At 35.2% G+C, this 71,919-nt stretch overlaps 6 protein-coding genes and 1 long non-coding RNA gene across 8 annotated transcripts; 2 read left to right on the plus strand and 5 right to left on the minus strand.

Moving 5' to 3' along the window:
- Positions 1-2,422: 2,422 nt before the first annotated feature.
- LOC133851233 (protein AGENET DOMAIN (AGD)-CONTAINING P1) lies at positions 2,423-5,296 on the plus strand. Its single transcript, XM_062287562.1, has 3 exons — positions 2,423-2,954; positions 3,688-4,149; positions 5,043-5,296. The coding sequence occupies exons 1-3, from the start codon at positions 2,499-2,501 to the stop codon at positions 5,055-5,057; spliced, it is 933 nt and encodes a 310-aa protein (XP_062143546.1). The 5' UTR covers positions 2,423-2,498; the 3' UTR covers positions 5,058-5,296.
- A 1,950-nt stretch (positions 5,297-7,246) lies between these two features.
- On the minus strand, positions 7,247-7,935 carry LOC133851234 (uncharacterized). The gene has a single exon (XM_062287563.1). The coding sequence runs from the start codon at positions 7,860-7,862 to the stop codon at positions 7,377-7,379; it is 486 nt and encodes a 161-aa protein (XP_062143547.1). The 5' UTR covers positions 7,863-7,935; the 3' UTR covers positions 7,247-7,376.
- Positions 7,936-12,332: 4,397 nt separating this feature from the next.
- Positions 12,333-25,056, minus strand: LOC133851232 (intermediate cleaving peptidase 55, mitochondrial). 2 transcript variants are annotated; one of them, XM_062287561.1, is made up of 14 exons: positions 24,830-25,053; positions 23,708-23,782; positions 23,270-23,533; positions 22,349-22,441; positions 21,747-21,953; positions 20,836-20,939; positions 20,574-20,640; positions 19,020-19,127; positions 15,899-15,991; positions 15,309-15,399; positions 15,020-15,090; positions 14,365-14,420; positions 13,312-13,372; positions 12,333-12,838 (listed from the first exon to the last, which is right to left on the minus strand). In XM_062287561.1, exons 1-14 carry the CDS (start codon positions 24,875-24,877, stop codon positions 12,725-12,727), a joined length of 1,452 nt encoding a protein of 483 aa, XP_062143545.1. In that variant the 5' UTR covers positions 24,878-25,053; the 3' UTR covers positions 12,333-12,724. The 2 variants fall into 2 exon arrangements, 1 of the variants encoding a protein (XP_062143545.1); XR_009895772.1 differs by having other exon boundaries at positions 12,760-12,838; positions 15,025-15,090; positions 24,830-25,056.
- Positions 25,057-33,974: 8,918 nt separating this feature from the next.
- LOC133850995 (rhodanese-like domain-containing protein 6) lies at positions 33,975-43,199 on the minus strand. Its single transcript, XM_062287283.1, has 9 exons — positions 42,946-43,199; positions 42,679-42,840; positions 42,380-42,485; positions 41,963-42,161; positions 38,670-38,751; positions 37,767-37,849; positions 36,546-36,678; positions 35,288-35,453; positions 33,975-34,904 (listed from the first exon to the last, which is right to left on the minus strand). Exons 1-9 carry the CDS (start codon positions 43,117-43,119, stop codon positions 34,153-34,155), a joined length of 1,857 nt encoding a protein of 618 aa, XP_062143267.1. The 5' UTR covers positions 43,120-43,199; the 3' UTR covers positions 33,975-34,152.
- Positions 43,200-46,348: 3,149 nt separating this feature from the next.
- On the minus strand, positions 46,349-54,303 carry LOC133851348 (importin subunit alpha-4). Its single transcript, XM_062287722.1, has 10 exons — positions 53,930-54,303; positions 53,013-53,109; positions 52,833-52,924; positions 52,605-52,736; positions 52,117-52,302; positions 51,802-51,965; positions 51,486-51,564; positions 50,848-50,976; positions 47,491-47,618; positions 46,349-46,998 (listed from the first exon to the last, which is right to left on the minus strand). The coding sequence occupies exons 1-10, from the start codon at positions 54,161-54,163 to the stop codon at positions 46,617-46,619; spliced, it is 1,623 nt and encodes a 540-aa protein (XP_062143706.1). The 5' UTR covers positions 54,164-54,303; the 3' UTR covers positions 46,349-46,616.
- A 12,458-nt stretch (positions 54,304-66,761) lies between these two features.
- Positions 66,762-68,204, plus strand: LOC133852673 (protein ALP1-like). The gene is made up of 3 exons (XM_062289438.1): positions 66,762-67,253; positions 67,371-67,599; positions 67,696-68,204. The coding sequence occupies exons 1-3, from the start codon at positions 66,762-66,764 to the stop codon at positions 68,202-68,204; spliced, it is 1,230 nt and encodes a 409-aa protein (XP_062145422.1).
- Positions 68,205-69,692: 1,488 nt separating this feature from the next.
- Positions 69,693-71,731, minus strand: LOC133852272 (uncharacterized). Its single transcript, XR_009895911.1, has 3 exons — positions 71,410-71,731; positions 70,697-70,732; positions 69,693-69,889 (listed from the first exon to the last, which is right to left on the minus strand). It is a non-coding gene; the product is annotated as an uncharacterized LOC133852272 (long non-coding RNA).
- Positions 71,732-71,919: the final 188 nt, after the last annotated feature.

The following is a 71,919-nucleotide window of genomic DNA, read 5'->3' on the forward strand; positions in this document are numbered from 1 at the left end:
TATATATTCACTCTCCCACATAGACCTAAGGAGAGAGCTCTGCAGATGTTGAAGCCCCATGTGTATCCTCGGGTCCAGACTGCATCCTTGAGCCTTGGCACACGCTTGAGTTGAGCTTGAACCCGAAAGGGAAGATGAGATTTTAAACATTTAGGAGTAATTCCCTACGAAAACCGTCCGAACGGTAGGTTACAGAAAAATAGGAAAGACGTTCGGTCATTGTTCGAATGATCCATGTCATCAAAAAGTCGAAAAAATCTGAAGACCGTTCGAACGGTGATAGTCTGAATGAGAATTAGATAAAGCCAACTTAGCATAAACACGTGGAGGGCTTATTTAAGGGCCTATGATGAGTTCTAGACGCCTCATTTGCGAGCTTCAAGCGCCCAAAATTCGTGAGAGAGAAAGAAAGGAGAAAATGAGGAATTTTAGAAGTTCCTAATAAAGGTAAACAAGTAGGCGGTTAATAATCGCCTATAATCACATAATCGCTTTGGTGGATAGTTGGAAAAAATTGCTAACTGCGCATAATAAGTTAGATGGGCCTGTAAAAGGTAGAGGATGGCATGACGAGTATCTTTGAAGCTCCGAGCCCGGGTGGAGTCTGGCCAAGGCAATCTAGGATTTGTGACTAATCCAACTCTACCACAAACACTTAGGCACTAATTAGGGGGTCCTAAATCTTAATGGAATCTCTCAAGATGTGCCCTAGCATGAAAGGAGGTGGTTGCCGAGGTAGGAGGTCCTTGCAACCACCTTCACAGGGTGAGGGTTTCCCGCGAGCAACCTCTATGGAGGGTGGGGTTGGGTCATCGAAGAACCTCCACCACTACCCACCAATGAGTTTTTCCCATTGCTACCCTCTTTTATTTTTATTAGGAAATCTGTTGATATCACTACTGGATAAACATGTGTGTGGATATACACGCTGCATAATTTGATTGGACCAACTAGTTCTTTGGTATGACAAATGGTTTACGGACATGACGAATGCTTTTTTTTTTTTTTTTTGTATTCTTCTATCTTCTAATTTTGAAAATAGGCTATTAAATATGTAAAACTTACTGGACACAATGGTCAGAAAAAAGTAATTTTTAGGGCAGTAATCGATCCGAGTATTAAATTTTCAAGCTTGGTTCATTTAATTTTTTTTTTAACTCGAGCCAAGCTCAAGCTTATCACCAAATTAAATAATCTGTTGAAGCTCTGTTTTCATGTATTTTTTTAATGAACTCGAGCTTGTTCACGAGCTATTCAATAATTTAGCCATTCCATATATAAAGTAAATGTCGTGATTGTTTAATTTTTTTAAAAAAAAAAATTAATACAAATTTTTAGTTACTTAATAATGATTAAGATTTATTGTTTGAGTAATTGGAGAAATTAGCTAAAATCTTAAATAATTTAATCTCAATTTTAGATGTTTATCTTCTAGTATATATATATACATTCATATATACACACAAATACACTTATATTTATATACAGATTCACAATTACAATAATTCAACTTATATCCATTACATTACGAAGAGTATTTTTTTAAAATAATAATAAAAAAAAAATTAACATGTTCTCATTACAAAGTAAAGAATAATATTAGAAAAATAGTAAAAATGAAGTCATACGAGCCGAGCCTAAATTTATACGAACCTAAATTTTTTGTTCAAGCTCTGTTCGTTTAATAAACAAACCGATCCCGAACCGAACTAATCCTAGTCGAACCTGAGTATCTTCACAAGTAGTATTACTCGTTTACAACCTTAGTAATTTTACATAATCATAAAGTATAAGAAGTTTGTAAGAACTTTTGAAAATTCAAAGATTGATTTGATAAACATGAAAAATAGATGAACCAATTTTAGATTTAATGCTTATATATATGCCTAATTTTATTTTATTTTTTGGAAAGAGCCTAAAAGCATCTTCTCAAGTTTATTAAAACAAGAAAGATAATGGCCTTAGTGGAACCCTATAAATCAAAGGAGAAATGATCCCTACACTTATTTTTCACAATAGTCCCACAACAAGCTGACATGGCTGGTAATATTTTATTATTTTTTTACAAAACAAAAAAATAATAAAATATGGGATTTGATTCTTGTACAACACCAATACAACAACTGTACAACAATCCCTCACATGAGGGTGGGCTCTAGTATGTGGGACTCACCTTCATGTGAGGGATTGTTGTACAATTGTTGTATTGGTGTTGTAAATCTAACATTTTTCATAAAATATTACCAGCCATGTCAGCTTGTTGTGGAGCTGTTGTGAAAAATGAGTGTAGGGATCATTTCTCAAATGAAAGAGTTTATGATTGGAATAGGAGTACCTCATTAATTAGCCGTTAATCCTTGTTTTTTTGAACATGATTGTATAGTTTTACGTATGATTACAAAAGGGGAGAGTGTTCAACTTCCATTCCATAAACACAAAAAAAAAAAAAAAAAAAACGGTGGCTTTAGCAACCTTTAAACTTCCCTTAAACCAAACCAATGCCTCCCAAACCCACCACCATCGGCATCAGCACCACCCGGTGGCCCTTCCCACCGGGCACCCGAGTAGAAATCAGCCCAAAAGACGTCGGATTCGTGGGCTCCAGGTTCACCGGCACGGTCCTCAAAGCCTACCGAAACAAATACCTCGTCCAATACGAGACCCTGGTGGCGGACCTCGACCCCTCCGAGCCCGTGCGCGAGAGCCTCAACGTGTCGCAGCTCCGGCCGGTCCCACCCCGGGAGACGCAGCGGGAGTTCCGGGTGGGGGATGACGTGGACGCGTACCACAACGAGGGGTGGTGGGAGGGCGTGGTGACAGAGGAGTTGGCGGGTGGGAGGTTGGGGGTTTTCTTCCGGGCGTCCAGGGAGCACATTGGGTTTCAGAAGGAGGACCTCAGGCTGCACAGGGACTGGGTTCATGGGAAATGGGTTCCGCCATTTGAGCAAGACGAGGTGGGAATTTGATGGGTTTTACTCGGTTTTGTTTGGTTTGGCTGAAAATGGTTCAGGAAAGATATAGTTGTATTTTTTTTTTTCTTTTCTTTTTAGTGTTGGTTTATTTACTTCTTATAAGAAAAAAGACATGGCTACATTTCTCAGTGTTTTGGGTTTTTTTTTTTTTTTTTTTTTTTTTTTTTTTTTTTTTTTAATAATAATAATAATAATAAATGGTTTGAAAAATGTGTTTTAGGCTACCTAAAGGTGAAAATTGTTTTTGTGAAATATTTTATATTTGAGTTGTTTGCTAACATTTTTGTTTTGAAATGAGAAAACAAAATACAAGAAACATAATTTTAACGAACGGAACTGATAGGCGTATGGCTTTTGTGGCTAGTGGAGAGTGGAGACCATGTTTGTGTAGCCAAAGGTTGAAACTTGAATGCAAAGCCTAAAGCTTTTAAATTTATGATTGTAAAAATAAAATCATTCTTCATTATCATATTCTACTTTCATCTTCTATGCAATTTATTTATTCATTCTTCACCCTCATAATCTACTTCATTGCTATATCTGCTTAATACCCAAAAAGCCTAGCTACTGTTACAGCTCTCTAATCACTTAAATGGTCCAGGTTCTCACACAATTCACGGGGTAAGACAATCTTGGTAGCTTATCTTTTTGCTGGGTGTTGTGTTTTGTTGTCCATCAATCATCAGTGCTCACCTTCTTTGGATTTGAATTGCAGAAAGTGTCTACTATGACAGAGGTAAAACCTATCGAAGCAAAAACAACCCAGGAGATATTTAGCAAGGGGGCACTGGTTGAGGTTGGCAGTGATGAAGAAGGTTTTCATGGTGCTTGGTTTGCCGGTACCGTTGTTGAAGAAGCAGTGGGAAAGGACATGTTTCTTGTCCAGTACCAGAGCCTGAGGACAGATGATGATTCAGGCTTTCTAAGAGAAGAGATTGATACCCTCCACATTAGGCCGTATCCCCCAGAAACTCTTGTTGTTGATCGTTTCAATCTTTTTGAAGAAGTTGATGCTTGGTATAATGATGCTTGGTGGGTCGGTGTGATTTCTAAGGTTCTTGTTGGCACAAAATACCGAGTCTACTTTAGGGACAGCAATGAGGAAATAGAGTTTCAACACTGTAACCTAAGGCCACACCAGGACTGGATTGATGGCAAATGGGTTATGGCTTCCCGGGTATGACTTCTCTATGCTTGAAACAACTTTTGTTTATCTGGTTTCTTTTACTCAGGTATTAAATGGGATTGTGTCTGAAATTGCAAATTTGGCCTGAATTACTATTTATCTCAAAAGCTTAGACCGATAGGAATTGATGAATTTAATCATTTAATCTATATTTTAACGCTCATTTTCACATGTAGGTTCAAACTTTTCTTTAATAAGCGAAGCTAAACACGTGAAATATTTAATTGAAATGGAAGGTGAATGACAAAAATATGTTCGAACTCAGAACTTTTGCTTTGATACAATATTAACTGAAACTGATAGAAATTAATAAATTTAATCATAATCTATATTTTGACACTGACATGCATACTAAAAGGTAAGGACACGACCATTTGGTCAGGTTCAGGCAGGGTGCTAAAAATTGAAATGAGGACAAACTTTAGGTTTAGGGAAAGTTTGGCCTTTTCCCAAGATTTTAAGGAAAAAATTATTGTTAGTTGAAACTTGAACTTCATTAATATTTGATGAATTCTGCCAAAATCCACCTATTTGGAACGTTTGGAATAATAGAATTGAAGTGGAGAAAATGACCCCATGTGAATTTGCAAAAAGCCTTGGCCAGCTTTTTGCTATTCAGTGACAAAAACATATGAAAAAGGAGTTAGGTGGTGACTACACCAACACGGCAACACCATGTGGGTGTGGGTGGAAGTTTCATAAATGGGGCACAGTTTGAAACCTACACGCTTTCATCTTTCTTCTAATTTTCAGTTTCTTACCTTGCAGTATGTATCAATCAACCCAAACAGCCATATAATTTGTAATTTGTAAAATATATATTATGTGGTATTGTGGTATTGGAGTTGTTTACTGATTGTTGGCTAAATTTGAATTCATGTCAGGCTCTGGAGTTGTGATTGCTGGAGAAACTTGGAAAGGCATCCTTTGTGTACCTGGATTACTTGCACTTCTTGCTTAACACACTGCTAATTTTAGTGCCTATTTGAAGCATTCCTCAACTTATTAAACCAAAGCAAAAAGATCATGATGTAATTAATTAGATCTGCTTTTTAAGTTTACTGTTGGATTATCTTGGCATTTGACCAGATTTACTGTTCAAAATTGATTTCTGCATATGAAAAGGGCTTCTCTGTTACTGTCTGTTGAGTAGTTTCACTCTCTCAAATGGGCCACCTAGCTGTATGCTTCATGGATTTACTGTTCAAAATTGATTTCTGCATGTGAAAAGGGCTTCTCTGTTACTGTCTGTTGAGTAATTTCACTCTCTCATGGATTACTTGCCGCTTAAGAAGAAAAAAAATTGGTGTCTGTTTTTATAGAATTAGTACCACGCACAAGCCATACATTATATGAGATAAGTCTGTCAAGGTTGAAAAATAAGTTCCTTTTTTTTTTTTCTTTTTTTTTTAATAGTAATAAAATGTGATCGATGTGATTTAAAGTAGAAAGAAGTTTGTTAAAAAAGTTTTGTTTTGCAGTAATTTTTATTTTATTTAGATAGTAATAAAAAATGATTCATGTGATATAAAAAGTGAAAAGGTCCCTACTCTACTTTATAGCATAAATCAACCAATGTTAGAATCAACAATGTTAATTGTTAGAGCATTTTTAACAATAATACCTAAAGTAGCTATTGAAAAAGTACAATTCTTTACTTTAATTTCTTTTTTTTTATACTCTCTCCAACAAATTCTCTATTTTAATCTTTATTTTCTTTAAATATTATTTTGTGTGAAAGAAAAAAAGAGGGAGAGAGTGTGAAAGACGGAAATGAATATATTAAAAAAAAAACTGTTTGTAGTGCGAATAGTGAATAGGCACTTCTACCTATTTGCTACTCACATTAGAAGGGAAAATTCTATTCTACCTATCCTGCTGGAGACAAATTTACCTATTATGAGCAAGTGTGTTTGGTTCGAATAATATTCTACTTTTTTAAAAATAAATTATATTCTATTCAACTTATTTAAATTTTTTTTTACAAAATTAAATCTCGTATTTAATGAATTAAAATAACATTAGGATCGAACACATAAACAAACATATTTGAAGATGCTTTAACCATGAGTTTCACCCATTAAAGTTGCAAAGGCCCCTACTCTACTTTCTAACATAAATTTACGAGCCACCTACCGAGCCTAGTAGCTTGAATTTATTATTTCAAGTCAAATGAAATTGATTTGTGTTGGCATGTCATTTAAATTTTTCAAATGTAATCAAATAAAATCTTAATCGTAAAATAAATTTTTTATATTTAATTTAAAATAGAAAGGATCCTAATATGCTAATTACCCCATATGAGTAGCATTGACAGAGGGGAAAAGTTTCGGAGGAACTTCACGTAACTCCGTGAACTTTTATCACTTTGGCAATCTCTCCCCTCTTATAAAGTTAAAAAACTTAAATTTAGTGCGTCTAACTTTTAATTTATTTCAATCTCACATATTTGTTAAGATTTTCTGTTAAATTCTAACGGATGACGTAAAAATTACCAAAATACTCATATTTTATAGTGAAATTTTAAAAAAAGAAACTAAAAATTAAATAAACTAAATTGAGAGTGTAATAAGGAGGTTAATTGAAGTTTTTTCAAACAGTTTTTCTTTCAAGCTATTCAAGTGGGACAGTTTCCAAAAGAACTTCTAATTCAGATTATAAAATTAACTTTTCTTTAGATTATATTTCAAAAAAAAAAAAAAAAAAAAAAAATCTTCAATCCAATTGAATAGGAAAAGTGTCCTTTAAATAATATCTACGTACCATTTAAATATCTGATTCAGGACAAGAAGCGAAACTTCATTAGAGTTCTCAAAAGTACTTTTTGACCTAAAAGACGAACTCTGAAATCTGAATCGGCTCTTTACTTCTTTCCTATCTGCAGCTTATAATCTTTTGCAGCGATTTGCTCAACAAAAACCAAGGACATAATTTGAACCCATTTTACCAAGACTGATCCCACGTTTCAATCTAATTAAAATTATGCAATTTCATGCCTGCTTAATTAGTGCTTGCCATCCAAATCATGGTAAACCCTAACCCTACAAGCTATGATCTTTATCAATGCTATGACCAAACCATGAAACCCTTATATGAAATATTGATAAACATCATTTTATTATGAGGAAAAACTAGTAAAAGGCTACAAATTAAGCATCACAAACATTACCCAGATACAGATAAAGGCCCTTTGATTTGAGCTCGAAAGGTCCTAAAAATCAGACCTCTTTCACCTCCACAGCTTCCTTCACTTCCTTGTTTTCCTTCACTTCCTTAACAGCCTCCTCAACTTCAAATGCTGACACAGGGAATGACCTGAACAGCCCTGTAGGAGTTCTGAAAGTGATCTTCCCTGTAGGGGGATCATCCACAGAGATTTCATTCAGTGTGACCCAGATCAAGAGCTCCTTGGTCTTCACCCCGGTGAGCTTCTTGATCTTGTTGGGCTCAACATATGCTGTGACTTCAGTGGCGTAGGATACAAGCTTCCCAATCTTCTGAAACTTGTGGGTTGTCTCCTTTTTCTGCTTCAGCCACACAAATCCAGTCTCCCTCACATACCCACATTCCACTATGTCTTTCAAGGGCAATAGGCCATTAGGCAACAGTATTTCCTTGAGCAACTCTTTTGACTTCTCTTGACAAATCTGATCTCCCTGGTAGAACTCTGCCTTGGCCTTAATCTCCTCCGTCACCATAGCCATCTTCCTCAACCTTTTCTCGATTGTTCCTTTGTATATATGTAAAATGGATTATGAGAACAACCTGGATCGTTTCGGTAAAAGGATTGGGCTTATATAGTACTGAAGCTATAGTTTTACCCTTGCTTTTTCCTATATTTGCAATAATGCCATCAAGGCTTATGTTTATGAATTGAATCCTTCTACACATGAGACTCTCATCCTCCTTTCATCCCCTTTGATAATAAAAATCAATTTTTTTTATTATCAAAGAGGGTAATAAAAATCACCATCGTCATCTCATCCAGAGAATTGATAGAAAACCGCCCCCTCTCTCCCTTTTAATATAAAAAAATATCAATTTTTATTAAAATAAAATAAAAAACAACAAAAAAGTGTACTTTTGTTTTCAAAATTAATATTTTTTATATTAAAAAGGAGGAGAGGGGACGATTAAACGTCAACCGTCCCCTCTCTATCGATTCTCTCTCATCCAATGGTCTTTGAGTTTGTTTAGCTTTTAGGTTTAAAAGTAATACATATCGGCTGATATATCGTATTTTAGGTTTATAAATTGTTATCAATTCAAAGAAATTGATTCAAAGCGGTAAAGATTAAAGATAATGGTTTTGATAGCATTTTCGTCAAGTCTAAGGTTTGAATTCTTTTGAATGCAAATAATTTTTTGGAGGCCAGTCCTACGATGAAGAGGTTGTTTTGCACGGGTCCCCAAGTAACTCTGTATTTGAATGAATTTCTCAAATAGCTTTTGTTTTATGAAGTGATGAATATATAAGAAATTAATTAAATACATTATATAAGTTGATATAAAATAAGTGTAAAAAAGGGCCGGGTATTAAAGAAAAGGAAGATTGAGTGACTAGTGACTACCCTGCTCGTGTAATTAAATTGCATTAATGATATGGTTGGACATTGAATCAAAAAATAAATAATAATAATATAGTTGAACATTTATGGCGGAATTAAAGGGAAAGCAGTAAGTTAGGCAGTGACGAATTAAAGTATTCCACGTACGATGCAGCTGGGACAGCCAACCTATTAATTCCGGCTGACATCTGTAGATACTGGTGATCATCCACCAACGAACACCAACCACACTTAAATGACAAATGACGGGGATGTTTGTAAAGGAACAATACATTATTGTACTGTTTATGTACTTTTTTTTTTCTTTTTTTTCTTTTTTACTTTTTACTAATAATCAACATCAAAACATTCTCACTTTTTTCACTTTTTTATATCACATAAATAATTTTTTATTACTATTCAAATAAAAAAATTCACTACAATACAAAATTTTTTTACTTTTTTATACAAATTCTTTTTATTTTATATCACATCATCACTTTTTACTAATTTCAAAAACTAACAACCCATTACTCTGTTTTGCTCTGTAATGTCACTTGCCAAACTAACAACCCACTATTTTTTTTTTTTTGCTAAGAAAGACGAGTACCTCAAATTAGTGATGTATATTATTTTATTTTATTTTATTTAAAAAAAATTACGAACATTAACTTCGGAGAAAATTTTTTTTATCATATCTGATATTTTATCATTTTTGCAATCATACTCTTAAACTTTAAAAAGTGTCAATTAGTGTATCAATTTTTCAATTTTTTCTTTTTTTTAATTTCATTATTCCGTTAGGATTTTCATTAAATCCGGTTAAAATTCTTAAAATACTCATGTTTTTTTTTTAAAATAAATAAAATAATTTTTTTAAAAAAATACCCATGTTAACGAAAAATTCTAACGGATGGATAAAATTGAAAAAAATTGAAATATTAATACACTAAATTGATACTTTTTAGAATTTATGCATATGATTACAAAAATAATAAAAGATGAATTTTTTCCTTTTAGATGCATCAAATTTTACATAGTAATAAGAGAAGTTGGATGTGATGAATAATGTTTTGAACTTGCTAAGGGCAGCTGGGGGTGGTTCTGGTTAATGAACAGACATGATGCAATGCGTAATGCATGAGACTTATTTTTAGGGATGGAAATTATCATTTTTTATGGGAAAGCCAAAGAGTGAATGAGAGGGAAGTCTAGCTTTTAAGACTGAAAAATATAAAATATTTAGCTATATATATATATATATATATATATATATATATATATATATATATATATATATATATATATATATATATATATATATATATATGAATATTTTTTTAGAGAAGTATGTATAAACCCCTCAAACTATCAACTCGTTGTCAATGATTCTCCAAGGCTCAAATTACTAATTGTGTCAATGTCCCCTCTTAAACTACAAAAAAATAACAATGTCCCTCCTAATAACAAAAATATCCTTCATAAAATTATTAAATTCGAAAAAAAAACTAAAAAAGTTATTAAAAAAATCCAAAATAACAACAAAAAAACTTGTTTTTCTTCTTTTTTTCGTTTGTTTATTTTATTCACTTTTTTCGTATTTAATTTTTTTTTCTTATTAAAAAAAAAAAATTATGGTCATTTTTATCTTTTTGTTAGTCTTAGTTTCTTAGGAGGACATTGACACAATTTGTAATTTAAGAAGAAACATTGATAATTGAGTAGTAATTTGAAAGAAATATGTTTATTTTTCCTTTCGACCTTGAGAAGTAACGTTTGAAGTCACATTTTTAGACAAGGAAATGAACTTGAGAAGATCCCATTAGTTTTATTAGAAAGGTAAAATTGTCCTTTCATATTTTTGTAGACAATTTTACCCTTCTAATAACACTAATTGAATTCTCTCCCGTTCATTTGAACTGAAGATGATACATCTTTCACATTTTTATTTCGAGAATGTCTCGTACCTGTCATTAGAGTGTACAAACGAATCGATTATTAATCGAAAATAACCGCTAACCGGAGACTTTTAGAATAAGCGGGTCATGAATGCAAAATTACTGCCTTTAGACCATCCCAAAAGTCAAAGTCATCATTCCATTTCCAACTACCACAACTACTTTTTCTAATTAATGTTTCGACAGTGCATGGGCACCTACCAGATTTTTTTTTTCCTTTTTTTTTTTTAAAAAAAAAAAAGTTTAAAAAAAAAAGAGGGAGAATTTTCACTGCAAACTCTTCTCTTCTCGGTCTCTAGACTCTTTACGATTGCTTGACTTAATTAAACAAGTGATCATTGCTCCATCTCTATTTTGGGAAATTAAAAGTATTGTTTATATATATATATATATATTCCATCATAGTTTTTTTTTTTTTTGTTTTTTAAAAGAAAATTTCATGCATTCATTAATCACAATGAGGCATGCTAATTGTTAATGCAGGAAAAAGCAATTCAATTATTTATTTTTAGTTACAACCATGTTCTTTTTACTCATGGTGTTGAATATTAGTGTAACACCCCAGTTTCATATTGAGAAGATGATCAGTAACCCACATAAAGTGAGTGATTTATAAAGATAGTCATGAGTGATAAGTCTCACATTGCTTAATTATTAGGTAAGACCGAACTTTATAAAGAATTTTAAAAAAATTTCAAATTGACTAGCCTTTTTGAGATGATAGCGCAGATGTGGCTAGCGCTCTCACATAGAGTGAGTAGCTTATAAAAATACTCATGGATGCTAAGTCTCGCATTGCCTTGTTATTAGGTGAAACTGAACTTTATAAGGAATTCTAAGAAAATTCCAAATCAACTAGTCATTTTGGGGTGATAGTACAGATATGACTAGCACTTTTCCTTGGGCCGTTACAATTAGATTCAACAATATATGAAAACCGGTTCTCCGGTTAATAACCGATTTTTAATAATCAGATAACCATTACTCTATGTCATTTCAGAGTGATAACCCTTAAGGGTTAACTTTTAAGGCAAGCGTTTTGGTTCTTTTCAAAGGACCATGCTTTTAAATTGTGATAAAAGGACATATTCAACTTGGAATTTATCATTGGGTAATACTATTTAATAAAATATTATCTGTTATACAACTTGACAATGTGTCTGTGAAAATAAACCTTTAGACCAGAGCTTGTAAAACAAAAACAAAAACAAAAAAATCAATAGCCGATTTTCAATGTCACGTCATCGTAGCAATACTCTTTAACATTTTGTGTTTGGAACAACTTATTCCCCTTGTTAGATAGATCCCATTTCACATGAGGATCGCTAGGAGACTAGGAGTTCAAATGTCTCTTTCATTTAGGTTAAAGTACTGAAGTAAAATTCAAATTTTCTAATTTCTTTTGAGATCATTATCCCCATCACAGTCCCTAATCAGCTAATGAATACCCTATTTAAATACACAACTTGCCCATGTCCATGACATAACCCTAACCTACCAACTGCCTCCTTTACTAGACCATGACATACATTGAAATATTGAATGGAAGCAAACCTAGACCAAGACATACATTGAATGGAAGTAAACCTAGGTGTACTTTCGTTTTCACACAATTTATCAAGTTGAATATCGGTTCCTTCACCTAGCTTTAACAGTTCCAAGTAAAAGCTAATAATAATAATAATATAAACTACCTTTTACTGCAAAATTTCTTACTGATTATCCATACCTACAATGGATAAATGTAAAAAAATGTACAGACCCCCAAGATGAAGAAAACAAAGGACTGGCATTCTAGTATTCTACCACTCGCTTTTTTTTACCCTCTATGAGAGCAATATAACAAAATGACAATGACTAAAATAGTTCAAAACTTTGTTGCACAAGAATAAGGTTGCATGTTAAACTCAACTGATGCACAACTTGTGCAGGAAATTGTTCCACGAAGATAATCAGCCACTCCTCGCTTCCGAGATGAATCCAATTTGTTTGGAGAAAGCCTTAAAATTGATTTCCTCTGCTAATAAATCAGTCTTGGCTCTTCAATTTACAACGGGATTATCAACTGGATGCAGCTCTGATCTTGTTATGGCTCTCCATACCGATTCCATGGCTGAAGTTATTTAGCAAGGATTCAATGTGTTTAACTTCTTTTGGCATTGACCCAGTGAGGACCTGACTTAAAAAATAGTGTGCATTTTAATATCAATCCAAGCTTTATCAAATGAAGTTGATCATCAATCAGTAATCAATCAGCTCTTCTTTTATTTAGATGAAGATACAAATAGGTGGCACATTTCTGGACTAATGAAAGAGAAAAATCCAAGCCAAAAAGCACCAATGCCTAAAATTCTAGGAAAATGATAAACCAAAATAATATGAAGAAAAAAAAATATATTAATCCAATACCATTATCGAGATATTACATAAAATTTTACAACAAAGTTGTTTTTGGGGAGAACCAAAAGGCCGTTCAGCTTATCAAGAGTGTAGTCAGAATATAACGGTCAAAAGCCACAACTATTATGCATAAAGGACATTTTTTTTCTTTTTTCTAAATTGTATTGCTCACAAGGGCTGAAATACCAAATCTTCTCAAGCAGTCAGTAAACAATAACAATTAAATTAAGTTTAAATCTAATTTATACCTCATAACCAGTTTCTGTAATAAGGACCTCATCCTCAATCCTTATCCCAATGCCTTGATACCTGCATAATACATTCTCAGTCCTCAGCATTGGATAGTACCTAAATTTTATTAGAACATCTAATCCCAAGAAGCTAGAAGGTTTAATGTTATTACATCAAGTTAAGAGGTATCTAGCAAAGCAACACATTTAAAATGCAGGGAAGAATTTGGAACTTAACTATAACATGTCATAAAAAAGAAATAGAGCTAACCGCAATGATAATAAAAGCAACTAATCGAATAAATGACATACACAAATCAAGAATAGTAATAAATAATGTACAGAGCAAGTTCAGGGGAAAATTATCTTAAGTCAAAGATTCCAAATTATGAGAGAACAGGAAATTAGTCAACAAAACCAACTTGCAATGTTCATAAATAACTTGCAAATTACTCAACAGTACATGATAAATTAGCTTATATACACGATAGAGTAGACACAATTACTAATGTGTTAGAGAGTAACAATTAGGCTGAGATTTTATCTTTGATGACGAGGAATCCCTCTAAGGCAGGGTTACTTCGTGTAACTACTCCTGTTGAGTAAATCTTGGATCTGTACAAAGCGCTCCCTCCACACGGATCGGGTAAAAGAAGGCTGGCTCCAAGGGATTGTTTGCATTCAAGGGGATTCAAACTTTAGACCTGATGGAAATACCACCAAGACCAAAGCCTTTACCACTTGAGCCAACCCCTTGGGAGAAGGCTGAGAAATTAAATCTGGTTACTCTTGTATAAGGCCTTCCCCACTCAATTCACTATAGGGGCATGCCCCGCACATCACTGGAGGAGAAAAGTGCAAAAGAAAGATAAGATGCTCTAGCAGTCAGTTTCTTTCATAATGAAAATTCTGCAGTGAGTTAAGGCTGGTGGGTAAAAACCACTTTAATTTTGCACTGCTTGAGAAAGCAAGAGGATAATTATAAAATGTGCTAAGGGCCAAGCTCATAACAAGTCTCAATACAACCACAAAGTTAGATATAACATTTATGTCAGGAAGTTCAACAAGTACCTCTCTGGACCATCGAAAAAAGATGGGATGTAGATTCCTGGTTCAATTGTTATCACCTATCCATTTGTTAAAAAAGAGGTCAGAATTATAGTAAACAAATCAAAGTAGTTATGCTAAAAGAAATGCAAGTGGACACATACACCAGGCAAAGTGGCAGTTGGCTGCTTATCATACTCACAAGGGGTAAAACATTCACTTGGGTACAATAATACATCTGATTGGCTGGCTTTTGTATTCCATTCACGCGTTGTGAGATATAATTTAAAGCATATTGAATACCATATATTTCTCATTGTTTTTCGAAGACAAATACACCTCAGGAGATGGAGGGTTGCTGAACCCTATAAATTGATATTTGTTAAATCTAGTATTTTAAACAGGCTGGACTGCAGAAATGAAGATAAAATTTGCATAAGCGAGTAAAACCCAGAAAAGTAGCTTGAAAATACACGATAATTCTCTCTAGATACCAATAATAACACAATCTTCTTGATCCCCTAGAAAAAATAAACAAATAAAAACTAAGCGGCCGCCCCCACCCAAAAAGGATGTGCTAACATTATCTTATCATCATTGGCAGCAACAATATACAGGATAGTACAGTATCTGAAGGTATCAAAAGTCAAATTGTTGTTCAATCAGGAAGGCAACTTACAACACCTGGCTCCAAAGACCGGTAATAGCTGATCTTAGAACAATCATGTACATCCATTCCCAGATAGTGACCTGGACAAAAAAAAATTGATTAATTACATTAGCAATTTAGTACTTGTTACCTTCTTAATTAATCAATTTTAAATTTGAGAAACTAAAACATTTGGAATACTATGGACTGGGCATCAAAGGTAATCAATCAATAGGCTATACCTTTTCTTGTCTAATATTTGCCAAAAAAAATTAAATAACAAATGACAGGAATATATGTCAAGGAAGTGTATAGAAACCTATAGAAGTTGGGTTCAGCTGATGGTAGGAACTGCTTCCCTCACTTTTCAAAATTCCAATCTCCTTGAGTCCTTTTCGTAGCATTTCAACCTATGCAAGTACAGTTTTACAAGGATTATATCATTAAAGTTAAACATATTTTAAGCTTAAAGCAGCTTGTAGGTAGAACACAAGACAATAAAGCCCATCCAAGCAACCAAATGGCAATTATATACTTCCACAAGGAGAAGGCCCAACAGGTAATCTCTATCTGTGAAATATAGTGATGACTGTAACCAATATGATACTTTTCTTGACAATTTAAAATTAGTTTATAGTTCAGATGGTTGTGAATTTAAAATTACTACACAATATAGGTGCCTTTGTAGCAAATAATATCATGAAGTTAGTAAAATAGACAAAGATACAGACATAAAACACAATGAAACAAATACAAAGAGATTCAATCTCTCTCATAGATGAAAGGCTATTCTTTGCCTTTTATTCTTTTTATAAGCTCTTATAGATGAAATTTTATTCTTTTCTAAATACAGCTGATGCAAAGGAAAACCAGAGAATAAAGAAACAGTTTAGATTTACAGGATCATACTGAATAATTGTGTATTTGCTGTATGGTAGCACCAGGTTTGCAAAGCTTCAGGCATTCCTTGTTTGTTTGTAGTATAAGATTATAAAGCTCTTCCTGAAATAAACACATCGCCAGGTATAAGAGGTTGTAAGAAGAGAATATTATGGTAACAAAAGTTGATATGTTACAGAAAAACTCCAAGAAAATAAGCCGACAGCAATGATTACTTCGCTATGAAGCAGAGCAGGCACTGTCATCATAGAATTCACTTAGCTATGAAGCAAGAAATGTTAAAAACATAAACTATTTCTAGGCATGAAGAGCATGATAACAAAATGATCAACCTGGGGATGAGTTTATATCTTTTCTTAATCTCCCTTTCCTGGGGATGAATTATGCATAACCAAATAAAGTCAGTCATGGATATCTCTTGTGGCTTTCAAACATTCTTGCTATTCTCCTAGTTTTTCTAAAAGCAGGTTCCATATAAACTGCATAACTTGTTCAAACCTCAAACATTTTGATTCTAAAACATTGTTACTCATAAAAAACCTTCATGCCACTATGAAACCTACAGTTAGAAATACACCCGAAAATAGCAAAGAAATAGAGAAGGACATATTACTCCTAGATTCGAAGGAAAGATTGCATAGGACACAGAAAGAGGACTTAAATCATTTCAAAGTCTCGGGACACTTTTATCAGAGGTCGTCAAATTTTAGATTTTGTTCTCATTGCCAATGCATGTATAGATAGTCGGCTCAAATCTGGCGAGCTGGGAGTGTTATGTAAAATTAGACTTAGAGAAGACTTATGACCACGTGAGCTGGGATTTCTTGTTATATATGTTAAGGAGATGTGGTTTTGAGGGAAAATGGTGGAGTTGGATTGCATACTGCATATCCACTATTTGGTTCTCTATTCTGATTAATGGTACTCCCAATGGCTTTTTCGATAGCTCTTATAGTCTGAGACAAGGTGAATCTTTGTCCCCCCTTCCTTTTTGTTATTGTTATGAAAGCTCTGAGTTGAATGATGTCAATCGCGGTAAATGGGGGTTTTATTTCTGGTTTTTCGATGGGGGCTAGGCATGATGACTCTCATCTCCTTTTTGCCGATGATACCCTTATCTTCTATGGGGTTACACCGGATAATCTATTTGAGATATGTCCTTTGTTTTGAAGTTGTTTAAGGGTTAAAGATTAATTGCCAAATCCGAATTGGTCCCTCTTGGCAATGTACCGAATGTGAACGGTCTAGCTCGTATTCTAGGTTGTAGGATTTTATCTTTGCCCTTGAAATACTTGGGCCTCCCTCTAGGTGCTCCTTTCAAGGCTAAGTTTATCTAGGATACAATTATTGAGAAAAATGGAAAGAAAATTAGCGGGGTGGAAAAGGAACTATTTCTCTAAGGGTGATTGGTTAACATTGATCAAGACTACACTTTCCAACCTTTCTACATATTTCCCACCCTGGTAGGTGTTGCTAATTGGCTAGAAAAATTGTAGAGGGATTTCTTTTGAGGTGGTTTGAACAACGAGTCTAAGTTCCATCTTGTTCAATTGAAGGATTGTACTACCCTTCATCTTGGAGGTTTGGGAATTAGGAATTTGCTCACTTTCAATCAGGCCCTTTTGAGAAAGTGGATATGGAGGTAGGTTGTGGAGAGAGAGGATTTCTGGCGACATGTAGTAGATAAAAGTTTGGCAAGTGGTTGGATTGGTGTCACAAGCGTCACATTATAGTAATGGATTGGTGTTATATGTGTAAAAAGCATTAGGAAAACTCCCTATCATCTCCTCCTTCATTGTGATATTGCGAGAGTCATGGAATTTGGCCTTGCCTTCCATAGTTAACACAGGAAAAGCAGAAAAAGCTTCTCACAAGCAATCCCAAATAAAACAGGAAAAGTTTCCTTAAGAACTATATCCCCACACCACATATCATGCCAAAATTTGGTCCTAGCCCCATCCCCCACCTTAAATCTAGAAAGGCCTAAAAATTTCTCCCACCCTTTCCTGATGTTCTTCCACAACCCACCCCAAAGGCACCTGCAGGCTCTAAGGAGCACCAACCTCCCCATAAACTACGAAACTTGGAATCCACCGCAATTCTCCACCAAGCTTACCTCTCGATCCCATAACGCCACAACCATTTGCCTAACAAAGCCCGGTTGAACACCACCAAATTTCTGATACCCAGCCCGCCTTCTAAAATTGGGTTACAAACCTTAGACCAACTCACCAAGTGATATTTGAACTCATCACCAATCCCTCCCCTTAAAAAGTCTCGTTGTAGCTTCTCAATGCGAGCACCTACACTTACCGGGAGAGGAAAAAGAGACAAAAAAAATACATGGGGAAGTTGACAAGAGCACTATTGATAAGAGTGTCTCTACCACCCTTGGAAAGGTATAACCTTTTCCAGCTGGCCAACCGACGTTCAATCCTTTGTATTTACTATTATAAAAAGAGTGCTGGATCTAACGGAAAGATCAACTTTTGAGAATGATTTATTGAATGAGTGACATTTTCGGTTCTTTGGTTTTTTCTAAGCTATTTGATGGCATATTTATTTTATAGAATTGAAGTCGTAGTACTTTTCTTCTTCTTCTTCTTTTTTTTCTATCGCTTTTGCTACATCATGGCCCCTTGGATTACATAGTAATAGTCAAATAGATACACAAGATAAACAAGTACCATTGAGGCATGAGGAAAAAGCATTTTATACCCAAGAATATAAATGCATATAACTACACATTTTCATGCAATGTGGTTTGTAGTATGGAGATTAACCTTGACACTCCATACTTCTCAAAATATTGAAAATGGAAAACTATTCACTGTACTAAATTGATTAACAAAATACCCGACCAATAGGAAGGACACAAGAGGGGGGGAGCATAAGCAATAAAAATTGTTTCCGAGAATGGTGCTTATAAGAAAACATGAAAACCTTGATTTCAAGAACTGTTTAGTAATAATCATTGTCTAGGAAAACACATGAAACAAACTTTACAACTACATTACTTAATAGTTTTGAATTTTAAGGACAAGATGGGGCATGTCATATATCAGATAGTGAAAGGACCTTCAACATAGCATACTAGACAGAATAGAAACAAAATTCCATTGGCACATACTTGAGCAGAAGAGAAGCTACCACAGGGTGGCCAGGTGCGAGTAAGATCACTAACATAACTGTGCAACTCGCACCCAACATCCATCAAAACAAGCTCTCCATCATTAATCTGCAAAATGAATTATAAACTATTACAATCATGAATTATACATGTACAATAAAAAGTAGGGAAAAAAACACAATTTTACCTCCCTGTGATATACCCTAACCACATTTTACCTTTTTCAATTTTAAAAGTGACACTAAACCTCCCTCTACTTTGGAGTAAATTGAAACCGTCAGCCTTTCCATCCCACTCAAACAGAAATGTGAACATAACTTGCAAGTGAGTTAATTAACCAATAAAATAAAAGCATTCACTATTTGTGTCCGCTGTCACATAATATTTTTCCTCTTCCTCATCCCTTATTTTACTGGCAAAGCCCAAAAAAAATAAAGAAAGAAAGAAGAAGAAGAAAATATGATTTAATCTCAAAACTTTCAATGCATGGAATAAGAATTTCCAGATCTGATTCTGCTATTATTAATCTCATCTATTTTCCTTCCCTATAGCTCCACTGCACTATGGTCACTCACGTGCATAGTCAAATAACCCACCACCAACAAAAATTGTGCATAGTCAAATAACCCACCACCAACAAAAATTGCCATCCACCATAGTTAACACCAACCAAACCCATGGCCCAAAATTCAAATTTACAACCACGCATCAATCATCACCACATAACCATCAATAAACATCACCGCCTAATCATCTTAAAACCCCTGGTAAACCCATTATCATCAATCTTTCATCCCATCACCATCCCAAAATCCAAGCCACTGCCCAAAGCTAATGAACATAAAGCAACCCCCAATCAAACCCTCCATACCTACCACACTGCTTACAATGCTGTTGTGTTATCAACCTCCATTCACAAACCAACTTCACCAAAACCCCATTTAAGGGTCGTGGAAGATTCCTACAAGCAAAGTGAAAATTTGAAAAGGAATCATCTTTAATAAATATTCATTTAGTGCAGAAGTTGTACTGAAGAAAACTCAATAACAATAGCAAGAAAAATGTTCTAACATATCTATTGTTTTGTATTTTATGATTTTGTAAATTGATGAAGTAGAAGGAGGATTTGAATGTGCCGAGGTGATCGGTGTAAAGAACAAAAGAAGCAATTACTGTTACTAATAGCATCCTTAATGCCAAATTCTTCACCATCATCTTTTCCCTCAACCAATAAAGCCCAAGTTGTTTATTAGGTCTAGAGAGAGAGAGAGAGAGAGAGAGTAGGGGTCGTGTAAAAAAATTGATGAGATTTTTATGATTGACTCTCAAGTCGTGTGCAAATCACTTGTATATTTTCCGTTTGTTGAATGGAAAAGCTAACCATCTCAATTTAGTCCAAAACATCTAGAGATTGGGCGTTGCTTCTCAGAAGTGAGTAAAGTAAAATGTAGTAAGGGAATACCAAAGGGAGATAAATTGTAAATTATCTGAATTTTCTTTTTTATTCTTTTTAGTGACGATAAAAACTAGTATTGCTTTCATTTATGGCCTTACTTTCTGATCATTTCGAGAATAATGTATAACACTAGCATTAGGTCCACCACCAACCACAGGGTTGAATCTGGTAAGAGATTTCAAAAATTAGTAAAACATTGGCAAGGAGCTTGCATAGAATAATATTGAAAACCCAGAATATAATCCAGTCTCGTTTGATACCTCAGCAAACAATTTTAATTATAAAAGTGGCACATATAAACTGGTTAAAAACTAAATCATTCTTTTAGATCCAATCCTCCAGAAAGGGGGACAAACTTACGCCATTCTCTGAGCACCTCTCATTCTGCATTCATATTCAACCTTAGCGGATAGTACGCCCTCAGAAGGATATGCCTTTGAATGAAACATTGTCTGCAGAAGGGCCTACCCAAGACAAAAATACTTATTACACGTTCAGGGAATAATCCAATTAACATTACCAAATTATTATGTTTTACATAGACATAGCATCAGTGCGAAGCTCAGTTACTACCATAAATGAAGCAATATATTTCACTGTGAAAGCAAGGCTAGCATAATAGAAGGACCCCCCCCCCCCCCCCCCCCCCCCTTTTTTTCTCTTGTGTAAATTTTGTGTAAATGAAAGGGGAAATGAGCAATACCAAAGGAAATATAATGGATCTCCATTCCTCTCAGAATTAAGGTTTCTAGACTCCAAATGTTTTATTTGATATACTTATCAAAAAAAAAAGTTTTATTTGATATCCAAATAACTAGGCCTTGAACCAACTGACTGTGTTGGGAATGTCATTCTTTTTGGCTGTCCAACCTTATCCAAGGCCATAAACCAGGCCAACTAATTGTAGAAGCAAACAGGCTTGTAAACTTTTTCTTAGAAATAATTGCAAACCAAATAATTTGGTAAATCTTTTCAGGGTGAAAACCAACTTGTTGAGTGATCTCACTCCGTTTATGTCATGAGAAAATAAATTCACTTCCAACAAGTAATAATTACTATGGTATGACAATGTGTTCCTGTAGATGCCATGTTGCCATCTGTCATGCAATCTCATAGAATCTTTACTACATATCTCACAAATTACTGTCATGCAATATTACTGTCATGCAATATAAACATTATAACAGGTCCCTTCAATCAAAGAAGAAATGTGCCTAGCAACTGCTTATTTGCAAAGTCCAAAATTGGCAGTAGCGTAGACTTGGAAGTACCTGGCAAGCAACTGATGCAGATTCTCTCATCAACGTAAGCTCTGCTGGTGATTTTTTCCAACGTAACTCATGGGTAAAACTAGACAGATCTTCCACTTTGCCATTGTTAGCTGCCTTCTGAAAGGGCTCCAAATGCATATATGTTGACATGGCTGTCTGCTTATTGTGGAACAATTTGGAGGATCTCCTTATTATTTCTGGAAGAATCTGCAGTCAATAAAACATAAGTGTTGCCATTGTGTGAATAACAAAAGCTTAGTAAATAGGTCATGTCAACTTCAGATTGAACACTTGGGTAGCACCCATGGTTCAGATAATTAAAAAATCAATTGGTGATACAGTAATTTTCTTGCAACACCAGTTGTCAGAGTTTGTTATGAATGAATGTTGATCAAATGTCACACTTGTTTATATAAATTAGGTTAATTGTTTCAGATACATTATATAGTGATTCCAAGATGCATTACCATGGATCCATTGATAAAAAAGGTAATTGGCATGCCAAAAAGTTACACAATTAATGCTTACAGCCAGAAAATATGGAATGTCTATGTCCATGACGCAATTCTATGATTTCAACACCACCTAAGTATTCAATTTACCTCAGGTAATTTTCTCATTGGATATGCTTTATCAGCCTTGAACGTCTTCAACGCTGCATCAACTCCTGCAATTCGCCCTTGCCAAATAACATCCTACATAAATAGAAGAGAAAACAAGTTAAGTCGCTATTTGAATTATTTCTTGGACAGATTTTTCCTCCAAACTAGGTTGGAGGAAGTTCCTTCAATTCGGTCTATAAAAATGACGTCCCTTGAGCATGTGAAAAGCACATGCTTTTTTAATTGCATGGACAAAGTTGTAATGAATTTTATTAAAAAAAAAAACATATGCATCTCACATGCAATTAAAAATATGGACACATGTCATTTTTTTTGGATTAGGTTGAAGTAACTTCCTCCAAACTGGGTTGGAGGAAATCTTTGTCCGTACTTCTTTATCCATGTAAGATATACAATAGCCACAATTCAAAGGATAAGTACACATGCAGATTAATGTAACTAGCTTGCCCAATGACAGCTTTCTCAGCCTTGCAGCATGTATAGTAGTAGTGACATCATGAGTCATATATGCAAATTTGGGTATACAAAAAATAAATAAATGAAGCACTAAATAGATGTTTGGATATTAATCTAATTTCATGCCCCAGATTGCATTTCTAGAGAACCAAAAAATCATAGGAAACTGATGCCATTTCTGCAGTAAATATGTAAGAGAAATGATCCCTACACTCATTTCTCACAACAGCCCCACAACAAGCTGACGTGGCTGGTAGTATTTTATTATTTTTTTACAAAAAGAAAACAAAACAAAACAAAAAAAGTAATAAAATATTACCAGCCACATCAGCTTGTTGTGGGACTGTTGTGAGAAATGAGTGTAGGGATCATTTCTCAATATGTAAAATGTAACAGAACTCGGTAATGTGTGGAGAAAATTTCATTAAACAAGATTGGACATACATAAGAATCTGCTTCTGGCATGAACATGCATAAACCACACTCATGACCTAAAACCGCCACACTTCCAGGTTGTTGGCAGCCAGTAATATATAAATAATCAGCATCTTGCCGAAATGTGTAAGGCACAACATCTGTCATCATCTTTACAGGGGCAGCTGCAATGATGGCCACACTCTTTTCTGGGAGAAGATCCAACAATTTTTTTCTCCTTGATATGTATTCCTCATTAGTTATTCCAGGAGTGATCTCCCCTTCTCTGAGAAACTGAAAAGGCAAACAAAATTAAGTCCATATCTATTAAGGAAAATTAGAAACAGCACTATATACAAGGCAAAATCACCATCCTGCACAAGAAGGTGGCCACAGTAACATGAATGTTCAATTTGCTAGTCGCTTTGTGCACACAAATGAACACACATAGATGTTAAGGAGGAGAACCTGCGGATGAGATGCAGGAGTTGGCTGTCCAATATCAACAACCTTCTTTGTACAATATGTACGATAACTTGTAACCTGCAAAGTCAACTCATAGAACATCAAAGTTAGACTATACCTATGGAGATTAATGAATTAGTTATTTAATTTTTCACAACAGAAAAAACTTAGACCTATCACGTGAATTTCTACACCACCAGCCCAATAAAATTGAACGCACATTTCTACACCAGTGAGGAGGCATTATGAAAATTTGAAGAGGGGAAAATCCTTGATGTCTTCATGTCAAAAAAGAAACTAAAAAATAAAAAATAATAGAATACTAGAATCCACAAGCATCAGAAACTAGATGAAAAGTGAACCACAAACCACAATTGACAAAAGGGAAAAAAATAACAAAAAGGTAGCGAGAAAAGAGTAGTTTTTACTATCACTATAATATTTATGAATATCTCACACCAATTAGAGAGTATATGATTGGCAATCTTATTCTCATATACAAGAATAGATAATACACTATGTAAACTGTTGAGCAAAGCCACAAACTACAGTTCCGCAAAAGCCAAATATTTAAGTCTGAACATGTTTTTTTTTTCCCAATCCAAAGAAAATTTTGTAAATCCCATTTAACATACTCATAAACTATCGTCAAAAGCTACAGGATAGTTGACGACCAACAATTTTAAGCTCTATTTCACGATACTCGAGTAAATGGCCTATTTGAGTAGTACCCACGTGATATTCCGATCCAAAAATTAGAAAAACCAAAAGCAAAAATAAAACCCAGAATTGTAAAATTGGGACCAAAAAAGAAGGAGGAAATTCTTGTTAGTTGTTACCAAAACCCCAATAGAATTGATATAAAATTCCCCTCGAGAAATCTTCATGGACAACCATCAAATTTTAGACAGAAAGTTAAATGTGATTTCACAAAAAAGCAACCAACTTTAACAATATTAGAAGCTTCAGTTCAATACAAATGGGATATTTATAGATTCGGTGGACGATCTGAGCGATGCCCACTTCATAATTCAACCCAAAAATTATAAACCCTGTAATTTTCTTTTGGGAAAAAAAGATACATACTTGTACTCGAACGAACATTAGTGTTTTCAAAGTACATACTTGTTTGAATGAGATCCTCTGCAGCAGTTTTCTTACGAGAATCTGCATTTTGTTGCTTGTTGCTCTTCTTGTTTTGGTCTTCCCTCACTTAGATAGATACTCTCTGAACAAACTACCAAACTTGGTATCACTGAGATTTTCAGTTTAGGGTTTAAGGGTTCGAAAAGTTTCTGACTTCACAGGTTGGGTGGTGGGCAACGCGCGCACAGACATGCATAACTAGGGGTGTAAACGAGTTGAGCTACTCGTGAACTTACTCGAGATCGGCTCGAATAAACTCGGCTCGTGCTCGAATCGATTATTAAATGAGCTACTCGTGAACACGAAAATCAAACTCGATTATTAAACGATGCAAACTCGTATAAACTCGGCTCGACTCGACTAAAGCTCGTGAACCCGCTCGTATAAGGATCGACTCGTTTATTAAGGCTCGACTCGTGTATATATATATACATATATTAATGAATAATATACTATGTGTATTATGTAAGAATAAATTAAGTAACAAATAACAATAGTTATTAGTCAATATATATTAATTGGTCATATGTATATAAAATAGTAAAAGTAAATAATATCAATAATTAATTGTTAGTCATATGATATAATGACAATCTAGATACTTAATCAAATTATTCATGTAATATAATAGGATTATAATTTATAGGATTATATAATCATATAATAACATAACATTGTACCATACTACCATATGACATATAAATATAAAATATGCAATCACTTTATAATATTTTATGAGTATTATCATTAAATATTTAATAATCATTACATACGGATTGTTAGATCATGTTAATATGTTAAATATATTATCATATGATAATACTTAAATCATATGAGCATATAATATTAGTATTATTAGTAGGTAGTTATGAATTATGAAAAATTTGATAATTATGATTTATGACTCATAAATTTATAATAATCATACTTAATTACTTATTATAGATTCATAGATAATCTCATAAATCAAGTGATGTGATATGATTCATAATTCATAATCATAAATATATATACATATTAGTAACATATATAACTATACCTATATATAGTTTAGTGTCATATATGATATAGTATACAAATTCATACTAATATAATGGTTTAGTATTTAGATACATTTAATAAGTATGATTTATGATTTTAAGTATTTAATAATTATTAGTAATATTTAGATGTAATGACTATGTATATAGATTACGTACGTAAGTTACAGTAAGTATGGATTCACATTATTCATATGATATAATGACATTTATGAAACTTAATCATATTATTCATATATAATAATAATGTGATTCATACAATCCCAAGTTAAGTTATTAGGATTGAAATAACTTATATATTAATTATAACCACAATTCATAAGTTATAAATTATCATTATAATGTAGATCATATGATTTAAATTTGTGCTATATAACCGTTAGATATGATCTAATTAGTATTATCAAGAGGCTGAAGCTATTGTGCCATATGTCATACTTAATTTGCCAGTCATATTATCCATGTAATATAATAGCTTTATATAATCATATAATAATATAACATTGTGTCATATGCCATATAATCACTATATCAGTTAAATATGATTATATGTTATAAGTATTATCATTAGATACTTAAGAAACGTTAGATCACGTGATTCAAAATATAAGATGATATGATCATATGATAATACTTAGATCGTATAATTATATGAAATATGTACTATCAGTACATAGTTATGAATTATGATAGTTATGATTCGTAATGATCATATTTATCATAGATAATCTTGTAAGTCATATAATTTGATTCATATATATAAATATATAACTTAAGCTATATGTATACAAATTCATACAAATAAAATAATTGGGATCTAGCTAATTAGTTACAAAGATTAAGTATGTTTAAAATTATAAGTATTTAATCACTATTAATTATACTTAAATACAATGGTTAGCTATATAAATTACATATGTAAGTAAGAATTCACATTAATCATATGATATAATGACAATTTCAAAACTTAATAACATTAGTCATATACAATAACAAGGATTATGATTATGATTATGATTAATTGAAATCACCAATGTGTTAATTATAATCATGAATTAAGTATTATCATTATAATTTATATCATATGATTTTTATGATTATATATATTATAATTATAATTTAGACCCCATTATCATATAATCTAACATTGTGTTATATAATTATTAAATAATGTGATCTAAGTATTATCATTAGATTAAAAAAAGAAAGAAAGTATCATTAGATACATAGGACCATATGATGTTATATAAATCGTTTGAGAACTACATTTTTAAAAATTGTAATTTGAAAACGCAGAAAATATACTTTTTCAAATCGCATGCAAGATTGTGCTTTTTTGAAAACACATAATTTTAAAAGCTAAACTACGATTTTGTCAAACGCTTAACTGTGTTTTTAAAAATCACTTTTTTCAAATCGCACATTTTAAAATCGTTATTTTAAATCGCACTTTTTAAAATCACAAACCCAAACAAACCCTAAGTATATAAAATAAGTATCTAAGTATCTAAATAAAATGATTAGGATTGAAATCACCAATATGTTAATTATAACCACAAATTAAATATTATCAGTAGAATTTAAATCATATGATTATATGTATTATCATTGAAATTTAGATCACATGATCATATGATCTAACATTATGCTATATAATCATTAGATCATATGATATCAGTATTATTAGACTAAAAAAAAATATTATTATTAGATACATATGACCATATAATAATTATCATTGTTAATATTATTATTATTATTATTATTATTATTATTATTTATAAACATTGCCTTATTTTTTTATTAGAAAAAAAAAGAATTAAATTACTTTTTTATTTCTTATCTTTTGTATAATAACCTTACCTACAGAATATCTTAAATTGTTCTACAATTTCAGCAATATAAATAATAGTGAATAGAGCTTAATCATTAAGTTTAATACGACACTGAATTGTCATATATAATTAGTTTTTATTTTTTCTAATACATGGCAAACAGGGCCACAGGGGCATTAATTGCGGCAGTACACCACACGCACATGGACCAAGGCTGCTGAGTGTTGACGCCTGACAACCAATGCTTACCAGTTACCGAGATTTAATCCATGCCATTGGATTATTTTTTTCTTCAATCCCAGCCATTTGTTTTTGAAATACGGGTTACAGCTATATGCACTGATACCACGCCTGACAGCCCATGCTTTTTTTCTTTTCTTTTTTCTGAGCAGTGACAACCCATGCTTACCAGTTACCAAGCTTTAATCGATAGCGTCTGATCAATTTTTTTCTTCAATCGCAGCCGTTTGCTATTGGAATATGGGTTACAGCTATAAGGCACTAATATCACTAAATATTATATGATGTTTCAAATTATGATGAGCACACTCTTTTAAATAGTATCTAACGACTTAAACAGAATCATCAAATTAGTGATTATTATAAACGGCCAGGATCGCAAGTGGAGCTGATTTCAGCTACACACGTGTAGAGGAGAAAAAAAAATTTAAATCCCTTATCATGATACTCATCCCTTCCGTGCCAATTATTTAACCCCTCAAATCTCAGCCATCAAACCACAACCACAACTCTGAGCATTCACTTCCCCTCATTTACGCAACCACCCATAGTAGTCATACGCCCCAAACAGTCACAACCTATCAATATCTTCTCCAACTCTCCAATCCACTCCAAAACCACAATTTCCCAATCTTCATATCTCTTATGTTCTTCCCTCTCCCCTTATTTCGTTTCTATTTCAAATATTCCATTCAGACAAACACCATGAACTTCTCCTTCCTCATAACTCCTTGGCCCTTGCGTAGCTACTAAGATCTTCATTGCCAAAGGCCGTTATGGATTTCATTACAGAAGTGGGTGCTGGTGACGAAGTTGGGGTGTCTCGTGAAAGCCATAAAGATTAAGTCATTGAAGCAGATCTACCTCCACTCATTGCCCATCAAGGAGTGCCACATCGTGCACTAGATCGTGATATCATTAGGCAAATTTAAGTTATGTTATTTAGAAAAGTTAATTAATAAAATTTGTTCATTTTTTCAGTTGATTTTTTTTTTTCAAAGCTTAAAATGCTCTAACTTGAGCCGAGCTCGAGCCGAGTACTCGAACTCGAGATCGATCAGTAAGATCGAGCTCGATCTCGAGTTCGCACAGAGATCTCCCCTTGGCGAGCCGAGCTCGAACACAAAAATGAGGCTCGTGTTAAGCTCGAGCTCGAGCTCGAGATCGAGAAAAAATCAGACGAGCCGATCTCGAACAACTAATACTCGCTCAAGATCGGCTCGTTTACACCCCTAGTAACTGGTAAGCATGGGTTGTCACTGCTCAGAAAAAAGAAAAGAAAAAAAGCATGGGCTGTCAGGCGTGGTATCAGTGCATATAGCTGTAACCCGTATTTCAAAAACAAATGGCTGGGATTGAAGAAAAAAATAATCCAATGGCATGGATTAAATCTCGGTAACTGGTAAGCATTGGTTGTCAGGCGTCAACACTCAGCAGCCTTGGTCCATGTGCGTGTGGTGTACTGCCGCAATTAATGCCCCTGTGGCCCTGTTTGCCATGTATTAGAAAAAATAAAAACTAATTATATATGACAATTCAGTGTCGTATTAAACTTAATGATTAAGCTCTATTCACTATTATTTATATTGCTGAAATTGTAGAACAATTTAAGATATTCTGTAGGTAAGGTTATTATACAAAAGATAAGAAATAAAAAAGTAATTTAATTCTTTTTTTTTCTAATAAAAAAATAAGGCAATGTTTATAAATAATAATAATAATAATAATAATAATAATAATAATATTAACAATGATAATTATTATATGGTCATATGTATCTAATAATAATATTTTTTTTTAGTCTAATAATACTGATATCATATGATCTAATGATTATATAGCATAATGTTAGATCATATGATCATGTGATCTAAATTTCAATGATAATACATATAATCATATGATTTAAATTCTACTGATAATATTTAATTTGTGGTTATAATTAACATATTGGTGATTTCAATCCTAATCATTTTATTTAGATACTTAGATACTTATTTTATATACTTAGGGTTTGTTTGGGTTTGTGATTTTAAAAAGTGCGATTTAAAATAACGATTTTAAAATGTGCGATTTGAAAAAAGTGATTTTTAAAAACACAGTTAAGCGTTTGACAAAATCGTAGTTTAGCTTTTAAAATTATGTGTTTTCAAAAAAGCACAATCTTGCATGCGATTTGAAAAAGTATATTTTCTGCGTTTTCAAATTACAATTTTTAAAAATGTAGTTCTCAAACGATTTATATAACATCATATGGTCCTATGTATCTAATGATACTTTCTTTCTTTTTTTAATCTAATGATAATACTTAGATCACATTATTTAATAATTATATAACACAATGTTAGATTATATGATAATGGGGTCTAAATTATAATTATAATATATATAATCATAAAAATCATATGATATAAATTATAATGATAATACTTAATTCATGATTATAATTAACACATTGGTGATTTCAATTAATCATAATCATAATCATAATCCTTGTTATTGTATATGACTAATGTTATTAAGTTTTGAAATTGTCATTATATCATATGATTAATGTGAATTCTTACTTACATATGTAATTTATATAGCTAACCATTGTATTTAAGTATAATTAATAGTGATTAAATACTTATAATTTTAAACATACTTAATCTTTGTAACTAATTAGCTAGATCCCAATTATTTTATTTGTATGAATTTGTATACATATAGCTTAAGTTATATATTTATATATATGAATCAAATTATATGACTTACAAGATTATCTATGATAAATATGATCATTACGAATCATAACTATCATAATTCATAACTATGTACTGATAGTACATATTTCATATAATTATACGATCTAAGTATTATCATATGATCATATCATCTTATATTTTGAATCACGTGATCTAACGTTTCTTAAGTATCTAATGATAATACTTATAACATATAATCATATTTAACTGATATAGTGATTATATGGCATATGACACAATGTTATATTATTATATGATTATATAAAGCTATTATATTACATGGATAATATGACTGGCAAATTAAGTATGACATATGGCACAATAGCTTCAGCCTCTTGATAATACTAATTAGATCATATCTAACGGTTATATAGCACAAATTTAAATCATATGATCTACATTATAATGATAATTTATAACTTATGAATTGTGGTTATAATTAATATATAAGTTATTTCAATCCTAATAACTTAACTTGGGATTGTATGAATCACATTATTATTATATATGAATAATATGATTAAGTTTCATAAATGTCATTATATCATATGAATAATGTGAATCCATACTTACTGTAACTTACGTACGTAATCTATATACATAGTCATTACATCTAAATATTACTAATAATTATTAAATACTTAAAATCATAAATCATACTTATTAAATGTATCTAAATACTAAACCATTATATTAGTATGAATTTGTATACTATATCATATATGACACTAAACTATATATAGGTATAGTTATATATGTTACTAATATGTATATATATTTATGATTATGAATTATGAATCATATCACATCACTTGATTTATGAGATTATCTATGAATCTATAATAAGTAATTAAGTATGATTATTATAAATTTATGAGTCATAAATCATAATTATCAAATTTTTCATAATTCATAACTACCTACTAATAATACTAATATTATATGCTCATATGATTTAAGTATTATCATATGATAATATATTTAACATATTAACATGATCTAACAATCCGTATGTAATGATTATTAAATATTTAATGATAATACTCATAAAATATTATAAAGTGATTGCATATTTTATATTTATATGTCATATGGTAGTATGGTACAATGTTATGTTATTATATGATTATATAATCCTATAAATTATAATCCTATTATATTACATGAATAATTTGATTAAGTATCTAGATTGTCATTATATCATATGACTAACAATTAATTATTGATATTATTTACTTTTACTATTTTATATACATATGACCAATTAATATATATTGACTAATAACTATTGTTATTTGTTACTTAATTTATTCTTACATAATACACATAGTATATTATTCATTAATATATGTATATATATATACACGAGTCGAGCCTTAATAAACGAGTCGATCCTTATACGAGCGGGTTCACGAGCTTTAGTCGAGTCGAGCCGAGTTTATACGAGTTTGCATCGTTTAATAATCGAGTTTGATTTTCGTGTTCACGAGTAGCTCATTTAATAATCGATTCGAGCACGAGCCGAGTTTATTCGAGCCGATCTCGAGTAAGCTCACGAGTAGCTCAGCTCGTTTACACCCCTACCAGTTACCAAGCTTTAATCGATAGCGTCTGATCAATTTTTTTCTTCAATCGCAGCCGTTTGCTGTTGGAATATGGGTTACAGCTATAAGGCACTAATATCACTAAATATTATATGATGTTTCAAATTATGATGAGCACACTCTTTTAAATAGTATCTAACGACTTAAACAGAATCATCAAATTAGTGATTATTATAAACGGCCAGGATCGCAAGTGGAGCTGATTTCAGCTACACACGTGTAGAGGAGAAAAAAAAAATTAAATCCCTTATCATGATACTCATCCCTTCCGTGCCAATTTTTTAACCCCTCAAATCTCAGCCATCAAACCACAACCACAACTCTGAGCATTCACTTCCCCTCATTTACGCAACCACCCATAGTAGTCATACGCCCCAAACAGTCACAACCTATCAATATCTTCTCCAACTCTCCAATCCACTCCAAAACCACAATTTCCCAATCTTCATATCTCTTATGTTCTTCCCTCTCCCCTTATTTCGTTTCTATTTCAAATATTCCATTCAGACAAACACCATGAACTTCTCCTTCCTCATAACTCCTTGGCCCTTGCGTAGATACTAAGATCTTCATTGCCGAAGGCCGTTATGGATTTCATTACAGAAGTGGGTGCTGGTGACGAAGTTGGGGTGTCTCGTGAAAGCCATAAAGATTAAGTCATTGAAGCAGATCTACCTCCACTCATTGCCCATCAAGGAGTGCCACATCGTGCACTAGATCGTGATATCATTAGGCAAATTTAAGTTATGTTATTTAGAAAAGTTAATTAATAAAATTTGTTCATTTTTTCAGTTGATTTTTTTTTTTCAAAGCTTAAAATGCTCTAACTTGAGCCGAGCTCGAGCTGAGTACTCGAACTCGAGATCGATCAGTAAGATCGAGCTCGATCTCGAGTTCGCACAGAGATCTCCCCTTGGCGAGCCGAGCTCGAACACAAAAATGAGGCTCGTGTTAAGCTCGAGCTCGAGCTCGAGATCGAGAAAAAATCAGACGAGCCGATCTCGAACAACTAATACTCGCTCAAGATCGGCTCGTTTACACCCCTATGCATAACATAATTGCATATGCAAAACGGCTACAAACGACATGTTGTACACCTCTACGGGCTACTTTAACGACATGCATTAAGCTAGCTCATACTAGATGCATATGAAACGACAATGCTCATCCAGAATCATCCAGAATATTGATGGCTCCTAGCAAAGGGAAATCTTTACTACGAGGGAAAAGTGGGAGTTGCTGACACCTATCAATAATCAACATAGAGTAATGTTAAAAGTCTCTTTAGTTGTGTTTTTCTAATAATAATTTGTCTTTTAAAATTATCATTGAGTTTATGATTGATCACTATTAAATTATGATCAAATGTTAGATTTAAAAGTCAATCTCATTTTTAGATAGACACGATAAAGACTTACAAAATTACTCATCCAATGTAGGATTGAAGAGTTACAAAAAATTCTAAGAGCCGACATAACTCCTATTACGTGCAATCACATGTCAGCAAGTCATGAAAAAGTCGTAGGTCTTGCATTACCCTTAGTGGAGAATTATAAACAGGGTTGTCAATTTTATTTCATCATTTTCCTTCCTGATTAGGTTTCAGTATAGTGGGCATTTGGTTGCAATTGTGGAACTGTAGGAATATACAAGACTCGTAGCGGCTAACGCTAGCTTGCTCATTAGTGTAATCTCAATTTAAATTAACAGCATTTCAAGATGTAATCTCAATTTAAATTATGGCACCTTCATGTATGATGAAAGTTCAAATGCTAACGAACCATTTCCAGACAAGTCTATATCTTACACTGAGGTACCAATAGGGTTCTAATTCCGTCATAGAAAACGTTGAAGAAAATTTTTAATCTCATCAATATAGGGAGACCGCGTAGGAATTATATGACCGCAGTCATGTTCAATTATCCCACAGCAACCATCATCAAATAAAGAAGCAAGGTCCCTGCTAGCTTGGTTTGCAATTTGCCTGTCCTCACCGTGGTTGCTGCCGAAAATGTGAAGCGACGGGCAGTTGATCGGTTGACGCTCAAACTCCACTAATTTAAGAGCAAACCCAGAGCACAAAATCACAAATCTAAAATCCATTTCACCTTTTAGCCTCCCTCGTTGTGCAGAAACTAAAGCAGCCATTGCGGCTCCTTGAGAAAATCCCAGGATCCCATCAAATGGCCCTTCCTGAGAGAACACGGTCTTCAAATATGCCAGTGATACATCAAAGCCGTCGGTTTGCTGCTGGTACTGGAGAGGATCAAACGGACCATCCGCGATTTTCCAATCCACTTCACTCTTTCCACTGAAATCAGATGCTACTAACCATGCAAACTTTTTCCTACAATTCACAGTCGGTGGAGGATGGATTTGGTGTAATGAAGGTGATGTGCAATCTCCATGTGACCCTGTGGAGCAGGGTTGGTAAATGTATGGTAGTTCATGTGGTGCATCAACAAAAACTAGATCAACAATGTTTTTGAGTTTTTTGGCCAATGATGCAGTTCTTCCTTTAAAACTGGAGGCATTCTGCCGAAACCCATGCAGGCATAAGATTCTTAGTTTTCTTGGAGACCTGTTGTCTGTAAAATCACATTTATTAGGATGTTAGGAACAATAAAATGGGGGCAAAACATGGAACTCTCAACTTTCAACTCTTGGCAAGTCAGGAAAGTTGGTACTCAATGAAATATTTGTCAATTAACCGTTAACAAAAAGGAAAACATTTATCAAAAAAAAAAATCCATTATACCGTTGTAATAAAACAGCAATACTAGTGTATCTGATTCATCCAAATAAGGAAGTGTTTCTGAAAGTAAAAGATTTGGCCATATGTATATGTGGTCCGTCAATGTGTGTATGATAGTGGTTAACTACCAGCAACAAAATCTGTAATATAGATCAAGTTACTCTAGCCAGAAGGGAAAGAAAGATAATTTCAAGTGATGCAGATTACAGACCTTACCATGACTCCAAGGCAGTTCAGATGTGAGTTTGGTATCTGACGAAACAGTTTTAAGCTCAACTTCTGATGAGATTGCCTGAGTTTTGCCATTTTCGTTTGATGCCACTGACCCAACAGCCTTGCCATGTTTCAGGCAAAGCTCGCAAACATATAGAGCACCCTCAATCTGCAGACCATGATAACAAGATTTAGAAGCGAAAGTACAAGATATGAAAACTATAATTTCAAAAAAAAAAAGAAAGTATTTGAAAGATTTTTCAAACAGACAATTGGAGAGAACGGATAAAGTTTTGGTCAAAAAAAAAGGGAAGAAACACTACAGGACTTGTGCTTTTGACATTTTATCAAATCACTCTCTTGGGTTTAAAACACATCAAATCACTACTTAAAGTATGCACCGTTATCAAATCACCACCTCTGTTAGATTTTTTAACGGTAATGATGTAGGCTGATAGCCACATCATATTCAATAAAATTTTGACATGTAAACAAATGTTTGAATCAGCACCTCCGCATTAAGAGAGAGAGAGAGAGAGAGAGAGAGGTGGTTGGCCTCAGAACACCCCCCAACCAATGACCTTTAGGGAGTTTGGCGACCTTTTTGGCCCTTGGGGGTGCTTTGAATGGCCCTTAACCTGGCCTTTGGGGTAACCATACCAACCCCAGTGGCCTTTTAGGGTGGTTGGACCAAAAGCTCAGTAGGGGGTGACCAAAACACCCCCAAACTCCAATGACGGTGGTTGGAGGACCCCCAATGGCCACCAGGGGTGGCCGAACCACCCCCACTCTCCAAATGAGGTGGCCAAACCACCCCCAAAGGCCGTTGGGGGTGGTTCTCCTTTTTTCTTTTTCTTTCCTTTACTTCTTTTTTTGGGGTTTTTTTTTTCTTCTTTTTTCTGACACGGCATTTTTTAAATGACGTGGTGATGTTGACTCAAACACATACATGTGTCAAAACTTGATTGGATATGACATGTCTATCAGCCTACATGTCATTGTTCACCATTAAAAAATTAATAGAGGAAATGATTTGATAACGGTGTATATCTTAAGGAGTGATTTGATGCATTTTAAACCTTAAGAAGTGAGTGATTTGATAAAAAGGTCAAACCACAGGGACTCGACAGTATCTTTCCTTTTTTTTTAAAAAAGAGCTACTTACAAAAAGTTTTCAATCTCACTTCACAAAACCAAGACAAAGTTAAATCTAAAATCACTCAGCCAATTTCTAATCATGAAAAGGATAATTTGCCAGTACCCTGCAACTATCACAGACCAAAACAAGCATCCTACAATAGGCGCATCGGCAGCGTGAAGAATAATCATCAAATGAAGAGCCACAAAGAAGGCAGGTAGAAATAGTTCTCGCGTCTGAGCTCCCTACTGATATCCTACCAGCACCAAACAAAAATGGCAGGAATTACTTCAAAGTTTACAACATCATCCATGTTATTTTCACCAGTTTGAAGTGTTAAATATTAGATACATATCTATCAAGAAAGCCTTAATTGCAATAAAGGTTAGACATGTTATTTACCCTTTTTCTAGGTAAATTTACTCAAGCTGTCATGCACCCAAGAGGACATGTCATTGACTTTTTTAAATCAATACAATTATATAGAGGTCAGCCCAAGTCCATATGAAATATATCCCAAAGGAATAAACGAAAAGTGAGAACAAAAAATAGAAATTACAAGCATTCTAAAGTTGAGAACATCAACTATATCCAAGAAAGAGCCTGAAGAACCAAATGAAGGATGAACCAGGTCCACATGCATTAAACAAAGAAACACATACATGTATATGTACAAAAATAAGCATAAAATAAAATAAAAAATCCAATAATTTTATTTTAAAAACATGGTATTCTCATATTAACATAGTGTACTTTCTTAGCATATTTCAAACTGCATATGCCAAAGACATCTGATGGATCTAAATGAGTTGTTTTAAATACTTGATGCACAGTCAGGAGCACAATTAGGTAAGACATACTTCAATTTCATTGATAATTAAAAATTCAAGGGTAGTTATGGCTGCCACAACTGCTATTTATAGGATGATTAAATCATTAAGCCCGCTCACGTAAAATCATAGCCCTTAAGTAAGTCTGATTCTAACCAAATATAGCATGATGATTAAATAATTAAAAATGCTCAAAATCCCTTCCTTAGTTAATATTGCTCGTTCGAATTGATGCATCTCTCCGAAAAATGCCAGAAAGCTCTTTGCTCTGGAACCTAAGCTCATGACCAAGATCTAGTAAATTTCTTTTAGGTTGAGACAGAAAGAGGAAACCAACTCAACTAATTTCTTTGGATATGGAATAATAGTTCAAAGAAATGGGGTTTCCAGCAGCTATTTTGAGTATGTAACACTTACAAATTCCAATTAGCTGTATTATATTGTCTTGACATAATAATACAACATTAACATTTGTTTAAATAATTGGAGGCATTGAGAGACTAAGGTGTCATACCGATGGTCAAAAACAAAATTCTTTCCTTTGAAAAATCCACCGTCTGGGAATTGCTCCAAATAACGCTGTATCCCACCAAATAACTGCAACGAAGCCCATACCGCCAAGAAATATAATCATTATAATCATGGACAAGAACCATAGCCTTATCCCATATTATCAAGGTAAGTACATTTTCTATTAGCATATACAGAATTTTTATGTAAATGACAACCAAACAGAAGACAGGTATAATTCCCCACTTTGTCTCATCTCTGGAGTCCTAGCAGATCTCTGCAATACAAACACATCTTAGTGCATAACAGTATGACAACCAAACAACACGACTGCTGCAGCAAATATGGTAATGCATTCCTCATCTATGAAAGCTTGAATACCCTAGGCCATAACAAAACTTTGTAAAGGTAATAAAAAAAAATAACTCACTATTAAATGAGCTTGTCAAATAAGCATATTATAGTCTATGTTTTAGGACTAGAAAGCATCAATACCAAGATGGGATAAGCATACGATACAATATGGATATGGATATGGCAATATGTCAATTCTTGAAGATATTGGATACCATACGGCAGGTTAATACATACCTACATAGATAAATAGCAAATGCTAAAAGGCATAAAACATGTCAAAACAATAAAACTAAGAAGCTATTAGTTTGAGAGAGAGAGAGAGAGAGAGAGAGAGAGAGAGAGAGAGAGAGAGAGAGAGAGAGAGAGAGAGAGAGAGAGAGAGATTAAAAGAGTAAAGAATTCTGCTGTATCTATATCAGATACTCACCTGATATGGATACAGCTAATAGTTTGAAGTATCTGTACTTCCCACGTTCAGAAACAATTTTCAAAGAAATCAACATAAGTAGTAACAAAATTGTTTAGGGGGAAACTCTCTATAGGAGCTCACCTGAAACACATTCTCAAACCCAGAACCTTTAGACCTAATATATGCCGATGCCATCTCACACCTTATCCCTCCAGTGCAGTACCTGTAATAAAAACAAAGAAATGAAGATTAAGAGCCAAAATGAAGCATGAATCGCAAAAGAAGAAAGAGAAATGAATGATATGTAGTTTCTCCCACATACAAACAAAGTTAAAAAGGGGAAACAATTGTCGTGATAGATCCTAGTTAAATTACACTTCTGAGCAAGGGGTATTAGGAAAAACTAGACAAGTAATACACTGAATTTTCCAATCAAGGAGTAAGCAATTGACAAAAGGTAAAAACCCATGAAATGCAAATAAAAAGGTTTAATTTTTTTTATATATATATATGTAATGCATTTCATTAAAGATGGCGCTGGGGCGCAACCCTGGTATACAGGATGTATACAAGAGATAACCCTCATTAATGATTAAAAGAACAGGAAATCCACAAATTCAAAAAAGTAAGAAAAATGTGAGATATTATATGTCCTCGTCCATATATAAAACGATTTCACCAAGATGTTCTTGAGCTCTTCCACAGACATCTCACAATCTTCAAAACATCTTGCATTCTGCTCTCTCCGTATACTCCACATTAAGCACAAATGGGACATCCTCCAAGCGGCTAAAACTAAACGGCTTCCCAACAGAACTTTCCAACAATCTAACAACTCTATCACCCTTCTAGGCATGACCCACTTTACTTCAAAAAGGCTAAAAATCGCATTCTATAATTCTCTTGTCACTTCACAATGGAGAAGAAGATGATCTATGGATTCATCACTCCTTTTACACATGCAACACCAACCCACCACTATTACTTTTCTCTTCCTGTGGTTATCCAAAGTCAGAACCTTTCCAAGAGCCGTTGTCCATATAAAGAAACTCACTTTCAGTGGAACATTGACTCTCCAAATACTCTTGCAAGGAAAAGATGAACTCTCCGAATTAGATAATGCTTTGGAAAACAACATTACTTCAAACTTCCTCCTCTTTGAAGGGGTCTACCAAATACGATCATCACCACCTTGTCTCAATCTGAGGGAATACAACAAATCAAAAAATGCAATCACCAAATCTACCTCTCAATCCTGTACATATTTAATTAAAGATTACCATTAGAAATTGCATATTATCTGCAACCCACGCCTCCGAATAGCAAGCAATACTAAACAACTTCGAAAAAGATTCCTTCAGCTGTTGATCCCTACACCATAAATCATGTCAAAACCTAATCTTAGTTCCATCTCCCCCTTCATATCTGACAAATATCGAAAAAAAACTCCCCACCCTCTTCTAATATGTTTCCACACTCCAACTCCAAAAGATCCCTCTACATCCTTAGAACACCAAACTCCGCTCATACTATCATATTTGGCTTTCGCCACCAGTCTCCACAGCCTCTCTCGGTAGCAGACCATATGCTGTTTTCTAATGACACCGTTCAGTGGGATATCACCCAAGTCAGACTAGTGCATGATTGGGAGGTGGAGATGGTCACTTCATTCTTTAATCTATTGTACTCATTTAGGATGAGTTGAGGTGGTGAGGATAGAATGTTGGACCCTTCTAAAAGGCGGACATTCAAGGTCAAATCCTTTTATCATGTGCTTAGCCCCCTAAGAGCTTTCCTTTCCCTTTGAAGAGCATTTGGAGAAATAAGGCCCCTTCGAGAGTGGCTTTCTTCATTTGGACAATAGCGTTAGGAAAGATTTTGACCTTGGATAACCTGAGGAAAAGACACATCATAGTGATGGACTGGTGTTGCATGTACAAAAAGAACAGGGAATCCATCGACCATCTTCTACTCCACTACAATGTAGCGAGAGATTTGTGGGTATCAGTGTTTAGCCTTTTCAAGGGAGAGTGGGTCATGCCCTAACAAACGGTGGAGTTGTTGGCTAGTTGGAGGGGGCGGTTTTGTAGCCACCGTTGTATAGATGTCTAGAGAATTGTTACTTTTTGTTTGATTGCAAAGCAAGAAATTTTGAAGATTGGGAGAGAACAGCGGTATAGTTAAAAGCTTTGGTGTTCAAAACTCTTTGTGGGTGGATGGTTGCTCTTAACAGTTCTCGTTTTCCTAATTTTGTAGATTTGTGTTCTTCCTCTTCTCCCTAATTGGCTGTACCTCTTGTATGCTCCCTTGATACTTGGGTTGCACCCCCTTGCACCTTCTAATAAAATTGAATTTACTTAAAAAAACAAACAAACAGGGCCAATATGATATGAGAGCCCTTTGTATTTTTCCCTATTTTAACATTATATCCCTCCTACAAAACAAAAAAGTTAAATAAATGGTAAAAGGAAATAAATCTGAATAAACAAAAAAAAATATTTAGAAATAGCCCCAGCCACGTGCAGCTATGGTGGCTCGGTAATCCAACCATGGCAGATGGGTGTGGCTGGCTCGATAACCCAATAACCACAGTTGGGTCATGCCTAGCTATGGCGGCTGGGTAATCCAACAATTGTGGCTATACATGGTGGCTTGGTAACCCAACAATTGGGTGTGGCTGTGTGAGTGCCTGCTGGAACAATGTTCTTTAACGGTCAAAAAAATTATCAAACAACCAAACATTGGAAGAGAGGACCTCACACACTTCTCAGAGGGGAAAACACTTCTCTGGGAAGAGTGTCTTAAAACCCTGTGCTTGAACACTTTACCAAACATTTATGTTTCCAGGTTGTGTTTTTAAAAACTAAAAAGTGTCCTAAAAAACGTCACCAAACATAACGACCATTTTCGATAAGCAAGAAACCCAAGACACAAGTAGAAAACACAAGCACAACAGGGAAAGAAACACTTAATGACATGTTATAAACTAAAAATAAAAAAAAAATAAATAAATAAAAAACATAAACAGGCTCCACGCATAGCTAGAGATAAGACTTATACATCATATTTTCTCATCTTAAGTCTCTAACAAAGGCTGAAGTACAAGTAGCATCATTCAGCTAGGAAAAAAAAAACAATATGTATCAACGCAATTTGAGTTAGATAACAATTAAATCTAATTTTTCAGCACTCCTTGAGGATTCGGGTTAGAGGGCTTTGGTATTTGGGGATTTGTTGGGTTTTTTCTTCTTGTGGTCTGCTTTGGTTATTCCTGTGTACTGAGGGGAGCCTTACACTTTTTTTATAAAATTTATTACTTTTAAAAAAAAACAATTAAATCTTTTGGTAAGGTTGCTCCAGCTGTGCAGTAATATAAACAAAAATTAAATAGCAGGAACAGTCCTCAAAATTTTAAGTTCCAAAGGAGCACTTACATAAGAACACGTTTCCCTTTCAATTGCTCAGAGTTATCATCTATCCATGAGGGCAGATCACTATACTGCCTGATTCCAGGATCCAAAGTTTCCACATTTGGTGCGTGGAACTTCCCAATTCTTGTCTCGTATAAATTTCTTGCATCCAATAGAACAAGTCCTCCACTGTATGCTGGACTATCTATCTCTGAAAATTGTCCTGGAAACATATACAAAATTTAAAGCTGATCACTACAATTTCCAATTAGGTCCTCTATAACAGTGTATCAAATGTTCAAAAAAGAAAAAGAAAAACAATACAAAACAAATTCTTACTATAGAATAAAGGGGAAAATATAACCAAAAACTGTTTCATGGAGTAGAGTCAGGGCAAGTCACAGCAAGTAATGAAGAGATTATGACGGGAAAAAAAATTACCAGCAGTCTGAAGAGCAGAATGAAATTCAACTGCAGACAGATGAATCCCAGCGTTTGAAATTTCAGGTGACTTTAACAACGGGTCAGAATTAAGAGTAACCAGTTCCTGATAACAAGGTAAAGTCGTATTATTAAATGGTTGGAGGAAATGCAATACCAGAATACTATGACTTGATATAGAAAACATGAATCAGATTATTGATAAGTCAAGATACTTAAGTTTATATCTAGAAAAAGGGGCATATGAAGAAAACCTCAAGCATGCTCAAACTGTAAGCCAACAAAAGAATCACAATCACCTTGACGACTCGAATCGAAAGCGCATTGAATCCACATTCCTTTGCAACCTTGTCATTCAGCGGGCGATCACAAGCCGCGAGCTTGAAGTCAGTCCCTTCAAACAAACTATTTGACCTCACATTAGCAATGTGTTTCTCCAACAAAGATAACTTCCCGCCAACCTATTTCACATCACCATTTTGAAAAAGAAAAATGAGACCTGAAAATTGAATCTTTGCATTCTCTCTGGAAACAAACGGAAAGTGAAGTGGGGGAGTTGAGCATACGGTGACGTTGACTCCGTTAGGAGAAAGGCGGACCCGGCCGAGGAGGCCGAGGGAGTTGCAGTTGGACTCGTAGAAGGCGACGAGCTCGTCGAGGTCGGGGATATCGACGTACTTGTAGTAGAGGAGGACGCCATACCGCTCTTCGTCTTGGCCTTGGGCTTCGGGCTCTGCCATTGCTAGGGTTTCTATGCAGCTTTTGAGTTGCAGATTGTATTTGAGGAGGAAGAAGGTGAGAGGGACTGCTTGCTATTAGCTTGGGGAACTTTTGGTCATTTAGTCTATTAATAATTTAATAGTTTCTAATAATAAAATTTTAAAAAAATAATAATAATAATAATAGTTCCTTCTTCTTCTTCTTTTTTTCTTTTTTAAACGCAAAATTTAGGGTTAAGAATGTGTTAATTTCGATTTTCGTATAATGCCATAAGAATGTAAGAATAATAATATAAATGCATTAATTGATTAGTGTCTAGCTCTGAAATTCATATAACGAAAAATCATGAATTTGAGAGTTTCTACACCAATATTATTTTAAGGGATAATTGCACCGTTGGTCCCTGTGGTATACCATAATTATTTTTCACTCCCTATGGTTTAAAAAGTTCACTGAAGGTCCTCGTGATATGCAATAATTACAAATCAATCCCTGGCGTCAAATTCTGTTAAAATTTTTAACAGATTTCGTCAAATGCCACGTCAGCGCCACGTGTCGCCAATAAGATGGCGACACGTGTCTATCGTAATAAAAAATATAAATTTATTAAAAAATAAATAAAAATACTTATTTTTTTATAAAAAAAATTCAAAAAAAAAAACAAAAAAAAAAAAGAAAAGCTGAAGGGGTGGTGGCCGCCCCCAGCCACTGCAGGGGGTGGAGCGCGGCCACCCCCAAGGCCCAGGGGGTGGCCTTCGGGCCACCCCTAGATCTACTAAGGGTGGCCCGATGGCCACCCCCGGCCACTGGGGGTGGCCGCGCGCCACCCCAGGTGGCCTCTGGGGGTGGCCATCGGGCCACCCTTAGAAGATCTTCGGGCCACCCCCAATGGCCTGGGGGTGGCCGCGCGCCACCCCCGGCGGCCTCTGGGGGTGGCGCGCGGCCACCCCCTTTCCCATTTTTGTTTTTTTGTTTTTTCTTTTTTTTTTTAAAAAAAAATAAGTATTTTTTTATTTATTTTTTAATAAATTTATATTATTTTATTAAAATTAGACATGTCAGCGCCACGTGTCACCAATAAGATGACAACACGCGGCGCTGACGTGGCATTTGACGGAATCTGTTAAAAATTTTAACAGAATTTGACGCCAGGGATCGATTTGTAATTATTGCATATCACGAGGACCTCCCATGAACTTTTTAAACCATAGGGAGTGAAAAATAATTATGGTATACCACAGGGACCAACGGTGCAATTATCCCTTATTTTAAATATAGGTATTTGTGCTTAGATGGCGGCTCAATTGGATAAGACGAGAAGAAGATGGGAGTGGAAGTGATTGTGCGTGATGACTAAGGGTCCATTTGGGTTTGCGATTTCAAAAAGTGCGATTTAAAATAACGATTTTAAAATGTGTGATTTGAAAATAGTGATTTTTAAAAACGCAGTTAAGCGTTTGGCAAAATCGCAGTTTAGCCTTTAAAATCGCGAATTTACCTTTAAAATTCTGCGTTTTCAAAAAAGCATCATCTTATCTGCGATTTGAAAAAGCAGATTTTCTGCATTTTCAAATCGCAATTTTTAAAAACGCAATTCTCAAACGATCTATGTTCTACAATTTGGTTTAAAATCGCATTTATTGCCTATGAAATCGCAATCTCAAACGCACCCTAAGGCGATATATTGGTAACTATGGCCACGATTGTTCCATATATTAATGATCTGACAATAGCGGAAGCAGTGGCGGCCTAGAAGGCTATCACTTTTTGTTGTGAGTTGGGTTTTCAGCCAGTAATTTTTTAAGGAGATTCACTAATCGTTGTCTCTGCTTTGTGCAAGGATACACCTTGCTAGAGCAACTTCAGCCAATCGATAGAGAACATTAGAATTCGGCTTCATAGTTTACATCTTTTTAAAGTTACGCACATTCGAAAGGATGCTAACAAAGCAACCCATCAAACAAATGGCCAAGTTAGCTTTGATGCAGATGTTAGACCATGTATGGTTGGAGGAATGCCCTTCCTCTATCCAAAATAGAGTACTTGCTGAGCAAGTTTCTCTTCCTTGATTAATGATATTTATATCATTCATTTAAATAATAATAATAATATCAACCTCATGAAAACATTATATTTTTTAAAAAGGTTCTACCCCGTGAAACATTCTTTAATGGAACTCTAGCCTTATACGGCTATGATTGAGAAACCATTAGTTTCACTTGGTGGGCAACTTATCAATTTATCTGGTAAATTCTACCATCTATGCAAAATCCAAATAAGGGTAACCTTTATGTTCGAAAAATGGCCAAACTCTTCACAATAATCACTTCACCACCAATGATTCAGTTTATTGCATTGTTTGATTTTATTTCATTCTCAAATTGGAAGAGAGTTTCAAGCAAGAAATGTGATGTGAATTATGACAGATCCAAAATGGAGAAAATGTCTCCTAAATTTTTGGCATATTGTTACTCAACACGAACACCAAGACAATAACCTTAATATAGACCCTAGTTCAACAACTCAGCCGTGTCAACCACAAATGACTATTTATATGAAACAACTAAATAAATTGTACACTATTTCTTAATGAGATATGATCTTAGCCTATGTAGCAAGATGGTCCCTAGCTAGTTTTAAATTTTTTTTATTTTTTTTTTTTTCTAAAAAAAAAATAAAAGTAAAAATTGTCACCTAGACAAAAATTGTTAAAAATTATATATTGAAGTGACAATGTATCATATATTTTCCTCGAAAGAGTCATTCCCGTAAGAATAACTATTCTCCCAAACAAAAGAATAGATTATGATTTCTGAAAAACCCACATTTTTGTTTTCAAGTCTAAATTAAAAATAAAAAATAAAAAATAAATAATGAAAGAATTCTATGGGTGACAGACCACACTAACATACATGTTCAGTTAGGAAGTGGTTGTCGGCCATCAATGGAATTTTCAAAATTTGTTTTATAAATAAATCTCGAGTATTTTAGAAATTTTGATTCAATTTTAGTGAGTGCATATATCGTCCACAAACAAAAGAAACAAAAAAAAAAAAAAAAAAAAAAATAGTCATTCCATTCCGACCTCTTATATTCCTATTAATACTCAATTCATATTCTTAAAGAAATAACCGATTCATGTACCAAATGTGCACCAAGATATACTCCGACAAGACTTACCCCACACTGGGTCGCTAGTTCCATAGAACTCACTAATAATCCAAGAATCACAAACACAGACACAAAAGCTAAGAAGTACAAAAGCGATTTCAAGTAAATGGAACCACAATGACAACTTTTTAGCTATCATGTATAGAAAATACACATCAAGATGGAAACCCGCAAGTTGAAGCCGTAACACTTGTACCAAATTTCGTAGACAAATAGCCTATGTGCCAGACCAAAAACCCTGACCCTTGGCAACGAGGGCAATACAAAAGAAGTTCGATAAATATCGCTTAAACAGGGAAAGTAAGGAAGCCTACAAGGCTAGAAAACGGAATCCTAAACTGCCAATTTAGCCAAATTTGAAGCCGCCAGGAGGAAGGTTGGGCTGGTTTGTTCCAAAACTAAAACCTTGTTGATTTCCATTCCCATTCTCCTGGGGGTTCTGCTCTTCCTCTTCTTCCTCGGCCCAATATCTCTCCAAGATCTTCACAGCCTTCTCATAAATTTCATTGTTGTCATGGCTCTGCAAATTCTCAATCTTATCCAACCCATCACATTCATCAATCAGTTGCGCATAAACATTTATTCCTTCATGCATTCCCATTTCTTTGTCGGCCTCACCCACCTTCAGAATGTTCTCAAGCCCTTCTAGGCACACTGTCACGATCCTTGGGTCAGGACAGATAAGAAGGTCACATAGCGGCTTAATGGAACCTTGGCTCACCAGGAATCTACAAGAACATCATGCGTGTAAGCACGCTTTGTCTAATGCATAATGTTGCAAAAATATAAAATGAATTTATAACATGAAGTTCATGGATCAGTTTTGCGATTCAAGTCTCTTAAGTAAGGTCCAAAGAAAAGGGTTCTTCAACTTGCCCACTGTAAGAAGATTAGAACCAGAAGGTTCAGTCCTTCAACTGTCACAAACATAAGAATGGCCGCCAAAACATTACCTCGAACAAGCATAAACTATTTAGACATTGTTTTAGAGAAGCCAAGCTTCATGACAAGGAGTATATGATATGGTCTTAGCTTGATTTAGATTAGTAAAAAGGAAGATGTGAGTAGAGTGAAAAGGTTTATGGGAAAGAACATAAAATGAACCACAAATAAAGGCATCAGTAACACAGGTATCAAGGTATCCATGTGAGTTATCAGGCATATACGTAAGCTACAAAGTGAAGGCAAAGAAGAAAGGCTAGTGTGAGAGTAAAACATACTGAATCTGCTCATGAGATCCCCCAGAAGTGGCATTTGATATAGCCCATGCGGCCTCCTTCTTGATATCAAACTCAGCATGTTGGAGAAGATGTACAAGAGGGAGAATGATATTGGCCTCAATAACAGCCTGTAACACAGAATTAGAACCAATAGTAAGTTTAAGGAGTTCAACCAGTAAAATTCTCAAAGACATGATTATTTTTTAGCAAGTCATTTATCAGAGAACAAGGTTTCCCTGCTATCCAGAGTCAATGTTACAACATAATTGGCACGTTAGACTTAAAAAATCTACATTCATCTAGCATCCTAGCATCCTTGTAAAGAACCGAACGCCAGTTCTGTTAAAACTTGTTGTCTAATGATGATGAGAGCACATGCAAACCCACAACCGTCTGCATTATAGCCAACCTGTATAATGGTTTTGTTGGGTGAATGACATGGACACCAAACACAAGCCACCGATCACATGTGTATGGATGCCAATGTCGGACACCATCAAATCAGAATCCATCCCGGAGATGAGTGGAAGATCTTCTTCAAGACGAAGGATGGTTTATATGAATGGTTTGTCATGTCGTTTGGCATATCAAACGCTCTAAGTACCTTTATGAGAGTGATGACACAAGTACTAAGGCCTTTCACAGATAAATTCTTCATCGTGTACTTTGATGACATCCTCGTACCAAGCAAGTAGTCGGAGCAACATTTGAACCACCTCACTCAGGTTTGTGCCACCTTGAGAAAAGAAAGTCTTTATGCCAACCTTAAGAAGTGCTTCTTCTTTACCGATAGTCATCTTTTAAGGGTTCATAATTTCCTATGAGGGAATATCAGATAACCAACAGAAAATTCAGGCGATCATAGACTGGCCTGAGCCAAGAATATCCATGACATTCGTAGCTTTCACGGGCTCACTATAACGTTGATTGATTAAAGGGTTTATCACCATTATGTCTCCCATCACGGACCGCTTGAAGCAAGGTGAATTCAGGTGAATGCTACAGCTAAAGCATTTGGGGAGATTAAAAAAGAATGACTAAAGCCTTGGTCATGTGACTCCCAAATTTCAAGAAAGCATTCGAAGTGGAGTGCAATTCGTGCGTCGGGTATTGGCATAAGTGGAGCACTTGGTCAGGAGCATCATCACCTGATAGCCTATTTTAGTGAAAAACTGAATGAGGCTAAACAAAAGTGCTCAAACTTATGATAGAGTTTTATGCAATAGTGCAAGCCTTATGCCACATCCACCATTATTTACTGCAGCAAGAGTTTGTGCTATGCTCTGACCATGAAGCCCTACGCTACCTCAATTTCCAAAAGAAACTCAATTATAGGCATGGTCGTTGGGTCGAGTTCTAACAAGCCAACTCACTTGTGTTGAAGAATAGTTCAAGAGTTGAGAACAAGGAGGCCAATGCACTTAGTCATCAAGTAACTTTGCTCTCCATGATGAGTGTAAAGGTTACAGGGTTTGAAAGACTCAAAGAGGACTGAGTCACGTCCTAATTTTGGAGAGGTATATATAGCCATACAAGATGGATTGTGCCCTATTGCAAATGGCTATTACCTTCAAGATTGATATTTATTCCAGGCCAACAAGCTTTCGTCAACGCAAGATTTCTTATAATGGGAGATTCACGCGAATGGCCTTTTGGGACGGTTTGGGCGTGAGAAGACTATAGAAGAAGTGGAGTGCCAACTTTATTGGCCGAGCCTAAAGAGAGACGTTGCCAATTTGATTGGTCAATGTCAAATATGTCAGTTGGCCAAGCACAAAAAGTAAAACACTGGCCTCTACACTCCCCTCCCTGTACCAGACTACCCTTGGCAGGATGTATGGACTTTGTGCTTGGGCTCCCAGGTACCTTAAAGAAACAAGATTCCATCTTTGTGGTAGTGAGCCATTTTTCCAAGATGGCCTACTTCATTTAGCGCGCCAAGACTTCATACGCCTCTAAAGTTGCAAAGCTCTATTTTGATGAGGTTGTCAAATTATAAGGTCTTCCCAAGACCATAGTGTTTGATAGGGATGTTAGGTATATGACTTATTTCTGAAAAACCCTATGGCATGGCACATGGTTGGTACGAAGCTGAAGTTCTACATAGTCTACCATCCTCAAACAAATGGCTAGACTGAAGTGTTCAATTGTAGTCTAGGAAATATTTGGGATTTGATTTCCCCTACAACTCAATTTGCAAACAATAGCACTGTCAATAGGTCCATAGGCATGAGTCCATTTGAAGTTGTCCATGGTTATAAGCGTAGGAAACCTTTAGACCTTCTCCTGATGTCTCCGCATGCTAGGGTTTCTGAGTCAGACGAAGCATTTGCACATGCTCATGACTTGCATGACGAAATCAGTAAACAAATTCAAGCAAGTAATGCCCAATATAAACTTCAAGCCAATTCACATAGGCATCACACTGCATTTAGCATAGGAGATTCTGTCATGGTCCGGATTAAACCTTAACGGTTCCCACCTAGATCCATTCGAAAATTGCAAGCTCGTAGCGTTAACACTCTCAAGGTGTTGCAATGGGTCGGACCAAATGCATATGTCATTGACCTTTCGCCCAACCATGGTATTAGCTCCACATTTAATGTAGAGGATCTAGTTGCTTCTTCTTTTTCTCTCTTCCCCACTTCTCCAATCTCCCTTCAACTTTCTACTTGATTTCACTGTTGTGTTGCATCAATGAATTAAGTTCTTCGGAACAAATGGCTCCAAAGGAGATCCTTTTTATTTTAGCCATAAAAAGAAGTGGGTTTACATACAATAAAAAAAAAAAAACAAAATAAATAAAAAAAAAGTTGTGTGAGATTCTCTTCCCATGCAAACATGTAAGAGCAGCCAATAAGCAAATCATCAAGAAAAGCAATCTTCCACAATGTTTGTGAAAATCATTACACAACTTGGAAAAAAAAAATAACCAAGAAACAAGAATAAGCAATCAAGGATGAGGAATAAAGAGTCAAGACCAGCACATTTGATGAAGCAATTAATTACATAGCTTCCATATAAGAAATTAGTCCACTACAAACAAGATGAAACCTTATCTGTCTAAGGTATGGGGTAGGCACAGTATCCTTCCCTTCCGCTCCCCCGCCAAACAAAAAATGGAAGTAAAAAACACCAATCTGTTTACTATCTAGTAATGGTTAAAGAATATTTCAATAACCACTAGTTTTGATCAAGAATACCACACAGTTATCAATTTTCGTGCTAATGATAATTGACCAACACTATCATGTAACCAAACAATGATGAGGAGCGTGGATTTAGTCGGTTCCATTTATATAGTTGGACACATTAGAGAATCTTCATGATACATCATACATAAAGAGAATTCTTTACCTGTATTTGACCTCTATTCCCAGCTGTGATATTTGAGATTGTCCAACAAGCTTCTTTCTTGATGCTTTTTTTGTGATTTTGTGTAAGAAGTTGATAGAGACAAGGGAGAACTTTGTTCTCAATTACAAACTGAAAAATACATATTGAGGTCAATTAGTTGTTATGTATAGGGAAGAAAAGACAGCAGTTTCATTCAAATGCACACGTGAGAGAGAGAGAGAGAGAGAGAGAGAGAGAGAGAGAGAAAGAGAGAGAGAGAGGGGGGGAGGGAGAGAGAGTAAAAAGATATTTTAAATATGGATAGCTACATTAATTAACAGTCTTCTAATACATGCTTCTCAAAACATAGATTGATATTGACTTGGTTATTGTATTTCAAGGATCGAAAATTGAACTAATGTATGCAAAGAAAACGTCCTTAATGTAAATGCTTTGTCACTCCTAACTAATTTACACTAAAAAGTAAAACATAGGTGCAAGATAATTAGAGATAAATCAAAGCAATTCAATTAACATAAAAAATCAAGCACATGGTACACAATAGGACAAACCTCCAACAGTATCAGGTGAACAATAATGACCTTGACCAATAAGCAACATGGTAAGAATTTAAAACGTGTACAAATTATTGTCAATACCTGAGTCTGTGCATCATCACCCGTAACAATATTTCCCACAGTCCGAAGTGCAGGTATAAGAACTGTGGGCGAAGGATGACTTTAAAAAAATTAAAAAAAAAACAAAAAAAAACAAAAACAAAAACAAATGTTAGTCAGTAACATAACACACAACTATAAAGAAGAGCAACAGAATACAAAATACACACACACACACATAGATGGAGGTATATGTTCTTGAAGTGTCATAAAGGAGAAAATGCAAAACAACCATGCTAGAATATATGGAGGTCAGTGCCATATACTTGAGAGATTCGTAGAGAGCACAGGAACTTACAGCAGAAGCTCCACAAGTCGTGGGCAGACACCTGCTTCAATAACAGCCTGAATTTTATCATTCGGGCCATCTGAAAGATAAGATAGGGCCCAGCAAGCATCAGTCAGAACTTCTTCATCATTCAGGTGAATAAGTTTCCGGAGAATTGGTAAGGCAGGCTTCACCTGAAATAGCCAAGGACAGTTTTTACCATCAAAATAATTTATCAGCATATGTGGTTGCTCGGGAAGGAGTCAAGTCAACAATGAAAATCTAATATACAGCATCCACATGGCATAGTGACTAAAGAGTGAAATTACAAGGATGACTTCTCACCTGCTCAAATGCTGTTGGTGGCTTGCCACGACAGAAGTTAGATAGAGTCCATGTAGCATTCCTCAGCATGGACAATTTTGAGTGTTCGTTTAACTGTGATAGTAACGGCACAAGCGCACCATGACTAAGAACAAGATCCCTACAACTTGGGGAATCACCAGCAACATTACCTAAAGCCCATACCGCCTGTTCAAGAAGCAAGAAAGTGAGGATAAGTGAGGATTGCAAACATATTAGGAATGAAATCAAAAGAGAAAACATAACAGATGGGGAGATAATTAAGCTGGGAATTATTTGGAATTTAGAATGAATATAGAAGTATGAAAATCCAAAGCTGAGCATGGGGAAAAAAAAAATCAGAGATATAGGGGGGCAGAATTTTTGTGATAGGGAAAAAAAAGCACTGAAAATTAGAAAACAAAAAGCATAAACAGAAAAGTCAAGCAGAGGACTTCCTGAAATTTATAAAACAAAAGAAGTGAAGCAACCTGCTCTCTGACATCATCACTGGCAGAGCTAAGAAGTTGCACGAACATGGGGACAGCACCATGCTCAATTACCACTCGTGTATGCTCCGACGTTCCAGATGCAACATTGGTCAAAGCCCATGCAGCTTCAAACTGCATGCAAAAGCAAATTCAGTCTTGGTATCATATTGACATCTCTTACCAACAATTTCACTTGCATAGAAACTTAAAGCTATAACAAGTCCCTACTTGCAGTTGGGGCAGATCATGCCTTCCCAGAAACTCCACAAATCGAGGAACCACACCCGCTTTGATTACCTCATCAATTGGAGGGCTGCGCTCTACACAAAAATTCAGAAATGCAGATTAACAGTTAACAATATCCAGGGAGATTCCCTTAAAAGGATATGCTGGGAACTTCATCCATACCTATCGATAATAGCTTTCTAAACTGAGTAGTGGCTTCCAACTGTGAAGCAGGATCATCAGACCATGCTCCTTGTACCATCACAGGAATGCTTTCTAGCTGTTAAAGAACAGTACAACAACACACATGAAAATCAAACATCAAAGCCATAATTATCAAAACAAGTAGCACTGAATAGAACATTGAATCTTCAGTTTCTGAATAGATCTCATCAATGGGGCGTTACACTTCACCATCCATAAAGATGATTCTGATAAGGAAAATATACTGAAGGTTTATATTTATATGATTGAATGCTCGTCAAACTCAGATTTAAGCAGCTCATCTTTTGGGTGTTCCAAAACATTAAAACACCTAAGATTCAAAACGTATTAATCTTCTTCTATCCTACATTTCCTCAATTACCAAACACAATTTCTGATAATTCCAACAAACAAGGTTGCGTCCGAATAACCATAAACCAGTTTGTTGCGTCTTTCGCAGTTGACTTGAAATTCAAGTTCTCTCTCATCTCCAAACAGCGAGAAACCAAAGAATCCAACTTCTGATCTTACATTTCTCGCAACCAAACATAGAAAACAAGAAAACCCACAAAAAGCCATCAATCAAAACGATAAACCTATATCTAGACCAATATGTAACTTTTCCCGTCTCCCAAACCACCAAAATCCTAAGCTTTGAAATCCAAATTCCTCCCCTTTTCCTACATTTTCTAATCAACCAAACAAACCACAAACCAAATCCCCAAAATTTAAAAAAATAAATCAATCAATCAACCCAAAATTACATCTTTCATCAAAGTAAAAGTTTCAGATCAATAAATCCAAAAAAAAAAAAACCCATCAATCATAAACCCAAAACTGCCCAGACTCGGTACAAAAATTTTAAAAAACAAACAAATAAATAAAAGGAGTAATACCCGCTTTTCCAAAGCGGCGGCGTTTTGGGACGCATCGGCGAGTTGCTGAATGGGTTGGGAGTTAAGGCCGAGGAGGCCTTCTCTCCGCTTCTTCAAGAGATTGTCCTCGCGCTTGCTCTTCCTGATTTCCACCAGATTGTCCTCCCTCCTCCTCCGAGCCTCTTCCGCGTCCACCCCCGTCTTGTACGCCTTCTTCCGCACCTCCGTGCGCGTGCTACTCGGCCGCAGAGACATTGTGCCCTCGCTTTTCGGTGGTTCCGCGACAAATTCCTCTGCTCCGCAACTGTTCGAAGCACAGAGTGTCAGAGAGAGAGAGAGAACGAGGGATAGAGATATTGAAGACGGGTCGGATTAAGGGTTGTTTTCGGTAGAGAAGGTCGTTTTATATTTTTGGGGGAGTTAACTTGCTCGCTCAGGTTCCCCTTGTACGTGTGGGGGCACATCCGGGCATACGTGGCTAGGAGTTTCAAATTGACTACCCTCCTCAATGGTGTCTGGCGTGCATGAAAATTGGGATTCAATTACCAAAATTGTTACCGTTGGTTCATGCATCTCAATGAAATTCATCATGCAGATGGTATGACATATGGGCTTGCTTATTGGTCTACATCTTAAAAATAAAAAAATAAAAAAAAAATAAAAAAAGTATGGTTTTTTTAAAAGTAGCAATTTTAAAATATACGATTTAAAAATGTAGTTTTTAAAAATGCAGTTAAGTATTTGACAAAATCACAATTTAATATTTAGAATTGTGCATTTTTAAAAAGCGAAATTCCAAACTATTCACTTTCTACAATTTGGTTTAAAATCGCATTTTTTATCTGCAAAATCACAATCTCAAACGCACTCTTAATGTGTAACACCCTGATTCCATATTGGGAAGAGATGAATAGCTCACATAGAGTGAGAATGGTTTATAAAGATACTCATGGGTGCTAAGTCCCACATTGCTTAGTTAATAGGTGAAACTAAGTTTTATAATGAATTTTTAGGAAAGCTTTAAATTGACTAGTCCTTTTAGAGTAATAGCATAGATGTAGCTAGCGTTTTTCCCTATGTTATTACAAATGATATCAAAGCCAACTAGTAACGCCATGTTATATGGTACTGGAGAGCAGCATGACGTGACATTAACGTGGACGTCAAGGGTTTAAAGGGATGAGTTTATAACATTCTGGTCCCATATTGGGAGGAGATGAATATCTCACATAGAGTGAGTGGTTTATAAAGATACTCATGGGTGTTAAGTCCACATTGTCTAGTTACTGTGTGAAATTAGGCTTTATAAGAAAGTTTCAAATTGACTAGTCCCTTTTAGAGTTGTAGCGCAGATGTGGCTAACGCTTTTTCCTATGTCGTTACATAATAAGTAATGCTATAAGTCACTATTTTGTTCATAAAAAAATGATGTGACTTTTAAAATAACCATTGAACTTGTGATTGATCACTATTAAATTTTGATTAAGTTGTAATTTTAAAAGCCACATCATTCTTGGAGAGACATAAAAGTGACTTATAGAATTATCCCACTCTTAATGGAATATACTTTTTTTAGTTGGGCTTTTTATTTTAGGACTAAACAAAATTTTCTCTACATTTCTTTTTATAATTACTTAACTAAAGAAAAGTAGTATGCTCAGAATATGATATTCCTAATTATCGTGAAAAGAGTAACTCTATTTAAGCGACTATTATATGACTATCATACAACTTGAATGATTTGTCGCATGCACCGGTGGTAGACACTACGATGCCTAAGTAAGTAAGGTAATTTCTAAAATGGTAAGAATCAATAATATGAGAAGAAAAGTAATGTGAATACCTCATACTTAAGATTTTTCACCTTCTTTATACGACTGCCATAAGTGAGACAAGTAAGTATGATATAAAAAAGAAATCAGATGTCAAGGGTTAAGTATAGAAAGTGGCAGTTTCTCATTATTTTTTTTTTTATTCTATGTAACAGCTTCAAAATTAATTAATTATGGTAAATAATTCAGAATATTACTCATAACTCCCCCAATTTAACTAATTGATAATTAAATGAAAGTGCTACCCATTTCAACAAATACGGGTATAAAATACGACGGAAAGTAAAACTATTTCACTGTCAAATACAATTCCAAGCCTTTAAAGGAAAATATATCAGAGATTAAAAAAGAAAAGGAAAAGTTACTAAGGTAAATAGCCAGTGTGCTAAGATCAATATTATATTTCCGTTGCATATATTTTGATATTATGATGCTTGAGGCGACATCTTAGCTTATTACAAATTAATTAATTAATTTAGAAACACTACAACAACACTTCCGCTAGGGGTGTAATTTCTGACCGGTTATAACTGGTTGGAAAACTAATTTCAGGTAAATGAAAAATCGAAAAACCGGTTTGGTACCTAATTATTTATAACCGGGTACCCGAAGTCGAAGCCGGGTATTAATTTTATAGACACCCGGTTATAACCGGATAACTGACTTTTTGTTTATAATAACAATATATTAAAAAAAATATTTTACTTTACTTTTTCAGGAGAAAATTTGATGCAACAGTATGTGTCACTCTTGCGCGTAAAGGATCTATTGTTTAAGAGAATGGTCGGGTGCATCTAGAATAGCTCGGTTTGCAATAGATGGTAGCTTCAAAGTCAATATGATGCTAGCAGTTCTTAGGAAAAGAGTATTTCTTTGGTTTTATTAAGAAAAAATTACAGTTTAGTCCTTCAAATTACTATTTGTTTTGCAACTAGCCTCACAAATTGCTAAGAACACTAGTAGCAGATGCCCTATAAGTAGTTTTATTCCCTGAAATAGGGAATATTTGAAAAAAAAATTACAAAAAAGTATGTCACAGCAGACGCCCTATTATGCATCTTCATCCTTGGGTAGCTACAGTGCTACCCAATCTAATATTTTAATAGACAAAAACACCTCTCTCTCTCTCTGACTATCATGTAGCTGTACCCTCACTCGCTGGATCCTCTTCCCTCTTCTTATTCACCAAATTCCCCTTGTAGCCCACTGCAACACTCGAGGCCACCGCCACTGCAACACTGTCTGTCAACAAGATGCGTCTGTCCACTCTCACGGCCACCGCCACTTCACCAATTCATGGTTCCTCCGCTTCATTGCCTGCCGATACAGCCCTTTCCAGCAGAGCCAAGAAAAAAACAAGGCGATAATCGCCAGCGAGTTGTTGTCCCTCTACAAGTTCAATCTCTCTAGCGCGCTCTTGCCGAACTTCGGCCATCTGCGCTTCCTCTCAAACCTTTCGTCGCCGCCAACCAGCTCTCCGGGCCCATCCCAGTCCTCCACAACAAGCTGAGCGACGCCATCCGCTCGCTCTCAGGAACTCAACTCCGTCAAATCCCTGAGGAAGTTTCCAGAGAAGAAGAACAAGCTCTATGGTAGCAACAACACCGGCAACCTAAACGACGCCATTGAGGAAAACAGCCAGGCCAGGTTCGTTTTCGTGAAGGATTTCCAGGGATCGTTGAAGAAGATGACTGATGAAGAAGACTGCTCGGCCATTCAAGACTCAGGAGGCCAAGAGCCTCCACGCAACGGTGACTGAAATAAATGAGAGAGAGTGAGAGTGAGATACTGTGAAAATAAAAAGTAAAAATAATAATAATAATTTAGTGGTAAAAGTAAGAAAGAGAACAAAGAATAAAATAAGAGTAAAAAATAGTATTTAATTGATATAGGAAAAATTAAGGGAATCTATTGTATGGTGTTTTTTTATAGGGAAAAAAAAAATGGTTTGGTTCCCTAAATTTTCTTTAATATAGGGAAAATGGTTGGGAATCTGATGCTAGTGCTCTAACAGCAGTCTCCCGTTATTGGTTCCCTTCCCTAAATATAGGGAAAATTTTACAAAATCTCACAAAAATCACCCCACAGTAGATACTTCAAATTTACATTTTTTGGTTGGGTAGCACTGTAGCTTCCCAATAACTTTTTTTAATGAAAAAAATCTGTCTCGCTAACTTTCTCTCTCTCCTTCAGCCGCATCACTTCTTCTTCTTCATCTCCTTCACTTCATCTCCTTCTCCTTTTTTTTTTTTTTTTTTTTTTTTTTCTGTTTCTTTTCTTTTACTCGTTCTTTTTTTCAAGAAGAACAGAAGGTGAGACGAAAGAGAGAGACCGTGAGATACTGAGAGAAAATCCAAGAGATCAGAGAGAGAGAGAGATCGGGAGTTTGAGAGAATGAACCCGAGAGAGAGAGAGAGATGTAGACGGAGAGGGAGATCGCCGGAACCCGCGAACCTAGAGGAGCCGATCGTCGGTGGGTTGCCACCGATGAACCCAGGTGAGGATATTTTTGGCAAAGCAGAGGGTGATTTCCGGTGGGTCTTTCGGTTGATCGGCCGGTGGGTGGTACTGGATTTAATAATTGTGAAACTGGGCTATGAATGATTCTAGGAGATGATGATTTTTACAGTGGGTTTTGCCATTGACTCATTCTTGCCATCAGCCGGAGAAGACGAGAGAGAAGAAGTGAGAGAAGAAAAGAAATAGATTAAAAATAAAAGTAAGAAAGAGAAAAAATAATAAAAAAAGGTAAAAAAAAATATATTTAATTCATATAGGGAAATTATGTGAATCTATTATGAGATGTATTTTTATAGGGAAGCAAAAGTGGTTTTGTTCCCTAAATATAGGGAAAATGGTAGGGAGACTGCTGCTAGTACTCTAATAGCACTAGAAGCAGTTACTCTATATTGGTTCCCTTCCCTATATTTAGGGAAAATTTCATAAAAAATATTAAAAAACCTTCAATAGCAGATACCCTATATTTAGATGAGGGGGTTGGGAATGAATAGTAATTCCCTATGTATACATGTATACTATTCATTCCCTATGTATTATTTTAATATAAAAGAAGTATAATTAATTGATATAGGGAAGAGAGAAAAAGTAGGAAAGGAAGAAAATGAATAAAATAAGAGTAAAAAAATAATATTTAATTGATATAGGAAAATGTAAGGGAATCTATTGTGTGGTATTTTTTTATAGGGAAGCAAAAAGTAGTTTTGTTCCATAAATATAGAGAAAATAGTTGGAAATCTCCTGTTTAGTGCTATAACATTTCGACTCTGGCCCCCAAACTATCAAAACGTTTGAAAAATGCTCATTTTGGCGACATATGCCTATAATACCACTGTCACGTATCATTTTTCAAATAAAAAAAATAATAATAATTGAAAAATAATAAAAAACTACAGAAAAAAAATGAAAAACTAATCTAAAAAAATCTTTAATTTTTTTTTTTTTTTTTTAAAAAAAAAAAGAAAATGGTTGTGAATGGGGTAGCCTTAAATCGCCGTCTAATTTACTTTTAACTTTAATTTTTATTTTTTGGAAAATTCACAAGAACGTAGACTAATAATAGACAAATTTGGGCGTGTCAAAACCTCGCGGTGACATTTATGGTTGAATTCAAACGAGGAGAAATTTGCAAACGGGGTTTGAATCTCGGATACACAGGAGGAAAATGGAGGATTACTATAACGTCTTTTACGCTTCAAAAGTTGAAAAATAATAAAACTAATAATTTCAAAAATTAGTACAACCTCGAGTCAGCGAGGGCGTAAAAGCTCTATTTCAATTTTCTCAGCTACCAAACACAGGAATCTCAGATTAAAAGCCATAATTTCTTACTTTCCTACCATTTATCGACAACCAAACGGGACCTAATTTTAAGTTTTGCTAAGAAACGAAGATCGAACCACGCTCCATATCTTCTCAGCTACTTACCTTCGCATTCAGAAAAATCAAGAATTTACCGAATTTTTTTAAAAAAAATGTGGATCTGGTTTATAGCTGTCCCAAAGCTTCCCGCCTTCCCCACCTTCCAGTGTAAAGGCGGGTTTTGTCTTCCCCTGGGAACGTATTGAGGTCATCGATCGAAAGAATAAAGAATAAGGGCTGGCAGCTCCTTCTCCTCGGTCTCCATTTGTAGATTGTCCCAAAGCAGGATCCCTTCCAGCTGCATAAGTGAGTTAGTTTTTATTATTTTTCTTTTTTAAAAAAAATTGAAAAATGACACGTGACAGGTGTATTATGGGCATATTTAATCAAAATGTGCATTTTTCAAACATTTTGGTAGTTTTGGAGGCTGGAGTCAGAATGTTGACACTTGACAGTTTATGGGACTAGCTGAAAAACGGATGGTAATTTGTGAGACTAAACTGTAATTTTTCATTTTATTCAAGTATTAATATGTTAAGTGTTACTGTTACATCTCATAATTTAATAATTTATGAGATGTAACAGTGTAGAACAATCACTATTCACTGGTCTTCTATTTACTGAGCCACAGTGAATAAATTAAACTTACCATGTTTTATGGGCAATAAAATTACAATTGTTAATAATTAATTCCGTCATTCTGTTCTGCGGACTGCCTTAGTGCCTTACACCCAGTTTTAAGCATTTATTTCTTGACTCTACAATTGCCCCAAACTCTTTTATTTCTTGACCCTACAATTGTCCCAAACTCTGGTTTTCTTTTACTTTCTTTGATGTTTTCCTTCCAAAATAAAATCACTATCCGTTTCGGATAACCGGTTTTATTAGGGTAACCGGGGGTACGCGGTTTTGGAGAAAGTTATTGAAATTTAATAACCGAGGACCCCTGAGCCGATTCTCAGTTCAGAGTCCCTGATTCTCGGTTATTGGCCATTAACCGAGAACCGGTTCTGGGTTTACACCCCTAACTTTCGATAATTATAAATTATTGAGAGGAGGGGGCATTACAACAAAAGTGAGCTAAATGTTTATATTTGAGTTGGACTCCGAACATGCTTAAGGGTACCACAACTTTGATAGAAAATTGGAATGAGTAGCTTAGTGATGTTTATCTCCACCTTCAGTGTTACGCTAATGATTTCACAAACATGATAATTTGTTCGGCTACGGGGGAACATATACCTTAAATTATGAGAAAACCAATATTTTTTTATATTCTGATAGAACCTAAAATCAGTAAATGGCTTTGTGGTAGCCAGTTATTAAAAATTGCCAATCGATTATCGACTTCGATGACCGGATAGCCGGTTAACCGGCTACCCCGGTTATTCAGACCGGGTACTAAAATTTTAAAAATAGATATTAGATTTTAAATTTTTGAGCATCTTAACAGTGAAGAAAAAGAATCGCCCACGACTCGGCATTGGTCACAGTAAACGGATCGACGAGTAGATCCGGTAACGTCCTCCTCCACCATGTGGAGGGTCACGACCACCAGATTTGGACAGTCCGCAACTCGGAACAGGAGTTGCCAGGTCAGCAGGGAGGGTAGCACCAGGGCTGCTGTCAGCCTCCTCTGGTGCGGGAGGAAAACGAAAGAAGTTGTGGAAATCCTTGAAGACCTTCCTCTTCATCCTCTTCAACGGTCTGTCGTTCACAACCATCGCCACTGGCTAATTGGTGTCGGTTGAGGCAGAGCCGTAGAGGCACAGGATGAAGGGGTTGAAGGAGTAGCGATGAAGGAAGTGGGCAACGGAGGAGCCGCCGATGCCGCTGCCTATGATGCAGACCATGGGTGGGGGCGGGTCATTTGGGCCTGGGTTGGGAGGAGAGTGGCAGACGGAGGAGGAGGAAGCTAAAAATGGAGAGGCTGACTAGTTGTAGTGAGGTGCAGAGAGGCAGAGAGCTTTGAGTAGTATCTGCTAAAGCAAAGTGGAAGGAAAAGAATGCCTAACACCAGGGTAAAACTAGGGTATAAGGGTAATTTATGGTGTGTTTGGTTCGGATGTTTATTCAATATTCAAACCGGGAAATCCGGATCCAAGTTGAATAATACCCGGTTGGCACTTGAATGAAGTTTGAATGAAGATTGAATGAAGTTTGAATTTCAAGGTGAGTCGATGCGTTAATTCAGAGCTGGCAGAAATCAGACTTCCTGGGGACTACAACTCGAACAGCAAAGTAGCTATAGAGGATTCAATTACCTAGAAACTAGTCTGGCAGAGTTGCAGGTAGCCTTCTTCGAGATCAACACGTTTCAGCCCTCTCCTCAGTGATGCACCAAATGCCTTCTTTTTCCATCAAGTTATAGCATACAAGGATGAGAAAGTCAAAAAGTAACTGAAACTTCTCCTATTTGTCTTATTGTGATATTTTTTAAAATTCACCCATACCTTTTTTTTTGGTTTATTCTGAAAAAAATAAAATCCATTCAAAATAAAATCCATTCTTTGTCCCAGAGATGGAAGACAAGAAAGTTGCAGAGATGGAAGACAAGGAGTTCCTTTCATTGTTGTCGTCGACGACCGAAGAGGGGGGAGTTGCAGTCACTGCAGCATTCATCGGGTAAGACCAGGTGCACAAGAGCTGCTGTTGTACGTGTACCGGGGGGGGGGGGGGCCAGTAGGAGAGGAAGGGAATTTATTGTGTGCAAACTCATAAATTTGCTGCTGTACGTGAACACATCCAAGGCCTTGTTATTTATTTATTTTTTTTAATTTTTTTCTATTGGGTCATCGAGATCAAATAATCTCAAAAAATTTGCTTTTTCTTGGAAGAGTAATTGAAGCTTTTGTCTTATCACATGCTCAGACTCTACACGTTAGGTGTGAACTCTTGTGGGTGTAAACCGCAGCTTCCCTCATTTTCTTCTTCCTGGCGAACAAGAAACCTGAGGTAGAAGATGCTGCTTGTTACTATTGCTTGAAAAGCAGCGTGTCAGGGTGCTTTTCAGGCTTCCATCACCTCCTTCTGCCTGTTGCAGCAATATTCGTTGGCAAAGAAGATTGGGGTCTTTCACCCATCAGATAGGTAGGTTATTTTTTGATTATTTGCTTTTATTCTATTTATTATACCTGAACTAACCATTTTGGGGCTTTGTGTTGTGAGTGACGGCCTTGCACAGTGAATAGAAATTGGCTATAAGATCGTGGATCAAAAGGTAAAACCTCAAATGTCTGTAGAGAAGCCTTCTTCCTCGGATGAGCATTCTTCCTCAACTGGTTCCAACACCGAACAATACTCAACTCCTCCATTTAAGACAGTGCACGTGGACGGTCCAAGAACACGGTCTTGGAGGGTTAGTTTCAATTTCGTCTTTGTTGTTGTTGATTATGGTTTCATTTTTTTCTATGTAATTTGTACAAGAACTTTTTTGTGTTTAAGAGACTGTTATAGAGATTTATTATATTGTTATTATTTTTTAAAATAGGTATTCCATTTTTAATGTTCAAATGTTGTTCCTGTTTGTTTGTTTGGATTTTCAAGATCATAATTTTCGTTGATCTGTGTTTTTTTTTTTCTTCTAAGTATAATTATTATTATTGTTTTTTTTTTTTTTGTTGCAAGTATAATTATTTTTTTGAATCATATCTAATGGACCGGCATGACAACTGATCTGTTGTAATTTTTTTAATGGACATCCTTTATTTTTTAACAAAAATATATCTCATACTAGTAGAATTCTAGACCAAATAATTTCCGTGGAGGTGATTTTTGTTTTAGTGTGTTCTTCTCTTGGTCACATCCATCTCGTGTGTTTACAAAATAATTGTCAATGTCCCTTTTTCTATTTTCTCGACTTCATAACATCAAGTAGATTTTCTGAATGAATTTGTAGAAAAAGTGCAAATTGTTTTTTGATTAGGACTTAGGATAACAACAATATGCCAAATTACAATAGACTTGGTGCCAATTTGACAATCTGTCCCTTTTTTTTTACTTAACAAAGGTTTAAAAAGTATGTGTGGACAAGTAGAAAACAGATTAACCCAAAAAAATTAAAGCAAATTAATCGGAATTTAGTCAAAAACACATTTTTAGTACACAACACTCAAACCTTTGAAAATAAAATCACAACACACTCTGATGTATTTTTTTTTTTTTAACTTATCAAACCATTACCAAAAACTAATTTACTATCTAAACACTGAAAAAAAAAAAGAAAAAAAAATAGCATAATATGATCCATTGATCAATATACAAAACTAATTGTTTTTACTGACCACAACTATAGATGCTATTTATATGGCTTTCTGTTTGTTTGTTTTTTTTTTTTTTTTGGCAATACACAAATATATATATATATATATATATATATATTTTTTTTTTTTATGGCCAAAACATTATCAAAAACAAATTTTTAAACAAGACACTCATATTTGTAACAAATATGTTGAAAAAAAATAAATTTATGTTTAAAACACTCTTAACTTCATAACAAAATTGGCACAAATTAAAAAAACAAACCACAAAGTAATCAAAAATTTATGAAAAGCAAATTAATTTAAAACACACTCATATCTTTAAAAAAAATTTTAAAAAAAATTGAAAAAAAAAATGAAAATGAGCACAATAATACCCCCTAATCAAAACATTATCAAAAACAAATTTATAAACAAGACACTCATATTTGTAACAAATATGTTGAAAAAAAATAAATTTATCTTTAAAACACTCTTAACTTCATAACAAAATTGGCACAAATTGAAAAAAACAAACCACAAAGTAATCAAAAATTTATGAAAAGCAAATTAATTTAAAAGACACTCATATCTTTCAAAAATTTAAAAATTTTAAAAAAATAAAAAAAAAATGAAAATGGGCACAATAATACCCCCAAATCAAAACATTATCAAAAAAAATTTATAAACAAGACACTCATATTTGTAACAAATATGTTGAAAAAAAATAAATTTATCTTTAAAACACTCTTAACTTCATAACAAAATTGGCACAAATTAAAAAAAAAAAAAACCACAAAGTAATAAAAAATTTATGAAAAGCAAATTAATTTAAAACACACTCATATCTTTAAAAAAAAATTGTGTTCGAACCACTCTTAACTTTAAAACAAAACCGGCACAAATTAAAAAAACTAACCACAAATTATAACTTTGTGGTAGATTTAACATGCTCATAGCACAAATTAAATGTTGTCTTAAATTCATGCTACATTTTATACAGCCATATTCGACGAGAAGCAAGAAGCAGTGTTTTCTTCACGCGTTAAAAACATCTCATATTCGAAAGGTACCTCACAACCTGTTTCTTAATGTATGCTGTACAAATAATGCATTTTATAACTTTTTTACTATAGGCATATATTGGAATCTTAGATTGTAATTAATTTAAATTCTATAGTCAATGTCCCTCGTAAATACCAATTGTGTCTATAAAAAAAATATACTTTCATACAATGCATCGCTGTCATTAGAGGGGATATGGAGAATGAGGTGGTAGTGTGAGGGGCTATGTACAAATATGTCAACTTCATGTGCTTTTGGTTGGATATTTTTCCTTACGTCATAACTATAGCAAATTAATGGCCCTACTTTTTCACTCCATACTATAGAAAACGAGGTGCCATGCCAAAAGGAAAGGGAATTGAGTGGACTCCTGAGGAAGCTGACATGTTGCTCGAACTTCTTCTAGAATGTGTGCATAACGGTACCATTGTCAGAGGGACCGTGACCAAAAATACATGGCTGGAACTGACCAATAAAATGAATGCGAGGGCCATTAGGGTTTTTACTCCTACCCAACTATCGACGAAGTACAACAAGTTTCGTAAAGACCACACAGACTTCTCAGGCCTGTTAAATCATGAAACCGGTTTCGGCTGGGACCCTATATTAAACACCGTCAGTGGGACCCCGACGCAATGGGAGCGTGCCAAGATGGTATGCTCTATCCCAAATTACCTCAGTGTGATCAATCTTTTATAGAAATCATGAAAAACATCTAAATGTAAACTGAGTGCCTTTTTCGGGTTTTGGTAGGTCGATGATAGAATCACACGCTTCAAGTCAAAGGGGTGCCGTAACTATGAGCAGCTGGGGATCCTTTTTGATCGGTCCACTGCAACGGGCATTCTCCGCCGATCCTCCGCACATTCCCCGCCTAACGCCGATGAGGAAGAACGTCTCATGCACCGTATGCAGACGGAGGGTATGCACGTGCATAGTGGTGGGGCTGGTCGTACGGGTCGAGCAAAAGGTTATCCGTCACAGGCATTTGTTGACCTCGACAGTCCTCATGATGATGAGGCCGGTGGACCTTCATTTGGTGGAGGTAGGCGCAGGGGGAAAGAGCCGATGGTGGAGGATACACCATCTGACCTAGCACGGGATATTGGACTGGGCGTCAATATGGGATCTACACGAAAAGGATCCTCAGGCAAAAACGCCTCCAAGCAAACGAAAAGCGCGATGGTGGCTTCGAAGCAAGCTTTGTACGACGAGTTAAGGGAGATGGCGAAGGCAAGGAAAGACATCTTGCTTCGGCGGAGTCAGTCGGATATGAGTTCCACACAACAGCACAGCACTGCCAGATCCGCACTCCCGATGGATCGTGCTCTCGACTTCCTGGACGAGTTGCAGCATGAGGTTAGTGACGAGGTTTACGTAGCTGCAACAGTTGCCCTGATGGATGAACAAATTCAAGCCGCATGGATCCGCATGACAAGAGCACGCAGATTGATCTGGCTAAAAAAGCAGAAGCCCCTTGATGATTGACAGGCAGGATAAGATTACAAATAGCTACTTGTATTTGTACTTAACTTTGAGGGTAATTTATGTTTGTTTTGTATTTTAGGTATTAAGTATGAGACAATTATATTCGGATGCAATGTGTTCTTCTATTTTCACTTAACTTTGAGGACCAATTATGTTAGTTTAATGTAACTTCGGTATTAGTTATTGCAATGTGGTATGATTGGTGATATGTGTTTTACTGTGTGCATATGTGACAATAATTGAATTGAATCTATGTTTACTGGTATGTTGTACAAATTATTTGAAGCTGTATTAAACTCAAATGTGTCCGTTGGTAGGATGGATGGATCTAACATCCCTTTCGACGCCATGGATGAGGATAGTGAACAGGAATTTGATGACGAAATAAATTTGATATTGGCTGTGCTAGACATATCAGATGACGATGACGATGACGATGGAAACTGCAAAATGCCGGCATGCAATTTGCCATTACGAGGGGCTATGTATATAAGGTGCATGCTGAACGGTAACCCATCGCCGTTTAAGGAAATGTTCCGCATGGAGCAACTCCAGTTTATAACGTTGTGTACTGAGTTGAGGGAGTGCCAACTCAAGAGGAGTACAAGGAACGTTGAGGTTGAGGAAAGTGTGGCTATATTTCTTGTGGTTATCGGCCACAGCCAGGGGCAGCGGGTCGCGTCAGATTGCTTTCAACATTCCACTGAGACAATAAACCGCCATATCAAGACGGTGCTTGGTGCAGTGGGTCATCTAGCGAGGATTTACATTAGAGTTCGTCACAGGACTGGGGTGGCCCCACATGTAAGCGATGATCCCAAATATTATCCTTGGTTCAAGGTGAGTTCATGTCCTTTTGTAACACAACAATGTTATATTAATGTCACCTTTCAAATACTATATAGAATGCCCCGGTTTTATGATTTATTATTTTTGTTATTTCTTATATTTTGATAGGATTGTATTGGTGCGATCGATGGCACACACATAAAGGCGGAAGTCCCAGTCGAACACCAACACCTCTTTCGTGGCCGGAAAAATGATTGCACACACAACGTGATGGCAATATGCGATTTCGCTATGTTATTCACGTTCGTGTACGTTGGTTGGGAGGGAACAGCTAACGATGGTCTCGTATTTAAGGATGCTGTTACAGGTGACAACGGTTTTGAGTGGCCCACAGATGGTGTGTACCTTGTAGTCAAAATGCCTTTAAGTATACATCAGACATTTTCCTTCTGTCTGTTTCTATATTGACATTTTTATTGCATTATTTATGAAGGGCACTATTACGTGGCTGATTCAGCGTATCCATGTACGCGGGGTTTTTTGCCTCCATATAAAGGGGAGAGGTACCATCTCAACACTTATCGCAACAGGCCGTTGCCACGTGGGTACAAGGAACTATTTAACTTTAGGCACTCATCGTTGCGAATGATCATCGAGAACTGCTTCGCTAGATTGAAGAGGAGATGGCGTATATTAAATGGCATCCCTGGGTACTTATTGGTGCGTCAACCTAGCATTATATTGGCATGTTGCACGCTACACAACTTTGTCGGGGTACACAATCCGAATGATGAAATCTTCAGCGGCAATGATGCAGCAGAACCGGAAATGGACGTCGATCAGGCAGACATGAGTGAGCACCCAGATGATTATGGCAACAACGATGAGGCAGGCTCATCAAATTCAGGACATTATGACTTCTCCCAAGCAGCTTCCGTTGAAATGGCCCAATTTAGAGAAGGCATTGCACAAGCAATGTGGGATACCCGTCATGGACACTAGAATGCAGGAAATTTAAAAATTTGCAATTATATTGTACAAGTAGTGAATTTTTGTTTTGGATATGCATTACGTATGGTTGTGGTTTTACGCATGTGTTTGGTTAATTTCGAGTAAAATATACTCTTATGTACGATTTTGTACCCGTATTAATTTTGTTTTACAAGTTTTTTTTTTTTTTTTTTTTTTTTTTTAATTTTTCTTAACGCATTACCAAGTAGACATGGACGTCGAGGTGAACTGTACATGTGGTGCTGGACCCATGAGACTCCTCGTTTCAAGAACAGAAAGGAACTACATGCGGCGTTTCTACAAGTGTCCCCTAAGAAAGGTATGAACTCGTAAAAAAACGCTGGCCTCAAATTGAACCAACATTTACATGTTAATGATTTTTATGTTTAAGTGTATGTTGCAGTGGCAGTCTCATCTCGTTTTAATGTATTATTGTAGAATCATCCCGGGGGTTTCTACTGGGAAGATGAGTTGATGCAAAATTTTGCTGAACCGGTACACGAGGACCCCGCTGTGCACATACATGCGCGGGGCAACGCATCGGGCATGCCGTGGCTTGTCGGGGGCATTATGCGATGTTGTGGTATTACATGGATTTGCGTCCTTTGTTTGTTAGGGTTATTGTTTTTGTTGGTTCTCATCTTCGCCTGAAGGGGTTTGGTTTGTAATGCGGGTGGTTTATCATATCATATATTTTGCTTTTATTGGTATCAGTTTATTGTATAATATATGTCGGATATTCCTAGAGATCGCTACTTGAACCTTTTTTTATTTTCAGTACCGCTCATGAACGGTAATGGAGCTATGCATTTGACTGAATGCCAACCTTTCTTCATAATGTACCTATCTGTTTCTTTTTCCTTTCCATAGATTTTTTGTTTGCTTTTAGTTTCTTTATTTTATGTTAGATATATCTTGCTCAAATTAATTTGTGGTAAATGAATATGTCGATAATAACGGTTTATGATTTTGAATTAAAGCAGATAAGTAATTTAATTTTAACGAGAATGAAATAGGCATTTTTCACGAGAAATGAGAAGGAAATAATTTATATTAAACTCGAAAAAATATTCGTTACTAAATAAAATTAACTAAAATTAATCATAAAATTAAAACAAAAAAACGTGTTTATCTTAGATTTAATAAAGCAAAATAAATTAAAATCATTAGTCCATAAAATTTAATACTCAATTTTTAATTAGTATACAATGAATATTTCAATCATTATCAAGATTAAAGAAAAATTACAGTTTAGTCCCCCAAATTACCACCGGTATTGTGTCTAGCCCCAAAAATTGCTAACACTCCGACTTCGGTCTCTCAAAGGCTCAAACTACCAAAACCTTTGAAAAAATGCCACATTGGGCGAGATATGTCCATATTACTCATGCCACATGTTGTCACGCCCCCGTTTTGGGATATAAGGGGAACGCGAACTTGAGCTATAAAACATCTCTATAATCTAAAACATGCACACAATTTTCCAGGAATAGCGCATGGCTATATTTCATTATAAGAATATATACATAGTAGTTCTTTAATTATTACATCATATTTTCAGAAATTCAAAATAAATATGCACAATACAAAAGTTAGGCCGGTCTTTATTGATCTATTGCTCTTAGGGGTAGGGTCTATGCCATCCATAACGAAAAGACTCCGGTCTACAGTGTCATCTGAAAAAATTTGGGGAAAGAAGGGGGTGAGTTCGACAACTCAGTAAGGAAAACACAACAATAATAGTGTAATTTTCTTTTCAGGAATTCTAAATAGAATTCAAATAATTTAGCAAGTAAAGAAACAGTAAATTGACATACAATTATATCAAATGTAAAATGGTGCATGAATTATTTATGCTACGTGTAAGTTTTAATCACCCTTGGTCCAATATCCGCTAATTAACCATGAGCGGCGCACGTTTGGCTCGTCTCGAAAGACGACTATGAGCCCATCCTGTCGTCACAGGGGAGAGCCGTACCGGGTTGGGAACTTCCCTAGGTGAAGGCCTCCCCGGCCGGTAGCCCACACTTTAGTCCTTCCGTGTGGTTGCCATGCTACCCACATAACACATAGCACATAACACGTAACACATATATGATCCGGATCGTCTATGACATGGTACCACGGGGGTAAAACTGTGTGCATATAAAACATGTACTATGAAATCATTAACCTTTGCTCATATGGTGCACATATAACACATATACTATGATATCATCAACCTTTGCTCATATGGTGCACATGTAACACATATACTATGATATCATCATCTATACTCATATGGTGCACATGTATCAAATATAAACCAAGTATAATCACATGAGATTTCAATCACATCATATAACAAGAGCATATTTATAATGGTAATATAAAAAGACAAGTAATATTAAAAGAGTTGAAAGAGTTTAGAAAATTCCCGACTTTTTCTTTTGAAAGAGTTTTACTAAAACTTTGCCGGGGTTTTGAGATAGTGTTTCCCTTACCTGGTATTTTCTCAGCAGTATTTTTGCTACCTTCTCCTAAATAAATTACAATAAAAAGTTTAGAGAAATATTATGAGATTTAAAACCTAAAACTGAAACTAAGGTATCTTCTCCTTATTATTTCTTTTCTTTCGTCAATTAATTAAACACATAATAACGGCATTAATATCAATAACGCCTAAAATATTTTAAAATATTAGGGCGGCGTAAAAACGCTTTTGTAAAATAATAACTTTTTACTTAGGCATTACAACAACATGTTTTATAAATCTTTTGCGCTACTTGAAAAGCCAGTTTTAAAACACAACTTAAAATATTAGTACTTATTAAAACTCATAAAATCACAAGCTTTAAAACAAAGCTTTATTTAATTCTAAAAAAAATCCTTTTTTCTTTATTCTATCTTTTTCTTTTCCTTTTTCTACCTTCCTTTGTCCTTTTCTATAGACTACTTTTTGTTCCTTTTCTATATATACAATCACCGAGAACACAACTCTTCCTTTTATTCATTTTCTTTTATTCTTTTTGGCTTCTTTTCTTTCTGTGTGCTTGACCGAGAGACCCCTTGGAGACTTCTAGATCCCTTCTTTTTGTTTGTCTCTTTTCTTTTACTTTTTCTCCTTCCTTTTGTTTCCTTTTTATTGTTTCACTTGTTTTCTTACACCTACACGCACGCACACACCCAACAGAAAACTAGAGGAAGAGGGACTTACAATGAGATATTGTTGCTATTCTCTTCCTCTTTTCTTATTGTGTTTTCTGCAACCAGAGAGAGAGAGGGGCAAAAACTGAGAGAATTTCCTATCTTGCTTGGCCGAAACTGAGGAAGAAAGGGAAGAGAATCAAAAGAAAGTTTAAGGTGTTTTGAGTGAGAATTCTTCTGTTGGGAATTAAGAGAAGCCGAAGGTGAGCAAGAGAGAGTTTAAGAGGAAGATTTCTACTTTTCAATGCTGCTGGCCGAATGAGAAAAACAGAAAGAGAGAAGGAGAGTTTCTGCATAGAGAAACTGGGAACGAAGAAGAGAAGATGCTGTGCGTGAATCAAAGGGGAAGCACCTTCTTTTACAATGAATTGGATGGCTTGGATCAATTTGGAGAAATGTGATCAAGGGCTGGAAATCATAGACGTGTGTAGCAAGTTGAGAGTCATGTGGGTGACGTAATGCATGACGTACGTGCTGAGGAGAAACACAGCATCTGGACGCCTTTCATCAATCAAACGGT

Source organism: Alnus glutinosa, chromosome 12 (assembly GCF_958979055.1).
Source record: "Alnus glutinosa chromosome 12, dhAlnGlut1.1, whole genome shotgun sequence".
Classification (NCBI taxonomy): Eukaryota; Viridiplantae; Streptophyta; class Magnoliopsida; order Fagales; family Betulaceae; genus Alnus; species Alnus glutinosa.

Bases quoted from the DNA above. Each gene is read 5' to 3' on its own strand.
- LOC133851234 (XM_062287563.1), bottom strand. From the start codon at position 7,862: ATGGCTATGGTGACGGAGGAGATTAAGGCCAAGGCAGAGTTCTACCAG.
- LOC133850995 (XM_062287283.1), bottom strand. From the start codon at position 43,119: ATGGCAGAGCCCGAAGCCCAAGGCCAAGACGAAGAGCGGTATGGCGTC. The intron at 42,486-42,678 runs GTGATTGTGATT...CCTTGTTATCAG, and splicing joins TTTCGATTCGAGTCGTCAAG to GAACTGGTTACTCTTAATTC. The intron at 36,679-37,766 runs GTATGACACCTT...TGGTGCTGGTAG, and splicing joins AATTTTGTTTTTGACCATCG to GATATCAGTAGGGAGCTCAG.
- LOC133851348 (XM_062287722.1), bottom strand. From the start codon at position 54,163: ATGTCTCTGCGGCCGAGTAGCACGCGCACGGAGGTGCGGAAGAAGGCG. The intron at 52,737-52,832 runs GTAGGGACTTGT...TTTTGCATGCAG, and splicing joins ATGATCTGCCCCAACTGCAA to TTTGAAGCTGCATGGGCTTT. The intron at 51,565-51,801 runs GTAAGTTCCTGT...ATTTTTTTAAAG, and splicing joins CGACTTGTGGAGCTTCTGCT to TCATCCTTCGCCCACAGTTC.
- LOC133851233 (XM_062287562.1), top strand. From the start codon at position 2,499: ATGCCTCCCAAACCCACCACCATCGGCATCAGCACCACCCGGTGGCCC. The intron at 2,955-3,687 runs GTGGGAATTTGA...TTTGAATTGCAG, and splicing joins CGCCATTTGAGCAAGACGAG to AAAGTGTCTACTATGACAGA.
- LOC133852673 (XM_062289438.1), top strand. From the start codon at position 66,762: ATGGATGAGGATAGTGAACAGGAATTTGATGACGAAATAAATTTGATA. The intron at 67,254-67,370 runs GTGAGTTCATGT...ATATTTTGATAG, and splicing joins AATATTATCCTTGGTTCAAG to GATTGTATTGGTGCGATCGA. The intron at 67,600-67,695 runs GTGTGTACCTTG...TTATTTATGAAG, and splicing joins TTTTGAGTGGCCCACAGATG to GGCACTATTACGTGGCTGAT.
- LOC133851232 (XM_062287561.1), bottom strand. From the start codon at position 24,877: ATGCAGATTCTCGTAAGAAAACTGCTGCAGAGGATCTCATTCAAACAA. The intron at 23,534-23,707 runs GTTCTCCTCCTT...TTGCCTTTTCAG, and splicing joins CTCCTGCATCTCATCCGCAG to TTTCTCAGAGAAGGGGAGAT. The intron at 14,421-15,019 runs GTAAGTTGCCTT...ACAAATGGATAG, and splicing joins GGTCTTTGGAGCCAGGTGTT to GTGATAACAATTGAACCAGG.